At 39.0% G+C, this 72089-nt stretch overlaps 1 protein-coding gene across 1 annotated transcript; it reads right to left on the minus strand.

Annotated features, from left to right (window-relative positions):
* Nucleotides 1–23503: 23503 nt before the first annotated feature.
* Nucleotides 23504–46137, minus strand: PSKH2 (protein serine kinase H2). The gene is made up of 3 exons (XM_023222836.1): nucleotides 45885–46137; nucleotides 40395–41061; nucleotides 23504–25179 (listed from the first exon to the last, which is right to left on the minus strand). The coding sequence occupies exons 1-3, from the start codon at nucleotides 46067–46069 to the stop codon at nucleotides 24868–24870; spliced, it is 1164 nt and encodes a 387-aa protein (XP_023078604.1). The 5' UTR covers nucleotides 46070–46137; the 3' UTR covers nucleotides 23504–24867.
* Nucleotides 46138–72089: the final 25952 nt, after the last annotated feature.

A 72089-nucleotide genomic window follows, 5' to 3' on the forward strand; every position in this document is an offset into this window, starting at 1 on the left:
GAACAAAAAAAGACAAACAGCCTGGGAGTAGTGGCTCACGCCTATAATCCAAGCACTTGGGAGGCCAAGGCAGGGGGATCACTTGAGCCCAGGTCTATGAGACCAGCCTAGGCAACTAGTGAGACCCTGTCTCTACAAAAAATAAAAAATTGGCCAGGCATGGTGGCACATACCTGTAATCCTAGCTACTCAGGAGGCTGAGGCAGGAGGATCACTTGAGCCTAAGAGGCCGAAGTTGCAGTGAGCTATGATTATGCAACTGCACTCCAGCCCTGAGTGACAGAGTGAGACCCTGTCTCAAAAAACAAACACGCAAAAACAAAACAATAAAATCCTTCAACATCACATTTATCTACCTCATCTGTACCAGATTGCATTCAAAACACCACTTACTTTATTTCCAGGTTGTTGCTTTGGGATTGCATTCTATATTGCTGCAAACAAGCCTGACATGAGCACACAACCATAACATAAACACAATATGTGTAAATACATGTAAATCAAGCAATTGCTTACTAAAAAAGCTGACCTTTCATTTGTGATTTATTTATCTACAGTCACATACCTGCAGTTAGGTATTTTATCAGTAAAGAGCTGTGAAGCAGAGAGTTTGACTTCCGTCTTCCATAATCTTGGGCAATCTAAACAACCTCCCCTTTCATGGTTTATTTAATTGGAACTAATGTTTGATGGTTATAGGTAGTCATAGAGTTAATGAACATAAGATAAAGTCATTTTATGGGCTTAATTGTGACCCCCAAAAAGATATATTGAAGTCCTAACCTGCAGTATCTTTGAAAATAGGGCCACGGGAGATACAATTAGTTAAGATAAGGTCATACTAGAAGCGAGTGGGCCACAAATCCAGTATGATGGTGTCTTATGGGAGGAAGACAGACAGACATGCAGGGAGAAGGCTATCTGACAATGGAGATTGAGATGGAATTGCTGCAGATACAAGCCAGGAACACCAAAGATTGACAGCAAACCACCAGAAGCTAGGAAGAGGCAAGGAAGTATTTTCTCCTGCAGGTTTCAGAAGGAGCATAACCCTCACAACGCCTTAATTTCAGACTGTTAGCCATGAAAACTATGAGACAATACGTTTCTGTTGTGTTAAGCCATCTAGTCTGGGATACTTTGTCACAGCATTCTAGGAATCTCATAGGGGCAGCACAATAAAATCTTTGAGAGATTTCACCCTCTGAGTGAAAGGTCTAGCAGGGCATTTACAAACATTGGGCAATATATCCACAAATAGAGCTCATGGGTCAGGCACCATGATATATACTTCATTTGAATCATTTCATTATATTATCACAAGAAATAAATGATGTTGGAGCTACTACCATTTGTATCTTGTAGCTAATGAAACCATGGCACAGACAGTTCACATGACTCACTTGAGGTCACATTATTGGTAATTATAGAATGTTGTGGAGACATCATGATGTTTCTTGCCCTTAAGGACTTAAAAATCTAGTAGGTAAAAACTAAAACATATGCACATTGGTTTACTTATTAATTGGTTGTGTCTTTAATGTTTACTCCCTGAAATATTAACTAAAAGTATTCAACAGAAAGATCAAGAAATGTTAAGAGAGAGAGAGGCCAGGAGCAGTGGCTCATTTCTATAATCCCATTATTTGGGGAGTCCGAGGTGGAAGGATCACCTGAGACCAGGATAAAGAAAGCTGGGATTACAGGTGTGAGCCACCACTCCTGACCTCTCTCTCTCTCTCTCTTTAAATCTCTCAGTCTCAGTCTCACTATGTTGCTTAGGCTGGTCTCAAACTCCTGGGCTCAAGAAATCCTCCTGCCTTGGCCTCCCAAAGTTCTAGTATTACAGGTGTAAGCCAACACTCCTGGACCCTAAAAACAATTTTTCAAAACATCAACCGGGAGTGGTGACATGGGCCTGTTGTCCCAGCTACTCAGGAGGCTGGGGAGGAGGCCTGCAAGTTGAGGCTGCAGTAAACCAAGATCATGCCACTGCACTCCATCCTGGATGACAGGGCAGGACCTTGTCTCAAAAAAATGAAAGAGAGAGAGAGAGAACGTGTACTGGGGAGGTCCAATCCTCAGCAGGCCTAAGAAATATCAGTACAAGCCTACCAAGTTCCTTATGTAATCATCGCATATGGGGATAATTCATTTTCATAATCCCCACAGTCATCTCAAAGTCCTGACTTGAGGCAATTTTCTAAGTTAACATAATTCTTGTTCTTGAAATTTTCCAATATGCTACCTGCAATTGTACAGGCCTGGCTCCCGCTCACTCAGGGAGTATGTATTCTGCACATAATTACTTCTCTCCCTTCTCTGTGTTCAGCCCAGCAGTGAGTGGAGATGGGCTGTATGAAAAAGATTTTTCCTTTCATAATAAAATGTGAAGCGGTGCCCTTCACTCCTTTTACCAAAAAAATAGCTGGCATATTTGTTTTGTTTTCTTTTCTTTGTTAGAAATTTAAGATGTCTAGGGCCTTTTTTCTAGAAGTTATCATTGTGCTTGGCTATGCTGAGCCAGCCTCTTAACTAATTCCTCCCCATTCACTCTCCTTCTCCACTCCTTCAGGGAGAGGACAAGGAGAGACAGAGAGAAAGAGATAAAGAGCTGTTCTTACCAGCCATTTTTCTTAATGCTCTTCTGCCATGGCCTTTCTTATCCACATTTTTCCTCTTGCCTAGCTACTACAGCCTTTCTTTGAATTTTCTAAGCCATGTGGTGTAAAAATGTATGCATGATCCTCCATTAATTTGTGTGTCTCGGCTTATTTTATTCTATCATTTTCATGATGACAAGAGTAACGACTGCTCCAAAGTCACTCCAATTATTTTGCTTCACAGTAACTACAATGTAGTTTTCAAGTCTCTTAATTATTTTTTTAAAAAGTAGTTAAGACAAAACTACCTGTACTCAGATTATTTTAATGATGTCAAAGTCTTGGAGTGACTGACATGCTGAGCAGTTGTTGTTCATCCATCATTGGAATTTCTGTGCAGATTCTGGGAAGGAATATTTAATATAGCCCCAGAAAAACAAGTTTGTTTCTGATGTCAGTGAAGTTCCAGTGAAGTAACTCTCAGATTGAATGAGTACTGATTTAGGCTTTATGAGATAAGAGACTGGATTCTGATGTGTACTGAATGCATCTTGAATGTTGACCTCTTGTTACCTAATATTTATTATTTCTATGTGTGGGAGGCACTGAACTGAGTGTTTTGCAAGTATTATTTCAATTCTCATGCAAATCCGTGAAGTTAAGTAATACTATTTTCAGGCTGGGTGTGGTGCCTCATGACTGCAATCTCAGCACTTTGGGAGGCCAAGGCCAGTGGAGCACTTGAGTCCAGGAGTTCAAGACCAGCGTGAGCAACATGGCAAAACACCATTTCTACAGAAAATACAAAAATTAGCTAGGTGTGGTGGTGCATGCCTGTAATCCCAGCTACCTGGGAGGGTTGCTTGACCCCAGGGGGCAGAGGTTGCAGTGAGCCAAGATCACGCCACTACACTCCAGTCTGGGTGACAGAGTGGAACTCTGTCTCAAAAAAAAAAAAAAAGAAAAGAAAAAAAGAAAAAAAATTCATATATATATTTTTTTCTTTATAATTTAAAATTTTATTTTAGATTCTGAATAAATGTGCAGGTTTGTTACGTGGGTATATTGCAAGGTAGTGAGGTTGGAGTACTACTAATCCTGTCACCCAGGTAGGGAGCATAGTACCCAACAGTTAGTTTTTCAACCCCGACCCCTCCCTGTCTCCCCCATCTAGTAGTGCCCTGTGTCTATTGTCATCAGTAATACTGTTTTCAAGTCCATTTCACAGATGAGGCTTTAAGGGGTTAAATCGCTTAGTCAAGAGAGAGCCAATATTCAAACTCAGACAATCTAAAGCCAAACTTTTATGTTCTGAACTGCTGTACTGTACTGCTACTTGTCTCTTCCCAGAACTCTGCTGAGGAAGCACAACATCGGTTATAGCATTTGAGACTCTTTTAATGGCTAGAGTAACAAATGCAGTCTTATTTATGCTAAATAGTTCTCTTCCTTACTTTCTAGTGTGGAAACCTCAAAAGGGAAGATATATGCCAGCCAGAAAATATATCGTCTTCCAGTACTTAATTGCCCAGTTATTTTGTAATGTAAACTGTTTTTCCACTGCCATCCCTGAAAGCATAGCGTGAAAGGCTATTCCCAGGCCAGCCACAGCCTCACCTCCCAGCCTCCCTTTTTATCACTGCCCACCACCTGCCCCTACCCCCTCATACTCAACGTCTCTCTTATCTTCAGATATGCTGTGCTCCCAAACATCATCATGCCATATGCATACATTTGTTCTTCCTAGAATTCTCTTTCTTCTTTCTGCCAGGTGGTGAGCCCCTACTCATCTTTCAGGACCTACTTTGTGTCACCTTCTCTCTATAGCTTTACTTGACTTTCCTAGGGAGAGTGAATTACTCTTGTCTGCACTATCATGCATTTCCATGAATATCACAATTATTGCTCTTATTTGCTTTATTATCACTATCTTTTCAGCTATTTATTGTCCCAAAAGTTTGTCAGTAAATATTGGCAATATTGTAAGCCCTGCAACAGAAAACTGTGATTGCAATTTCTATTCCCTGCATTTCAATTTCCTTCTGTCAACATATGCTTCTCTATTTGTTATACTTGTGAAACATAAAGTCTCATATACACAAAATAACAGATGCTTTCTTTCCCACCCCAGGTTCAACCAACCTATTACCTTTAAATTCCATTTAGTTTTCAGCTTCAAGTTCATCATCAACCTCCTAAGACTGGGCATTCACTTACAAATTAATAATTAGAACTTAGCCATTTTCTTGGCTAATAAATAAACTGGTCTTGAGCCGTGTAGGTTTGAGTGGAGTCAAATGTATATTTTCAAATATTCCCCTAGTCCCAAAGAGCCATTTCTCCCTATAACCGTAGCTGTTAGTTAGCAGACAATTTCTTAAAGGAGCAAGATTCATTAATGTCTTTACTTAATAAATATTTAGTGTGTCTTCCAGGTACCAAGCACTGTGTATGATCCTGAGGAAATAAGAGCTTCATAGACTTTACAGTCTCGAGGAAAAGATGGGCTCAATAAGCAATCATTCAAACAAGTATATAATTCCAATTGTACAAACCCAATAGTGAAATAGGTGCTCTGGACAAAACAAAACAAAATAAAACAAAACAAAAAAAAAAAACAAAAACAGAGACTAAGGATTCCAATCAAGTCTCTCTCAGAAAACATTTAAATTGAGACATAAAAGTGAACAACAGTTAACCAGGAAAAAGAGGAGAAAATGTTTTGGAATAAGACAGCAATCAGCTGCTCAACTTTGTATGGTCCAGATGTATATTTAGCTTGGCATGTAGACATGTCTACTAAAATATAGAGTTGTTTCCAATGACAATGGACATAACTCACCTTTTAAAATTTCTATTTAAAGAAAATATTCACTGCATTGAAACACTTCTTGATCAGTTGGCTATTTATCAAGATTAATTATAGTTATGCCTTAAAAACTGTGGGAAGGAATTATGGGAAAAGTGACTACAGAGAGCTAGGCTGAAAAGAGTGAGTCCATTTGGGTCTTGCTTGGTTCTATGAAATCAGGAAGAATCCATCGGAATCTCAGTTTCTCAGAATGTATGTGGTCCATCCATGTATGGACCACTGGGGAGTCAAGCCAAGGAGCTAAAGAGTAGAAAGGGGTCCTGAGCAGAGAGAAAGCCAGGAGTAGGTGCACAGGGCAAAGTGTTCTGTAAGTCAGAGAGGAGCAGTCAAAGCGGAAGATGCAAGCAAGGGAGCAGCGCCTCTTCAGCCTTTAAAGACTCTTGGCATGCCCACATGAAGAGACAGCAGACTCAATTCACCCATAGTTATGCTGGGCTTATTCGCCCTCTCTGCACTCCAGCCACCTCTGTAGAGAATCTCCTTTACATTCTAGGTCTTTTCCAGATCCAGGAGAGATTTAAATGAAGAGTCTGACACCTTTTAAGGTCCATCATGTAAGAGATATTTACCATGTTTTCTTTCTGAAGCCTGTTACCTGGAGGCTTCATCTATGTAACAAGAAACTTGGCTTCCACAACTGCCCTTCTCTTATTAACTCAAGATGTTTTTCTGCTGAATTCAACCCTTCAGGCAAAGCTTAACTCTTTCAACCAATTGCCAATCAGAAAATCATTGAATGCGTCTGTAACCTGCAAGCTCCCACTTCAGGATGTCCTGACTTTTCACACCAAACCAATGTATGTCTTACACATATTGATTAATGTGTTTGCCTGTAACTTCTGTCTCCCTAAAATGTATAAAATGAAGCTGTAACACAACCACCTTTGGCACATGTTCTTAGGACCTCCTGAGGCTATATCCCAAGCCATGATCACTCATGTTTGGCTCAAAATAAACCTCTTTAAATATTATATAAAGTTTGGCTTTTTAAGTCAAAACAGGAATAAAACTCTTAAAGAACAATTTCTGTTCAGCTTCATAGCTTTTGGAGGCCACAATATGAAAGGATTAGAATGCCAGGAGATGAGAAGTGAGGGCAGGGCAGAGCGGGAGTGGGAGTGGGGGCTAGTGGCCCCTGTGCCCTGGGTGGGTAGCAGTAATGGAGAATGTGTTGGAAACATCTGGAATACAACTTATATGAGCTCTTGTGGGGCTGGGAGCAGCAAGGATCATACTCCAGGAACTCACAAAGGGCATTGGCCAAACTGAGCAAGTCATGTCACTAGGGATGGGGGATAGAATTGTGGAAGGAGAGTCCCCGAGGGAGGCACAAAACCTGCCTTATCTGCCAAGCTGCATTCCTAGACAGGGTGGGAATTCTAGGGAGCTTTATCTGGAAAAAAAGAGCAAAGTTGTTGTTGGGACCATACCACTGCAGCAGACAATATTCCATTTGTGTAGGCAGGCTTGGGAGATGCCAAGCCCCACTACCCACCCAAGAATAGCCATCACTCACTTCACCTCCATCTAATTTATCTTTCTCAATGCTGGGTTTCTTTTTCAAATGTTAAAACTGGAATTCCAGTCCATACGGTGGACTGAACTAGTGGGAAAAAACATCCCACTCTTTCAAAAGCATGAAAATTCTAGATAACATTTAAGAATGGAATGTTTTAAAAGTATGCTTTAGTACAAATGGGAAAAACTTCTTAACTTAGGCATGTTTTAAACAAAGCCAGAACTGGGTACCAGAGTCATAAGCAAAAGCAACACCAGAGAGGACATTGAGCTTTTGTGCTCATCTAAGGCCTCAGGGCTAGATATCAGCTTTGATCCCTTGACAGTGTGATGGTCCCCTGAGTATGGAGGAAGATGGGACACTGAACTGTGGAATTTTCTTGTTTAAATCTGAGAGCCATGAAAGGCTATTCAATTTCTAGAACTAAGACAAGAAGCTGAGCCACCCATTCTTTGGGCTCAGGGACACAGTGTGAGAGGGCCTTGGGTGGATTCCCCCTTAGAAATCAGAACATCAAGTCCCCACCCTGTGTGAGTGTGGGATCTGAGGTGGCCCTGTCTACATGAGGCCCTACCCAAACTAAGAACTTATCACCAAAGCTGGTTCAGACATGCAGAGGCAAATGTGACCTCACCCTATAAGGACGTCTTTGCAACCCATGGCACCACAGGACATCTGTGGAAAACAATTTCACTTGGATAAGCTCACAGTCAAAAATTACAAACTTCTGGCTAGGCATGGTGGCTCACGCCTGTAATCCCAGCACTTTGGGAGGCTGAGATGGGTGGATCACCTGAGGTCAGGAGTTCAAGACCAGCCTGACCAACATGGCAAAACCCATCTCTACTAAAGATACAAAATATTAGCCAGGCATGGTGGTGGGCACTTGTAATTCCAGCTACTTGGGAGGCTGAGGCAGGAGAATTACTTGAACCTGGGAGGTAGAGGTTGCAGTGAGCTGAGATCACACCACTGCACTCCAGCCTGGGTGACAGAGCAAGTCTGTGTCTCAAAAAAAAAAAAAAAAATTACAAACTTCAGAAGGCTCTATGAGTAGCCATAGAGAAAGCCAGAAGATGCAACAAATGACAGAGGCTGCTTTTCAGGAACTTCTGATCATGGAGAAATCATAAAAGGAACGCATCCTAACAAAGTCAACATTTATTGAGGACCTACCTAATATAAAGTGCTATGCTGATTGCTTCACATTTGTGATTTCATCTGTTGCTCAGAGTGACCCCATGAGTAGGTTTTACGACCGTACTTTACAAGAGGAGACTGGGGCCCAAGGAGGTTGAGTAATCCACCCAAGATCACACAGTCAGGATGCAAACCAGGCAGTCTGACTCCAGAACCTCCACTTTTATTTAACCCTTGGCACTAAACTTCTTCTCCAATAGGATCCCTAAGACAAGATCTAATAAAAAAAAAGACCTGACCAAATAAAATAGAAATAGAATTATAGAAATAAATGCTTAATGAAAAGATTAAATAACAGATTGAACAGAATTGAGAAAATCAGCAATTTTGGAAGATAGATTTGGGGAAATTACCTAAAATAGGGCAGGGAGTGATAAAAAAAAAAAGGAAAATGAAATATTTGGAAGATAAATGAAGGAGCTCCAACATTTATTTAATAGAAGTAGCAGAAAGGGTGAATATAGATAGCAGGGGGTAGATATTTGAAAACCAAATGAAGAAGCTTTTCAGATTTAAATGTTGAAATTCACATTAAGGCATCCATTTGATCCTTGACAATCCGACATTATTAGTCATCCTGGCATTTATTAACAATATGATCTTCTGCAAATTACTAACTTCTTGGAGACTGAGTTTCCTCTATCATAAAAAGAGAATCATGAATCATGATAATTATTTCAAAGGTTCCCTTTGAAAACTAAATGATATTTTATGTCATTTAAGCACTTAGCTCAGGTTACAATACTCAGGAGCATTTAATAATTGTTCATTCATTAAGTTAGAATTTATTTAAATAATAAATATTTTTCTATTATAATTCTATTTTGTACATGTTTTCACTCCAGTATTATCTGTTCTTATGGCAAAAGTTTTCTGAAAATAAAAAGACTCATTAAAATGCAACTGCTGGCCGGGCGCGGTGGCTCAAGCCTGTAATCCCAGCACTTTGGGAGGCCGAGACGGGCGGATCACGAGGTCAGGAGATCGAGACCATCCTGGCTAACACGGTGAAACCCTGTCTCTACTTAAAAATACAAAAAACCAGCCGGGCGACGAGGCGGGCGCCTGTAGTCCCAGCTACTCGGGAGGCTGAGGCAGAAGAATGGCGTAAACCCGGGAGGCGGAGCTTGTAGTGAGCTGAGATCCGGCCACTGCACTCCAGCCTGGGTGGCAGAGCGAGACTCCGTCTCAAAATAAAATAAAATAAAATAAAATAAAATAAAATAAAATAAAATAAAATGCAACTGCTTCATTACTTGGAGTAATACTTTCTTGACTCATAACCTATACCATCTCGACATAGTCGACAGTGGCTGTTTAATAAAGATTGGGCCTGAAAATATAAAAAAACACTGAACATTTTGCTGTATGGTAATATCTACATATAATTTTTAAACAAAAAAAAATCAACTTTGTAATCATCTAAAATGTAGTTCTACAATTTATTTAGATTTTGAAGAATATATAAATACATGTGAAAGTAAACAATGTTAGCTCTATAAACTGTACCTTTTCCTTAATAAATTTTTAACCTCAAACTTCTGTTTGAACTAGTATTACTCCAGACCTACAAAGTGCTAACATCTGAACGTCTTATGGCTCCATCTAGTGTCAAATGCTTATTAATACAATCTGCTTTAGTAGGAATAAGTGTCTAAATCTTAGATACATAGAGAATTCATCCATCATTTAGAAGGGACCACACCGGCAATACTAGATCAGAAGTCCTTTGTCTCTGTTAACATCATGCTCTGTACACATTTCAAAACAATTACCTATTGGGTCCACGTGCTTTGTTCCCACACATGCCTATTTCCACTGTCCTAGACAGGTAGGAACCCAGTCTCTTTCATCTTTGTGGCCACCACGCTGTATGCAGTGCCTGGAACAAACCAAGTTCTAAGAAAACCTGAATGGACAAGAGTAGAAATATCAACAATTTGGTAGAATTACACCGCGATTCAAAAGACAAAATTTTGACATCCAAAGTGATTGTCTTACATGACAGAGGTGTCCTTACAAAGAATATAAAAAATCTCTGGCAGTGAAGCTATACAAAGTCATTTTTATGTAACTTGGCCTCAGTTGAGGCTTTCAGCTATTTGATAGTGTGGCTGTCAAGGATGAAAATGCTCACATTAGTGTGGCACTTTAGAGAGAGGAATTGAGGTTAGAAATATGCAATTATAGCATTTGCCTAACCAGAAGCACATGCAGGTCTCAGCTCTTTAGGTCTGTAGCCTTAAAGAAGAACAGCCAATTTCAATGAAGAATAATTCACTCTGCTTGCCTCCTTGCTTTGTTTGTTTTACAGGAGTGGAAATTGGTTTCTGAATTATAAATTGAACTGTCTCTAACATTTCAACAAAGTAGAGTTAAAAGTTAGTATTTTCATTCCTTGTGAGAAGTTGCCAGCTACTGGTGATAAGAGTTCTTACATTTTCTACTTATTTTGTAACCAAGAGCCTGTTAGTCACCAGCAACTTCCCCAAATGGAGTTAAGCTCCTTAACTGTATCCTCCCTGAAAGTATAACTGCAGAATTTTGGTGAGAACAGTTGCAGGCACTACAAAGACAAAATAAATGCAATTTCTCTTCTTTTATCACATTTTATTTCACAGAAGTTTTGAGGCCAATGAGCCATCTATTCCTGCCCCTGCCTCAAATTGAAGGTCATAAACCATCACTGCTTATATTCTCTTGGGCCTGAGTTTAGGCAGGTCTCAATCTTGACTACTGAGTGAGCCCTGAACCCTTCCCCAAGCTCTAATGTCAGCAGCAGAGGGAAGAACATGGGATTGCCAAGAAAATCTCATTAAAATAAGCTATTGTATAAAATGCGTCAATACATTATAGAACAAGGCATTTCAGGTTTGAATATTTTGTTTGTTTTATTTTTGATAGGCAAGTAAAGACATGACAGGGGTAAAGATGGCTTATCAAAGTAACATACACTATCCTTCCATATGTATGTCCTGAGTTCTAGTCTCTACCCTCAAATTCATCTTTGGGCTCACTTGCCGCTGGAAAGTAAGGAAATCCAAATTAAGCCAAGATATCATTTTTCATCTATTTGAGTAGATCAGATTATTTTTAAACTACCAGTACCCAATATCTTGGCAAGGGCGTGAGAAGCGTACATTTATGTAAACTTTTTAGAGGATAAAAAGTTCATTCTCTTTGATCTGCCAATTATGTTCCGAGAATTTATCCCAATAACAAAAATGGAAAGAAAGACATTACAAGCATTTTCATTATATCATTTATTTACAATGGCAAAGTTTTAGAAAGAAACTAAATGTTCAAAAGTAGGATAATGGCTAAATAAGTTAGGATATATCCACATGCTAAAGCATCAGGTAGTCATTAAAAATGTTTGAAAGAATATTTAAAGAGATAGAAAAATTCCACAATATAAAAGTGGAGACCAAACAGCACATACATATTTATAAAGTATGGTAATGTGGGCAGTAGATATCTCTGAGTATTGTAATTATGGGTAATTTGATTTTCTCTTTGGAGTTTCCATATTTGCACAATGAGCATGCACATCTGTTATAACCCCCCCAAAAAGCCAATAAAATTTATACACAAAAAATTAGTCATGAGTTGGATAAAGTCATGAGCCTGAATGAAGAAACAGAATATCCATTGTTCTTCCAAAAGAACCATGACTATCATTGCAACTCAGCAGACATAACAAGGGCCAGCCAAGTGTCATCACTGTTTAGAACCCAGGTGATGAGATCACATGAATCTACTTCAGATTTTATTTTCGTAAGAGCTTACACTAGTGTTGTCCTGCAGCAGGACCAGATTAGGCAATGATAATCTAGTCTAGATTAGACTAATCTAGACTAGTGACTGAGACAATTCTTACATGAGAGAGGCGTGTCCTTACAAAGAATAACAAAAATCTCTATAAGTGAAGCTATACAATCATTTTTATGTAACTTGGCCTTAATTGAGCCTTTATGCTGACAAACAGTAAAAATAGTAGGCACATGGCTGTGGCCAGACATTACAATTGAGTCACTGAAAGAAAGTGCAGCACCCACAGAGTGTTTCAGTGACCTGAGGTCTGCAGTGTCACCACGACACATGGTGGGTAGGGCAGGCAGGATGAGGACAAGGAGATGACGAGAAAGATGGCATAAGAAGACTGTAGTTGGAGTTTCGATGTATTCAGTGGATTATTGGGAGACCTTTTCTTTCAAGGATTTTAAGCATGCTGATGCCACAATCAAGTTCTGTGTTTTAGAAGTGTGTGCGTGTGTGTGTGTTTGTGTGTGTGTAATGTGGAAAATGAATTAAAAAGAAAAGAAACTGAAAACAGAGCTACCAGTCTGAAAGCTACTGCAGTAGTGCAGAATTTAGAAAAATACAAAGATGTAAAACAGGAATGGATAAAAGTAAATGAATGAGAGAGACATTGTGGAGAGGCATTGTGGAGGTAGAAGACTGAGTTTGGTGATGAAATTGAAGCAGAAAGGGACTGACGGGACATTTGTGAGGTGGCTGCTTGTGCTGTGATAATGCAGCTGGCACAAACCTTGGACGTTTTGACCATCACAGTTTATGTGAATGGAAAAAGTCCTACAGACCCTTTAACGAGTGACAACGTGCCGCCTCCACTCATAGCTTATCGTGGCTACAAGGAGTTCCTTAGAACCCTAGGGGACATGGGTTCTTCCCAATAGGTCCACCTACCTCTGCATTAAGCACAAGGTCAGAAAAGCAGTGGCATGGTTAATCTGAAGAGTTATCTTTTAAATATTGAGTTTGGAATATTTAAACCTGTATGTTTTTTAAAGAAGCAATTTTTTACCTTGGCCAGAAAAAAAGAATGAATTATACTTATAGGTTTTATTATTATTATTTTTGTTGCTGCTGCTGCTGTTTTGCTAAGTGACATGTGAAGCAGACAACCTTAGCTCTTTAGTTCTGCTCAAGTAAATAAAGAGCCTCAGGCCATCTTTTACTCGGGGGAGAGTGGAATGGGGGTGTTCGGCTGGGCTAGACAGACAGACAGAGGCTGATGGATGAGAGTGATGGTGAGTCATCACCCCACAGAGAAGCCAAATGTGACCAGGAGTCCCAGGCCTGCCATACTGGCTTCTCCGAAAAGGGCAATCAATCATTTAGGCAAAGTGTCTATGGATTTTCTGATCATCGACTTGTGTAGGCTGCATCTCACATCTCATATTTTGCTCTTATGTCTACAATAGAAATGTTCATTGGCTTATACAAATTTCAAAGTTGGCGTTTCTTTTGAAAGCTTAATATTTATCATTACTTGGAAATGCTACTAAAATCTGCTGAAGATTTAAAATAGAACTGGTGGCTGTATTTTATGGTGGCTTGCACCTGTAATCCCAGTACTTTGGGAGGCCAAGGTCGTAGGATGGCTTGAGCCCAGGAGTTTGAGACAAGCCTGGGCAACATAGTGAGACCCCATTTCTACTTAATTTTTTTTTTAATAAATTACCCAGGTATGATGATATGTGCCTGTAGTCCCAGCTATCAGAAAGGCTGAGGTGGGAGGATCGCTTGAGTCTGGGATGTCAAGGCTACAGTAAGCTGTGATTGTGCCCTTAGGCACGATCCCAAGCCTAAGCAACAGAGCAAGACACTGTCTCAAAAATAAATAAATACATAATAAATAAAAATAAATTTAAAAATAGAACTGGGTAAACACATAGCTACAGTCAGACGCGGTGGTTCACACCTATAATCCCAGCACTTTGGGAGGCAAAGGTGGGTAGATTGCTCGAGCCCAGGAGTTTGAGACCAGCCCGGGCAACATGGTGAAACCCCAACTCTAAAAAAGAAAAAAAAAAGATTAGCTGGGCGTAGTGACACACACCTGTAGTCCCAGCTTCTAGGGAGGCTGAGGTGGGAGAATCACGTAAGCCTGGGAAATCAAGGCTTTAATGAGCCATGAGCACATCACTGTGCTCCAACCTGGGTGACAGAGCAAGACCCTGTCTCAATATACATGACTACAGCATTCTTCAGGATTGAAGTTGATTTTAGCAGAACATTACTTTGTGAAAGAAAGTTTTAAAATAGCAGTGCTTTCTATACATAGAAGGCTGAAAAAAAAATGGATGTGAATTGACTAACAATGTGATGCTCTGACCACAGAACTACTTAAAGACTGTTAGGAAGAGTGTTTGGGCTTCCATCCTGGCCTCTCTATCTGTATGATATCTAGAAGTATATCCTTTCTTTCTGAAACTATAGGTGGGCTTTCCTATCTTTAAAAAGGTAATCTGTTTCTTTCCCTAAGTTGTAAACTATTAGCTTATCAGACATTGCAAAAAAATGATTCCGTTTTCCCATTTTTCTCTTCTTGATAAATATATAGGCTGGGATATAAACCACAATTATATTCTTAATCCTCTTGTGAAAAAATCTGCTAGGAATAACAAAGTTACTCTGTGGCTATTGCTGGCCTTTCCTTTGCTTTTGATTCTGTGGACAAAATTCAGTTGAGGCTGCATTTCTGAGTCCAAAGTAAACCTCAGGATATTCAATAATATCAATTACTTTAATCTTTCTGAGTGTGCAGATTATTAGAAATGTCTTTTGATAGCTTTGATGAATGGTCTCCAAACTTTCTTATTTAGTCTTTATCAGTAAATATATTTACTTATTTTTGTTTACTATTAAATTATCTACATATGCCATTATATGAACATATACTTCAGGAAAACTATGCAAAACTGGAAATTTCAAAAAGACAAGCTAAAAATAAAACAATTCTTTAAAAGTAATTTTAACTTGTCTTTATTAATGATAAAATATATTTATTAACAATAGGATTTATTTTACTTTCATAAAAATTATATTTAGTAAGACAAATATGATGAATTATGCTTCATTATTGTTGAAAGCCTTGTTTACTTCTTTGCAATGTCGTGATTAGATGTCTGTTTCTCAACAACTTCTCTCCTTGTTTTAAAAAGATGTCAGAACTGTAAAAAAAAAAAAAAAAAAAAAAAAAAAAAAAAGTCTGCATTTTCAAAATTACAACACCCATGTTTCAATCCATCTACCAATTTTGTAAAGCCTTTTTCTTCCCTGAAGTCTGCATAGGTAGGAATGTTAAGAGCCCAGGACTGGACTGATTTTGCTGTATTTGTTCTGTTATTTTGTACCCAGCAGCCACAGGCTAGTCTCTACAAAGAGAGCCCTATTTTCAGAATCACCCATACTTCAATATAGAAAACAGTTGTTTCAGTAATTCTGATCTTTCACGGACTACAGTTCCCACCGGGGCAATACACTGCTTTCCACTAAGAGGCCTGCTTTCTGCTCTGGCTTTTGTACACAGAGCACTTTGAAGTTGGCATTTGTGCACAGCCACATTTCCAAACTGCCACCTTCTTCCCTGGCTTTCCTGCCAGAGAAAAATAAGCCTGGTCCCCTCAGCTGTTAGTGTCTCCCGCTTTGTCTGTGAGTGCCAATGGAGACTGGCCATGTCTTGGAAAGGTGCCAGTCCCAGTCCCGGCTCCTCTGCCTTGGTTGGAGCCGGGATTAGTGAAACCCTCAAACCTAAGCTGTGATTCACAAATAACTCTGGGGTGGCTTCTCCACTCTGGAGGGGGCTTTATTTCAGATGAACTCTGGCGGGGGAAGAAGAGTCCCTGGGTTGCTTTAAGGACATTGGAGTGTAGACTAAGAAGTGGCCACATCCTTGATTCCTTTCCCTTTTGCTTTCTTTTTCCCTTCTAAGCACAAGTCTGCTTTTAAAGGCCGTGAAAGGCTCTCTCCCGCATGATCCACCCGCTGCTCACTATTCTGCTTGTCTCTAACTCACACCTGTGGCTAGGGGAAAATGGCAGTGACTGCGGCCAGGAATGTCCTTAGCACTGAAGCAATGCTAATGCAAGGCGCCCAGCGCTGAGCTTCGCTAATCGCTTCAAAAGTGAAGCCAGCTCTGGCACAGAGTGAAACAGCGGGCTTCTGAAGTTGCTCTAAACCGTGGCCAGAGTCGCCACACCAAGCTGGTACCAGGAGAACTGCCTGGGGCATGAATCTAACTTTAGACATTTTGTGAGAACAAGGAGAACTCTGCTTCTAGATCCAAAAGAGAACTACCCAGCTGAACCCAGCCGGTTAATCCCCTGGACTGCTCCGTAAACACGCAGCAGCCTCGCATCCTCCTGCTACAGACTCACTGCCCCACTTTTTAAATGCCGGAGGTGTTGATGTTAAAGGGGGCTAGGAGGTGTGGGTGGTCAAGGACTCAACATGAAAGTCCAAGATTTTCCTACTCGCCCCAAACCTTTGCAGCATCATGGGAAGCAAATGTAATTGACTTCTCCCTGGCTTTGCTGTGGTATAAGGTATCCAAGGAAAAGCTGCTTGCCCTTGCTTTTCTGCTCTTCTGCTGAGACAAGGATTTGCCTTCACCAGTGGGAGGAGATTCCATCTGTACTTAGATGATTTATTGTTATCGAGAAAATGTGTTAATAATTGATAAGGAATCCTATAAAAATAAAATCATAAGTAGCCAAAATATAGATGAAGAGGCCTTCTTATCAGAAACTAGGTATGCTTTAAATAGATAAATGACCCTCCTATTGGATATCTGCTGGGAAGAAGAACTAGAGATCTATTTTTAAATCAAAGTCATCATTTTCGTCAGAGGTTCCCCAACTTTTAACTAGCATAAAGATATTAATTCTACATAACACACTAATTTATTCAATTTCCCTAGAAACAGTTCTTTATGCCAGTTTATTTTAGAAGAAGGTATACCAAGAGGGGACACTAACAATAAAAGTCATGTGACACTTTGTTAAATTTATTTTACGTATCAGAAGTAAGTATTTTGCCACGGTCACTTTAAGGTTTTTCAAATATTAAAATAATCCATGCCATTTACTCTGGAGTTTTGGTGGCCTTGGTTGCCCTTTCCTTTGTGCACTGCAGCAGGCTCCAATTTCTGAAGAAAATTCTGGTGGCATCCAAGGATATGCCCTCATCCCACCTCCATGTGGAGGGGAGGCAGCTTCTGTCCAGCATGTGTGTGGCACAGGTTGTCAGCCCAGCCCACCAGTTGCCAGTTCAGCCACACAGCTATGCCCTGAACTGGCACTGCGGGCAGCCACCTTGCAGGTACTGTCGTGTGTAGGACCTGGAATCACTGCTGTGCAATGCAAACTAAAATCACGGTGAGAAACAATATTTTTGGAATATTACTTGAAAAGCAAGTAAGCTATTCCTTCATTTGAATCTTCTAAAAATCCCTCTCTCCAGTAATCCAGACAAACACAGAGCTCCGTCCCTGGACCATGTTCTTTTGAGCTCCCTGGACTTGTTTTCCTCAAATTACCCATTGGCCGACATTGAGGGACATTATGAACAAGAAACTGCGGAAACTGCTCACTGTGTTTACTAAGAGGATGTTGCTAATTGCATTGCACTTGTTAATTACATTGTACATCCTCCCTGGGCGATCCCACAAGAAATTTTCTTTTGAGTCTGGATCAGGAATGTATGTGCTTCCCTCAAGCAACTAATTAAAATGATTTGTTTTAATTTTATGACCACATTGAACCGTGTACCTGCTTTCTTCTTTGAATGGACTGCCAGAAAACAAAGTCAAATACAAAGTCACCTCTGTAATTTATGGTTTTAAATTTTTTATATTTTTATTTCTAATTTTTATGTGAGAATATTATCTTAGTTTTTCCTATACCTTCTACTTTCAGGTTTTTTTTCCCTGCATTCCTCTTCCACTCAACTCAAATGGACTTTTATCTCATTTTTATCTATTTACGTAAGATACCTTAAAACCTTTAAAATAGGAAAATGAATAAATAAACAGACAGTAATATCTGGTACTTTCAATTAATTATTTCTCAGAGGCAAATAAGATTCTCTTTTCCTGAATTTATATATCAAGAAATAGAATGTTATTATATAATCTTAGGGAATTGGAATAATTATATAGAATATTGTTCTGAACAAATCCACTAATTAATCCTGAAAGCACCATTTCATAAAATATTGAAAGTAAGGCCACAAAGCCAAGGCCAGAGACAGCAGAAAGACAAAGAAAGTGGTTTAGGATGCCAGTGCTCAGGGAAGATAGCACATATTTTCTTCAGAGCTGCACACCACAGGTCATGATTTCCACGTGTAGTAGGTGGCACAATGACCGCTAAAAGATACATCCAAGCAGAACCTCAGACTGTGACCTTACTTGGAATGAGTCTTTTCCAATGTAATTAAGGTAAGGATCTGGAGATGAAATCATCCTGAAATAGGATGGACCCCTAAATCCAATGATGAGAATCCTTATAAAAGACAGAAGAGGAAAAGACACAGGGACACACAGAGGAGAAAGCCAGGTGAAAACTGCAGCAGAAACAGGGGGCCAGTCACATACCATGGAGCGTGAAGGGCTGCCGGCCACCACCAGAAGCTGGGAGAGAGGGACGGAACAGATTCTCCCTCAGAGCCTCCTGAAGGAACCAAACCAGGAGATACCTGGATTTTGGACTTCTGGCCTCCAGAACTGTGAGGGAATGAATTTCTGTTGTTTTAAGCCACCTGGTTTGTGGTATTTTGTTACAGCAACCCTAGGAATCTAATGCATCGTCTTAGGTCTCAAGATTGAAATTCATATTAATTCATGTTTAAGGTTTTAGAACCTTCCTCTGTGAATTTAACTCTTGGTAAAAATGACTTTTTAAAGTAAAGCTTCTAAAGGCCAGGTGTGGAGGCTCACATCTGTAATCCTAGGACCTTGGGAGGCCGAGGTGGGAGGATTGCTTGAGGACAAAAGTTAAAGACCAACCTGCCATCATAGTAGGACCTCACCTCAAAAAATAAATAAGTAAAATTTAAAATAAATAAATAAAGCATCTGTAGTAAAAGTTAAAAAAAGAAAACCCCAAGCACAAGTCAGTCATTATTTGTCATATTAAATGGAAAGTGTTTGTACATTAGCCTGAAGATGTTAACTTTCCAGAATTCTATATACTCTTCGTCATCACATATTTATATGTAGCTAACAGACAATGGTATAATATACAATAGTATGAAAAGGTGACTAACTACAACTCATGTGAGCATGATTTCTGTTATACAGGTTATGTCAAACATTATAGAACCCTTCAAAGCACAGTCATTAACATTCTGTGTATGTCATTGAAAGCAGATCTTTTAAACAAACATTTTTAAAATATGGCAAGCAAAGCTGTCTTCCTCAGCACTGCCTACAGAGATGGCAGCCATCTTCTCTGCAGCATCATGGCGGTTCTCAGATCCCTCATGAAGCCCAAGATCGTCAAAAAGGGGACCAAGAAGTTCATACAGCACCAGTCAGACCAACATGTCAAAATTAAGTGTAACTGATGGGAAACCCGGAGGTATTGACAACACGGTTTGTAGAAAGTTCAAGGGCCAGATCTTGATGCCCAACATTAGTTATGAGCACAAAAAAAAAAAAAAAAAAAAAAAAAAAAAATGAAAAGAAAAAAAAGCACATGCCGCCCATGGCTTCCGGAAGTTCCCGGTCCACAACATCAAGGAGCTGGAAGTGCTGCTGATGTGCAATAAATCTTACTGTGCTGAGATCACTTACAGTGTTTCCTTTCAGGATCGTAAAGTCACATGGAAAGGGCCACCCAGCTGGCCATCAGAGTCACCAACCACAATGCCAGGCTGTGCAGCAAAGAAAATGAAGAGACAGTTCATGTGCACTTTTTGTGTTTCAATAAAACGACCATAAAAACTGAAAAATAAAATATGGCAGACAAAGATGACAATGAGCTATCATGTAGCTTCCAGGAAACAGAAAAAAGGTGAGAGAGAATATACTATGGTAAGAGAGCTCAGAACAAATAATAATATAAGATGAAACCTAAATGAATATTACATAGCTATGAAAGAAGTTTACGTTATTGTTCAGGAGACACTTGTTTTTTTCTATTAGGAACTAAGTAAAAGTGATTCCACAAAAGTAATAAGAAAAATGAAACATGGCTGGTCGGGGCGGCTCGTGCCTGAAATCCCAGCACGTTTGGAGGCCAAGACAGGCAGATCATTGAGGTCAGGTGTTTGAGACTAGCCTGGGCAACATGGGGAAATTCTGTCTCTCACTGAAAATACAAAAATTCGCCAGGCATAGCGATGTGTATCTGTGGTTCCAGCTACTCAGGAGGATGAGGTGAAAGGATCACATGAGCCCAGATGGTTGAGACTACAGTGAGCTGAGATCATGCCACTGCATACCAGTCTGGGCAACAGCAGTGAGACCTTGTATCACAAAAAAAAAAAAAAAAAAGAAAGAAAGAAAGAAAGAAAGAAAGAAAGAAAGAAAGAAAGAAAGAAAGAAAGAAAGAAAGAAAAGAAAAGAAAAGAAAAGGTGAGGTTTAATGTGTTTATTATAAAATAATCTGAGTGCTCTTTTCACTCTACTGATATTAACTCTGGTCAAATAAAGAAAATAATATCCTCATATTTAGAAATTGATTTGCAATACCTAATTTCACCAGAGGATGGTAGAATAGGGTTAAAATATATGAAAAGGTGCTAGTTTATCTATTTTTCTCCCAGGAGTTCACAATAAAGCTAAATGATATGTCTAATTTGTAGGACTGTCAAAATCTATTTATTCGAAAGTAGAATTTAGAAAGGTAAGATGATTGGTTGGTTGGTTAATTTGCTTGTTGGTCTGTTTCATCTGCAGTAGGAAAAGGGAATGGGGAGAATTCCTTTCTGGGGGATAAACTGACATAGAAGTTCCTTGTCACACCAAATCAAGATAACAGGAAGCTAAGCCTCTGAGAGAACCATGAGCTTATTAGAGGAGCAGTTAAAAAACAAACTGAGTTGATTTGTAAGAACTTTACAAAAGCTGGAGAGAAGAGAACTAATTACCCAACCGCAACCTTCCTTTCAAAAGCCTTTAAGGTCGGGAGGATTCTTAGCGAGGGCCCCGGGGGTACTCAGCAGGGGACAGAAGGATTTCTTTTCTACGAATGAAAATTCCCACTGTACATCCTGCTAGGCATCTTGTCTCCCTCGTCATGCCTCTTCCTTTCCCATCTCATTCATCCTTCTAAACAGAGGCGAGTGATTTAGAAGATCTTCGAAGGGAACTCTGGCTGCTGAGCAGAGAAAAGGGGATACAGAGACCAGTCCACAGTTCATTTTCAAACACTAACTGAGCGCCAGCTATATGTGGGCTACCAGATCCCGGGGTTTCAAAGATAAATAAGACTTGGTCCCTGCTCTTGAGAACTTAGAAACATAGGAGTCAAGAGGCACTGCCTACCTCTCAATCCACCCATCATGTAGGCTGTCTCACTAATGGTTCCCCAGTCACCATGTACAAAAGCACTCTGACCTTGAGAAATTTTTGACTCGCTGTGAAGCCCCTCTTCAAAGGCTCTGACACCTAATTGTTTCCCTCTACCTGGGACCTTGAGCCTGGGTTGCCCAGAGCATGTGTCTGAGATTCTTCTGGTTTCTTCTCCAGACAGCCTTCCCAGATTACAAACTCCCTGCCTTTGCTGATCTCTGAGGCTTGACCGTCTTCCTAGCCCAGCCCCACTTCTCCTAGACCTCGCACCTTGCCCTGGATTTAATATCCTTTGTTGTCCCAGCAATAACCTCGTCCTGCCCTTGGACTTGAGGATGCCTGCTGGGCAGGCTCATTAGGGCTGGTGAAGGTAGAAAAGCACCTCAAGGCAACCTACACAGGCAAAGGTGAAAGTCAATTATCCATGGAAACTACAAATATTTACACCATAACTCAGCATGATATTGTATGGCATTGTTTCTTTGTGGCAGCATAGACAAAATCTAAGTCATCAGAACCTGCCTTTTGCATTCTCAATTCTTGGAAATGATCCAACAAAGAGATTGAAGGAGAAGTTCTGAGTTTCTGATTCCAAACCTGCTATTTATGTACTGATGATCTTGGATAAGTTACTTCACATCTGTGAGCCTCAGTTTCCTCAGATAGAAACGAAATTAAGAATAGTACCTTATAGCTTTGTTGTGAGGAGCAAATGAAATAATGTATGTTAAAATCTTAGCGTGGTACTTGGCACAGAGTAAGTTTTCAATAAATATTAGTATAAAATGACCATGGCAGCATGTGAAAGTGATTTTCTGATCATTTAAGAAATCTGAAAAATATTAGCATTAGAAATTTTGATTGCTTTTTTGTATTCTAAAAACTTCATGGGGCAAATATTCAATTAAAAAGAACCCATTTTCACATCTCATTAGTCAATCCGCATTTTCTATGGGGGTGCTTATTCAAGCTTCTCCCTTTTAGATTGTTTCCCTTTTGCCACTTGCATTTTTCATTGCATTTTCTCTTTACTATAGACTTAAAATAAATGCATCCTTTTTGTTTGTTTGTTTGAAACAGGGTCTCTATCACCCAGGCTGGAGTCCAGTGGCGTGATCTCTGCTTATGGCAACCTTGACCTCCCAGGATCAAGTGATTCTCATGCCTCAGCTTCCTGAGTAGTTGGCATTACAGGTGTGCACTACCACGTTCGGCTAATTTTTGTGTTTTTAGTAGAGACGAGGTCTTGCCATTTTGGCCAGGCTGGTCTCGAACTCTCGGCCTCAAGTGATCCATCCACCTCAGCCTCCCAAAGTGCTGATATTACAGGTGTGAGCCATTGCAGTCAGCCGAAATACATTAATTTTTTAAATGTTAGGGTAGAAATACGTATAAAATGAAAAGTAAACCTTTCCCTCCCACCCAGACTTATTCTTTTTTTCTCCAGAAATAATCACTATCTCCTTTATCAAATTCTTAGCATTCTTTCAAGTTTCTGAACACTTTTTTTTTTACACTAAGGAGATCATACTATAATACTTCTGTGCTTCTTGCTTTCTCATTTAACACAATAACATGTTATATAACAAAACTTATAGATCTACTGCATTATTTTTAATGGCTACATGGTAGACCTTTGCTTAAATGTAACATGCTTTAAGGCATTCCCTACTGATAGGCATTTATTTATGACTCTTATTACTATAATAACAATGTTTTATACACACCTTGGCAAGAATATATGTAGCACAAATTTCTACAAATGATACAATTAGGTCAAAGATCAATGTATTTTTAATGTGAGTAGATATTACTACCAAATTGTCCCCCAATGCCATGGGGTGGTACCAGATTGCACTCCTCTCTCTCTGCAGGGCATGAGAGTATCTGCTTGCCTGCAACCTTCCACCATATGTATTATCCCAGTTTTAAAATTGTTTTGATCTGACAGGAAAAAAAATTCTTTGCCTTTTAAGTTTTTGTTTTCTTTGCCATTTTAATTTTCATTTTGTAAATTATAAATAAAACTAAGCATTTTTAATGTACTTGTTAGCCATCTATATGTTTACAAACCACCTGGTAAAATATTTGCCCATTTTTCTATTATTTAATAAATTTGTAAGTGTCTTTCTATATTAAAGGAATTAATCCAGGACTGTCATATATCATGTGATACAGCATTACAACTTAAAAAGAAACTAGTTGCATCACTAAGTACATATTCATGTCTGTATATCAGATATATAGCTGTTCCATCTATATAGCCTAAAAGAGAAAAATAAAATAAAAAAATTGAGACTGATTTTAAAGTTACAATAAATGTCATTCTGGCATTTTATGATTTTACTTAATAAAATAAGCAATATCAATCAATCATGTATTTACTATGTTTACCCACACATATGAGTGACTCACAGATTTTTAAAATTAGATTAATTAATTATAATTAATAATATTTCAATCTTTATGTCATTTTACAAAAATTTACTGTATAAGAGATCAGGCCATATCTGACTTGCCTAGAGAACTAAGTTCTGAAACTTACCTCTTTATTGCATTACCTACAATTATTTCGTGGTGAGTGTTTGAAGTCATCAAGATATTTCATTAAATAATTCTAGAAGAAACCAGTACATACTAAAAAGAGTTGACAGTAGTGATAAGAAGCAAGATGATCATATATTTTTTTTTCTAAACACTGGTGGTTGATGAATGCTAACACTAGAAAAAAAAAATCACTATTTTATGATTCTTAAAAATCTCCACTTTTTCCCGTGAGTAATGCCCCAAGCAGACTAAAAGTTTCTGATAGATTGAAATTATATCTTATAGTACTTTATAGGCCCCATAGTTAATAATTTTTCATAAATATTTGCAGACTAAATATGAAATTAACAGACATGTATAACTACCTTGAGTGTTACCTAGTTAACACTGTATACTGGGGCTTAGGTAAAAATCAGTGATTTCAGGATAAAGACATATGTTCCCATATCTAACTATTCCTGCTATGTCTCTGATTCACCACGCTCACGTACAATCCCTTATTCCTATAGTATTATCTTTTATTTAATCCATTAAATACTTTAAAGTTTTTCTTATCTATTTATTGTTTCCAGTTATCTAAACATATCTAGTATTTACTAAGCTATTAATGGTTTGCAGCAGTATATTTTGGGAAAATGAATATAGGTATAGGAAAAATTATAGAACAAGAAAATATCAAAAGTCAAGGTCAACAGTGTCCAACAATACCACGGAGTCCCATGTCCTTGGAGCCTGAGGGTGCCCTAATCATGATGAAATGGTCCTAAAATAGGCCAAAATGGTTTTAGAGGTCATCTGCTTACAAAAGTGCAGACACACACAGTGGCGATTCTTCTATCCTTAAGTTTCTCTTGCTCCACATATGCCTGGATTTGTGAGAATAATGTGACTTAGAAGACTGTGCAGATCCAGGACTCTGAGAGTGGGGAGAGGCCCTCTGCATGAGGTTTCGGGAAATAGCCCTCTGGAGATTCTTCATGGAAGACCCTGCAGCCATGTTGATCACCCAGGGATGGTCCAAGGCCTGGCCAGCTGACATGCGATGACCAGTGTCCAAAATCAGTAGTTTGTCTATGAAGTCCTTTGCCAAGTGGGAAATGCTTGGCCAAGGCTGAGAACAAAATAAATAAGTTAGAATAAAATCAATAAAATAGAAATATACACAAACACAAAGAACCCGATTCTTAATTACATAGATTAATGCCAATCAAATCCAAAAAAAACTTTTTCAAATAAGCAATTTTAATACTGTGTCATTACATACATAGAGGAACTAAACAACCACTTTTGAGGGAGGAAAAGAAAAAACTTTCACAGAAGAAAAAGACAAACACAAACACAGAAATTCTCTTCCAAACTCTGTCCAATGAGTGAGAAAACCTTCTCAGAAATCTGTCCATTGTGCTGTTGTTATCAATACGAGTTCCCATACTGCACTTACAGGAGCTGGACAAGGCAAAGCAGCTGTCTTTTATGAAGTATGTCAACATCAGGTCAATGTGTGCAACATTGTGGTCATCTCACAGAGTTCCTGTGGCTTCAAGAATGAGAAGGAGTAGAAGGGGAAAGTGGAATGGATTGAGAAATCATCAGCTTTCCCCTCCCTTTGAAAGCTTGCTCTGAGCCAGGCACAGTGGCTCACGTCTGTAATCTCAGCACTTTGGGAGGCTGAGAAAGAAGGATCTTTTGAGTCCAGGAGCTTGAGATCAGCCTGGGCAACACAGCAAGACCCCATCTCTACAGAAAATGTAAAAATTAGACAGGCACACTGGCACATGTTTGTAATCCCAACTACTCAGGAAGCTGAGCTGGGACAATTCATTGCGCATAGACATTCAAGGCTGCAGTGAGCTATGATGGCGCCACCACACTCCTGCCTGGATGACAGAGTGAGACCCTGTCTCTCAAAAGAAACAAAGAGGAGAAGGAGAGAGAGAGAGAGAGAGGAGAGAGAAAAGAAGAGAAGAGAAGAGGGGAGAGGAGAGGAGAGGCAGAGAGAGAGAAAGAGAGAAAAAGAAAGAAAGAAAGAAAGAAAGAAAGAAAGAAAGAAAGAAAGAAAGAAAGAAAGAAAGAAAGAAAGAAAGAAGGAAGGAAGGAAGGAAGGAAGGAAGGAAGGAAGGAGAGAAAGAGAGAAGGAGAGAAAGAGTGAAAGAGAGAAAGAAAGAAAAAGAAAGAGAAAGAAAGGAAGGAAGGAAGGAAGGGAGGGAGGGAGGAAGGAAGCAAAAGAAAGAAAGAGAGGGAGGGAGGGAAGGAAGGAAGGAAGGAAAGGAAAGGAGGGAATGAAGTGAAGTGCACTTCCTCAAACACACTGGGCCCTCACTGTTCCCAGTCAGCTGGGAACAAATAGATTCAACATGTAACAAATAGATTAAAATAGATTTGACTACAAATAGATTCGACGTGTAACAGCGATGACACAGTACAATATGCACAGCTAAGTAGTTCCTATTTCAGGGATTTATTGTGGCAGTGTTTACAGCAATTGCACATACTTTAAGTACAATAGCAGCACTTCATAGTGGCATTTGTGAGCATGAGGATAAGAAGACTGTTGCTTTATACTCAAATTTGCTTTCTGCGTTATCTGCTGAGAAAGAAAAGAAACATTTAATCTGAGGAATGCAAGTCCCTTTAAATTATGAGGCCAAGAAAGACACTGAAATATAACAGCCTTCACTTCTCATTCCCCTCTTGAGCTAAATAATTACCTCCTGAAGCCACTTGCTGTGTGGGCTCTACACTAACACCAAGTAGCCATAAAGTGCCATAGGTTGGACACCATCACTCACACCCTGCAGTTCAACAATACAGCCAATCACTAATCAATGTTATTTCTGTAAACCAGTGTTAATTCCTCTCAAACAACTTTGTATCAGCCCAGACCTAAGAGCACACGCCCCACAGAAGTTAGGACGTTTTCCAGAGCAGCTGTCCTCACTTCGACCTGATCAGACAAGCTCTTAAACATTATATTTTGTGCCTCAGCCTCATCCTTTAGGTTGACACTACCAGCACATACCGCATACCTGGAAAACGCAGTTTAGTATCCTTTGTCCTCTACAAAAAGAGAAACATGGAGAAAATTGCCCATACGTTTGCTCTATCTCAAATACACTTTCTAGTTGATGTGTGTTTTTAAAAGATGGTATTTCCAAGGAAAGATAAGGGAATCCTTCCATGTATTGTCTTTGCCCTTGTGTAAGGATAAATCAGAGTCCATACATAGACATCACACTCTCCAATCTCTGAGCACCCTATTAACTCTAGGTTTTGTTTTTTGTTATTTTGTTTGTTTTTTTAGAGATGGGGTCTTGCTATATTGCCCAGGCTGGACTTGAACTCCTGGTCTCAAGCCATCCTCTTGCCTCAGTTTCCCAAGTAACTGTGACTACAGGCCCACTCCTACCCCCACCCATGCCAACTTAACTCAGAATTTGTTTGTTTGTTTGTTTGTTTGTTTGTTTGTTTGTTTGTTTTTGAGATGGTGTCTCACTGTGTCGCTCAGGCTGGAGTGCAGTGGCACGATCTTGGCTCACTGCAACCTCCACCTCCCGGGTTCAGGCAATTCTCGTGCCTCACTCTTCCAAGTAGTTGGGATTACAGGCATGTGCCACCAAGCCCAGCTAATTTTTGTATTTTTGTAGAAACAGGGTTTCACCACGTCAGCCAGGATGGTCTCAAACTCCTAACTTCAGATGATCCGCCCGCCTTGGCCACCCAAAGTGTTGGGATTACAGGCGTGAACCACTGCCCCCAACCTTAATCCAGAATTTGAATAAGAAACTAGTAAAAGAACTCTTCTTTTTTTTCCTTCAATGTATTTAGGTAAATTAGATATGAGAAATATTTATCCCAGAAATAAAAGTCATAAAATAAATGAGCATATCTGACAAATACTCAAACACAGGAAAAATAAAATATAAACTCTGCAAGTCTAGAAAAAGCACATCAGTGGCTGACACTCACAATGCCATGCCCTCTGGTTCTGGCTAGACATCTGTTTGGTCCTGAATCCAGACACATTTATCTGAGCTCAAGTCTATTTAAATGAAGGTTAAATTAGATGGCTCCTCTGGAACATTTTAAGAAAAGCAACTGAATCTTTCTGAAAGAATATAAAATATGTGCAGCAAGGTTTATGGAGAGTTTATTAAGATGACCCCAAATGATTGTACATTAAAATGCAGTTGCAGAAAATAAAGTAACTGGAAAAAAAGTTCTTCAGACAAAGCTTATTATTCAAACATGAGTTATAAATTGCAGAATTCCTGAGCCATAAAGAACAACTGGAGAGTATCTAGGAGTCAACTTCACATATCATATTAGAAAAGGGCAGCTACGGAAAGAAAATGAACTATTTAATTTTTCTTTTATTAATCTAAAATTGATTTTTGTCTGTTTAGTAAAGTATAGAATAGACTAATATACATACATGTACATATCTATTAATGAATAAAAATGGAGTGTGCATGCCCCCAAATGTTTAACTAATAGTGCTATATAACCAAAAACAACTAGGAAACCATAGCTTGAATCGAATACCCACTATGGACCAGCTGTCACCTGACAACATCATTTAGTCTTTTCACCAGCTTTCCCATCCACTTGATGTCCAATAAGCTTTCCTTATAATTTCTCCTCCCAAATTTGGCCATCCCCACTCTTTGCTTCAAAATTCCCCTTTGTTTGGCGTTTCTTGACAGTCTCAGGTAGACACGGCCCTGAGCTCCACTGCTAACCCATCTTACTGTGGAAAAAGCATGAGGTCAGTGGATCTGGACTAGACAGGCTGTCTGACCACACACAGCTCTGCCACCTCAGGGTCTCAGTTTCCTTGTCAGAAAAATGGGGATCATCATATCTCCTTCACAAGATTGTCATTAGGACCAAATTAGATCAAGGATGTGAAAAATGATTTTCAACCTGTAAATATTGTTACTGTTGTTCTTGTTTGTATTAAATCGTCACACCTTAACTCCTTCCTCAGTTCTTTTGTGGACAGATTAACTGACTGCACTTAGAGAACTGGAATATGAAAATTATCCAATAATTCTCAAACCAGTTCCACTCACGATAGCATGATAAATGTGCACCCTCAAAAAAAAGTTATGTGCTAAGAGGTGATGAACTATGTTACAAAGAAAAGGAGAACTTTATTTTACCCCAAGATCGTTAAATTAATTTAGTTGCAAGTAAATTGTAACATTTGTGGATATTTCAGGCCTTTTTTTCCCTCTTTCTATTTTCTTCATCTGGTTCTTTGCTTATTTTTCTGTCTTTTCCAACAGAGATTGGCTTCACTGTGTGAAACAACAGTAACCCAAAAAAGGCACAAAACTGAAACTTTTAACAGCAACTGCACTACTTACTAGCTTTAAAGGATTCAAAGGAATTCAGAGGGATGGTATCTTACATGCTCTAGACATCTTGACTCTCACCTTTAGAGAAGTAAAAAATGATTCTAGTTTACTGCTTTCCAGTTTTTTGATGAACAATTTTCCTCTGCTGCTTGCCCACATCCAGGCCCTTTAAAAGAGTCTGGCTCTCGTCGCACAACACAGCCTGACCTGCCCTGGCGAGGACCTGCTGGACTCTTCTCCAGCACGATTTCTCTGACTTCCTCTCATTGGTGACTCTCTAACCCATCTCCCCAACTTGCCGCTCGCTGGCTCTGTTCTCCAACTCCCTCCTATTCTGCCCTCTTCTTCCTTTCAGTTGCCTTCCGTGGTCTGGTAGTCAGACCCTTCCCTCTCCAGTTTTCTGCATCAGTTTCCAAATTAAATGTTCTGTTCAGGTTCGTCTTTATCTAGGGATCACCCATCACTTTGTGTACTATAGTTCCCCTATCTCTCCTCCTCACCATGAGTCCCAGGAATCCCATGGAGATTGGTGGCTCCTCTTCGAGGAGACAAGAGTCATACATTCAAGATTAATATTTTCATTCTCTTCTTTTTTATGAACACAAATTAGTGGGGCTAATTTAATATCTTGTGCGAAAGATTGGTAAATATTCAAAAGCTAACTAGGTAACTGGTTTAAAAATGACTAACAGTCCTACAACTAGTCAACGCTTTAATATTTCTTAGTTCCTTTACATAAATGCCCACAAAGAATCATTATTAAAAATAATTATTAGGACCAGGAGTGGTGGCTCATGCCAGAAATCCCAGCATTTTGGAAGGCCGAGGCAGAAGGACCACTTGAGCCCAAGAATTCAAGACCAACCTGGGTAACACAGTGAGACACTGTCTCTACAATAAATACAAAAATTAGCTTAGCGTGGTGACGCGCACCTGTAGTCCCAGCTTCTCTGGAGGCTGAGGTGGCAGGGTCACTTAAGTCCAGGAGGTTGAGGCTGCAGTGAACTGTGATCATACCACGGTAACCAGCCTGGGGAACAGAGCAAGACCCTGTGTCAAAATACAAAGAAACAAAAATTGTTAAAAAGCTAAACACTATACACACATACACACACACAACATAGACCCAGTCCCTAAAATTCTAGATGCAAACCTTTGAATTTAAGATTGTAATTAATGTTGCAATTTGCTAAATATAGAGCTCTTGAAGTATAGGGTACTGATCAGTGGATTTAATTAAATACTTTTTAAAAAGCTACAAATATATCTATTTTAAAAAAATAAATAAGCTATCCTTCAATTCCTTGCACTAGAAGTACTCATTGTCACATTTATCTCCACAAAAATCCTAAGTTTTATTAAAAATTTCTACTCGTGACAACCTTCTGATGAATTTTCCTTCCTTCTTTGAACATTAGTATATGGTCTTTCTAGAATTTAACTCAAGGCTTTGCAAATAAATGTTATGTAAATATGCCCCAAACTGATTACTCTGCATGACTGTGTTAGTAGTAGACATGGCAAAAATTATTCTTCCACATCTCAGGGAGCAGAGGATTCCATACATCATTTTTGTCATAGATATTTAATATTTTTATTTCTTTATTTCTCAATCTACAAAGCAGATTTTTAATGCTTTATCTTGCCAAAAATGAAACTGCAGAAAGAAAAAGCATTGACTAATTATGTCACAATGCTCTGTCTGCTGGGGCATTTGTAAACTCTGGGAAGAGTGAATACATACTCACAAGTCACAGGTACCATTTAATTTTAAAATGGAAAGTTAATTAATCTTACACTAGCCTCATAAAGAGGATATTTTTGTGCGTGAAGGGGTTCTGCTTTAAGAGAAGGAATGCTTCCATTTCTTTACTCATAAGGAAAACACTAAATTTAAGTAAAATTGGGGACAGTTGAAGTTTTTTGAGCACCTACTATTTTTTAATGCACCAGAAGTTAACAAGAGGGGTGTTCCATTTTCTCCAAAGAAAAAAACAACACAAGAGTGGCCAAAATAATTTTTTTTAAAATTGGCCTTTGAACCCCAAATCAACAGATGACTCATTCTTCTATGCATAATATACATTTATTATTCCTAACTAGTGCTTATAGTATAAACATATAGAATAATGTGTTTATTATTTATAACTAGTTCTTGTAGTTTAAAACTAATAAAATATAATATAAACATAGTATTAATATTAAGTCAGTTTCTGGAAACTTTACTCAAATAGTTCCTTTTCTCTCAACTCTGTGAATTCCACTGATGATACCAAGGTCAAGATGCAACCTAATCAAGGCAGCAGACAGCATAGTTACGTTTATACTCTAATCACTAATGCAAGGTGAAATCCACACAGTCCAAACAAAATGCACCACCATCATTTCCCTTCCTAGAAACGTTATTGTCTGTGATTGAGTTTAAGAGATGAAGGTTTATATCCATTCAGTTTAAGGCAAGTCAGAGAAGAGATGAAGAAAGTGATAGAGCAGAAAACGAATTTACTTTTGTAAGATTTAAAACCACTAAGATTGTTTTCTATAAAATAACTTTTAAAGTAAAAATATCATTAAAAACCGTTAAGTACCACATTTTTTGTGAGCATAAGTACTTAGGAACTAAATCATAGGAATGGGAAGCAAACTACAGGAATTAAGGCTTAGCAGACCTATCTGAAATATGGTACAGTATTCATTCCAAGAATTCTAGTCATGATGGAAAGAGAATTAAAAAACTGAATGTTCTGCTTTTGTTTCCTTTTTCCCTACTTAATAACCCGAATGGAGAACAAGAGAATAAGAGAAATTAGTGGAGAAAAGGAGACAGAACAAAATTGGGATCATGGCTGGTGAAAATGAGCTTAATCAATCAGACATGGTACTTCTAAAAGAGAATATCAGCAAAAGTTTTTCCTAACAGTGTGAGAATAATAGGTGAACCTAAGTAGATAGGGACCATTTTCTATCAATATCCATGTGAGATTTTAAAATACATATACATATGTATGTTTTTAGGCCAGGTACTGTGGTTCACATCTGTAATCCCAGCAACTCAGGAGTCAAGGCAGAAGGATCACTTGAGACCAAGAGTTCAGGACCAGCCTGGGCAATATAGTGAGATCCTATCTCTGCAAAACATTTTTTTTTTTTTTTGAAAAAAGGAGCTGTGCATGGCACATACCTGTAGTTCCAGCTACTCTGAAAGCAGAGGTGAGAAGATTGCTTGAGCCCAGGGAGTTTGGGGCTGCAGTGAGCTATGATCACGCCACTGCACTCTAGCCTGCTGGGTGACAGAGTGACACCTTGTCTCTCAAAAAAGAAAAAAATGTTTTTAATACCACTGTCTGTCCTTGTCAGCTGGCTAATATGGTTATAAGACTCCTTTTTAAAAAATCAATGTATTGCTCACCAAAAAAAGATGACTGTGATACAGTGGAATATAATTAGACAATAATATATGATTCACAACTCATTGATGAGAATTCTTGTAATTTATCATTAATATTAAAATTCTAACACCAACCTTTCTTCACTATTCCATGTAAAAGATTTAAAAGGTGTACTTGATAAATGAAGTTTGTACTGCAGAAAAAAGCCATAAAACTAATAACTTACTTATGCAAAATTCAAACTTTCAGTCCCAGTCTCCCAAGTTAATAGTAACAATAACAAAAATAATAAACATATATATAGTACTAACGCTGTATATAGTAGCATATGAAAATAGTCTCAGCACCTAAATCTATTAGCTCATTTGATCTTCACAACAACCCTGTTAGGTAGGTGCCGCCATGATTACCATTTCACAGATGCAGAAACTGAGATACAGAAAAATTTTTTTAATGTCCAAAGTTATAGAGTTAGTAAATTGCAGAGCTGGTAGTGGAATCCAGTCAGTCTTGTTCCAGATCTTGGAATTTTTTTTGTTTGGTTTGTTTGTTGTTGTTGTTTAGAGAGAAGGTCTCACTCTGTTATCCAGAAGACTAGAGTGCAGTGGTGTGATCATAGCTCGCTGCAGCTATGATCCTCTTGCCTCAGCCTCTCAAGTGGCTAGGACCATAGGCACATGCCACCATGCCCACCTAATTTAAAAAAAAAATGTTTTTTGTGGAGATAGGGTCTTGTTATGTTGCCCAGGCTGGCCTTGAACTCTTGGGCTCAAGTGCTCCTCTCACCTCAGCCTCCCAAAGCACTGGGATTATACATATGAGCCACCATGCCTGGCCCAGATTGTGTTCTTAATTATTATATTACATAGTTTTTCAAAATACTTATATCAATATGCATGCATGTACAAACACACACACACACACACACACGTATGCATTAATCTGAGCTCTAAAGTTTTTTGTTTGTTTGTTTTTATTTTTGTTTTTGTTTTTTTGAGAAAGAGTCTCACTCTGTCACCAGGCTGGAGTGCAGTGTCTGGAATGCAGTGGCACAATCTTGGCTCACTGCAACCTCCGCCTCCTGGGTTGGAGCAATTCTCCTGCCTCAGCTTCCTGAGTAGCTAGGAGTATAGGCACGCGCCACCACACCCAGCTAGTTTTTGTATTTTTAGTAGAGACGAGGTTTCACCATGTTGGCCAGGATGGTCTCGATCTCTTGACCTTGTGATCTGCTCGTCTCGGCCTCCCAAAGTGCTGGGATTACAAGCCTAAGCCACTGCTCCTGGCCTGAAGTTTTTACATTTTACTAGTCAGTGTATTCCCTTATATGCTTTTGTATATATTCTGTCTATTTGGAATCTTCTTCCTTCCAGAAACTCCTACCCTTCCTCTAAGATAGCACAAATGTGGCCCTTTTCTTGGACCCTGACCCAATTTTCCTAAGCAATGACAGATTTTCTTCCATTGCCCCTGTGAACTTTGAGGCTTTGTTCCCACTTGTATTAAAGCACTTGTATTAGAAGAGATACATAATCATACTTGATCTCTCAGCCAAGACCACTAGGCTCCTAAAAGCAGAGACACTGAGCAATTTTTGTGGGGTTATTCCCAGAGCAGAACAAAATTTCTGGCACGAGGAAGACCTGACCAGAAGGTAGGGGTGAGGACCACAAAAAGATGTCTTCAAATGGTCTCCATGATGAGTCCTTTACTTAGTGTCTCAAGCACGAGCTCTGCCACCATCCAAGAGCCGTTGTGATGGCACTGGCAATCAAGCAGATAAATGAAGGCCTTCCTTGCACACTGGGGAGGAAATCTTTGCTCTTTTCCATCTCTTCTCCACCATCTGTTGTACCTGTCTACCCAGGCTACTCCTCCAGCATTGCAGAAATCAACTAGAAAACGGAAAGCCCACGCCTACCCTGCAAAACCCAGTGAATAGAGTAAATGTAGCCTTTCAGACCATCTACATGTTCCAGAATGGATCTAATACATTCAGCAATTAAAGATGTTAATTATCTAATAATCTACCTAACTATAAGTCAGAAATTCTAGGCTGTGTTCAAAACAGTTATATTTGAGATACATTTACTCATGCAGTTATAAATCAGAAACTTTTAATATTTTTCAAAAGCAATTTATTTGTAATTGAATGCATTCTCCATGCTTATTCCTTTTAGATGTCTTATTGAACACACAGTGAAAATATGGTAGTATCTCAGCCTTTAAGGAGCTTATAATGTCTTAAAGCAACAACCTATAGCAACCAGATTAAATTAGAACAAATGAAATTAATTGTAATTCTAAACGGTATTCGGAAAAGGGAAAGAATGACAGAAGTGGAATGACCATTGAAGATTTCATGAAAAAGAATATATTTCAAAACAAAATCCAAAAAAGTTAAACATTAGCATTTTGGCTAATTTTTACTTATATATGGGTGGAGCTAGAGTATGGCTCTGTTAGATATTAGTATAATATTTAGTATTTATATTAAACACATCACTCCCCTTCACCATAAGAGGTATACCACATAAATCTCTGGAAGTTTTCATCCAATTTATTTTATTTCATTTATTTATTTGAGATAGGGTCTCACTCTGTCACCCAGGCTGGAGTGCAGTGTTGCAATCTTAGCTTACTGCAACCTAGACCTCCCAGGCTCAAGCAATCTGCCCCTCTCAGCCTCCAGAATAGCTGGGACTACAGGCACACATCACTATGCCTGGTTAACTTTTTGTATTTTTTGTAGAGATAATGTTTTGCCGTGTTGCCCAGGCAGGTCTAGAACTCCTGAGCTCAAGCAATCCGCCTGCTTTGGCCTCCCAAAGTTTTGGGGTTACAGGTGTGCACCACAATGCCCAACCTATTTAATTTATTTTTATACCTGAATTCTGGGAAAAATAAGTGATTTATACATGTGTCATATCTGGAATATCAGTTATAGGCAAAAGAAACCCTTTTTTAAAAATGTGAATTATTTACTTTACAGTTCTGCAAATCGGAAGTCTAAAATGGGTCTTATGGGCTAGCATCAAACTGTCACCAGAGCTGTTTTCCTTCCAGAGGCTCTAGGGGAAAATGCATTCCTTGCTTTTTCCAGCTTCTAGAGACTGTCCTTATTCCTTACCTCATGACCCCTCTCTCCATCTTCGAAGGCACATCACTTCAACCTGTTTCCATAGTCATATCTCTTCTCTCTAACTTTGACCCACTTGTCTCTGTACTATAAACTTGTGACCATATTGGGCCTCCCAGATTATCCAGAATAATCTCCCAATCTCAAGAGTTTTAACTTAATCACATCTGCAAATTCTTTTACCATATAAGGTAACAATCACAGGTTCTGGGTTTAGGGCGTGGACAACTTTGGTGGGCCATTATTCTGTCTACCACATCTATGCTTCCAGACTTGATGATATGGGAAACCAAAATATATCCACCAAAATATACTTATTTGGCATATTTTGAGATGGCTCTTTAGAGGGGCTGCAGACACAGCAATGGCTGTCCTTTTGTGGAAAAGATTTGCATCTGTAGAGGAAATCTACATTAGCAAAGTAAACAGTGGATGTAAACAGGATTTCTCTGAGACCCCTTATCAGCCTTATCCTGAAGTAGGAAAGATTCACTAGGAAATATCTGACACTATTAAAGTTCCAACAGGGAAACTGTCACCGCTGGATTCCATCTATTCTTTCTGAGAGCTGCTACCTGAGAGACATCATGTGCAAAACAAGACAGCCCTTGCTCACCATGCCTTTGCTCCCCTCTCCCTCCCATAACCTGTCTCCAAACTCCAATTCTCTATTCCTTTCTGTACAGTATACAAACTTCAGGCATTTGGCCCTTCTTTAAGTCTCATCTTTTGTGTGGCTCCTGTGCACAGAAATAAATTTGCATACATTTTCTCCTGTTAATCTGCCTATTGTCAGTTGGTCTTATAGATTCAAATTATATTCAGAAGAAGGGGAAGGAAAATTCTCTTTACCCTACAATGGTCACCTCCTGATTTTAAATAAAATTGGTACAATTAGCAATTACTAGATTGGCAATAGATGTTAAATATATAATAATATGATGACAAATGAAAACATGATGATATTTTCTGAGTCTACCAATATATGATTCCTTGGTATTATGGACTGAATATTTTATTCTCTCAAAATTATCTATTGAGCCCTAACCGCCAGTGTGGCTATATTTGGAGATGAGGCCTCCAAGTAATTAAGCCATCAAGCCTGTGGTATTTTATTATGGCAGCCTGCACTGACTAAGACACTTTGTGATATCAAAAGAAATGTTAATATGCTGGACATGAGTTCCTGACAGACATGGGGAAGAAAATCAAGATAATATAAATCCAGAACTTTATTACAAGCAGCCACACTCCTCTGTGGTGTATGCTGTCAGTACTCTGGGGCTATAGGCAGGCATTTCCTCAAGAAACAGAGGGTGCCTTGCAATTCCCACTATGGAGATGCTGTCAGTGCTTCATCTAGACCCTGGGCCTGTCTTTCCTGTATGCATGCACATAGCCCTCTTTTTAAGTGCTTTGCTTCTAAAACTCAGCTCCCTGCTCTTTTTCAGCAGTCTGCCCTGGGGCTCATGGAGTCACTTTGCCTTGACCTCAGAGGGCCTAAGAATTTAACGCCATTACCAACCCCAGTGACCAACAGATAGGTGTGGTGTGAAAACCCTCCCATTAGCCTCTGGACAATGCTGAGAAGTATTAATATCTCCCCTGCTGAATAAGGCCTACCCTCTGTGGCCTTGGCCTCTTTGCCTTTCTTGTCCTGCTCCCCTCACTCCCTTATCTGTCTCCCCTAGAGTCTCTCCACAATGAATCACTTGCACATGAATCTTCTTCTCAGAGTTGCTTCTGGGGATACTGACCTTAGGAACTCTTTGAATTAAACCTAACAAAAGGACTTTGTAACAGAAAATATTGTATGTTGTTTATTATTCTTTCACATTAAAAAATAATTATAATATCTAGTCCAAATATGGCCTCCATGGACCATAACCCCAATATCACACTCTGTGTAGTTCCCCCCAACACTGAATCATGGCTGGCCTAGGACTCAGTAACCAACAGAATGACGCAGACATGTATCTGTGCTATTTTCAAGTTTGGCCTTGAAGAGGACTGGCAACTTCCATAGCTCCCTATTGGAATATCCCCTTCCCTCAGCTGTCATGTAAAAAATCTGGCTGCCCTGCTGGAGAAAGCACATGGAGAAACCCGTGGAGGAAAAGAGAGCCAAAGATGCATAGAGAGAATGAGAGAGAAAGGCCTAGGAGTCCCAGTGATCTAGTTGAACCCAGATTCCAGCCATCCCTACCAAGACGCCAGACATTTGAGTGGGACCCTCATGGATATTCCATCCCAGTCAAGCCCCCAGAAGACTGCAGTCCCACCCAACATCATGTGGTGCAGAAGAGTCACAAGCTGAGCCTCATCAACCACAGGTTCATGTGTCATAAAAAGGTGATGATTGTTTTAAGCCACTAGGTTTGTGGATGGTTTGTTATGCAGTGGCAGATAAAACCAAAACAGAAATGCGTGCTCTTTGTAAACAAAACAAAAACAGAAATACAAAGATATTCAAACTATAAAGAAAATCAAAATGATCCAAATCTCCATACCAGGAGAAAAGCCCTGTAGACATTCTATTGTATCTCCTCCTAGCCTTTTCCCATGCAAACATTTTCCCACATGAATGTGATCATAGTGTATACACAGTTTATATCCTGCTTTTATTCCACTTGGCAGTATATTGTGAAAATTTTCCAATGTCATTACAATTTTTAAATGTGCATAAATTGGGGACTATCATACTCTATCATATGGATGTTCCATAATTTATTCAAACATTCCCTCAGGACTCTTTTAAATTTTTCACTTTTGTAAATACAGTTTGGATTAGTACTCTTATAGTGAAACTTTTGCTGCATCTGGGATTACTTAGATTTTTACAGGTTGAATTATCAGATCAAAATACATCAGTTTTTTAAAGTTCTTAATATGGTTTGGCTCTGTGTCCCCACCCAAATCTCATCTGAAATTGTAATCACTGTAGTCCCCATGTGTCAGGAGGGGAACCAAGTGGAGGTAATTGGATCATGGGGCAGTTTCCCACATGTTATTCTCATGATAGTGAGTGAGTTCTCACGAGATCTGATGGTTTTATAAAGGGCTCTTTCCTCTCCTCTTGTCTCTCCTGTTGCCATGTGAGAAGGTCCAAGCTTGCTTCCCCTTTGCCTTCCGTCATGGTTGTAAATTTCCTGAGGCTTCCCCAGCCATGCAGAACTGTGGGACAACTAAACCTTTTTTTTAATATAAATTATCCAGTCTTGGATATTTCTTTACAGTAGTGTGAAAACGGACTAATACAGTTCTAGATACATGTTTTCAAACTACTTTCCAAGAAACCTGTGACAATTTGTCCTCTACTAGTACTTAGTGAGAGGGCTATTCTCTCAGTACCCTTCGCAGCCATGAGTAGAATTTAGTTGTTTTCTGTTTTATCTTTATGAATTTGAAAGACGATAAAAAGACATTTTTGTGTTCATTTGCATTTCTTTGGTCATTAGTGAGGCTGGACATTTTTCAGACTTTTAATAATCAATGGTATTGCGTTGTCTGTGAATTTTTCCCATCCTTTCCTACTTCCTTGTGTAAATTTTAGTTCTCATTTATCAATTTATATGAGTTTGCAAAAACCTATACATGTACCATAAGGCACTAAAGGTCTGTCAGAGTGTAGAAAACCTTGTATTTAAATTTGTTATTTAACTTTAATTTTGCTTAAAAATGTTGCTGTAGATATACATGCTACATTTAAGTAGGTATAAGCAAATATCAATATTTTTCTTTATGAGAAATTAAAAGTCAAATAAATTTGCTAATCTGCTGCACAAGAAATGAATTTCCTATTTTGTCAGGCTTCCCACACACAAGCATTGGCAACTTTCCTTCCCTACCCAAAACAACAAAAAGTTAACACGTTCATGAACACTGGGAGTTTCAAGTTTAATCAGTGGATAAATATTTCACACAAGCTGTGAGGTTAAACATTTCGCTGAGAAAACACTTCATCACAAAAAGGGCTTGGATCATCAAGATTTAAGGCAGAAAAATCTCTCGCCAAACACCCAAGCGTCATGCTGAGCTTCTGTGAACACATTAATCTAGTCAGCCAGCTCAGGCTCTGCACAGATTGGAGAAAAAAAAACTGCAGAGAAACTCATTTATCTACTTGATTGTCAGTGTCATGTGCTAACCACAGGCAGCTAGTAATGGAGGCCCTTGCTATCTTGAGTCAAATGGCTCTCAGTCAGGGGCGATTTTGCCCCACAAGGGACATTTAACAATGTCTGGAGACATTTGGGGGGTCCCACAACTGGGGGAGGTGCATTACTGGTATTCAGAGTAGAGGCCAGGGATGCTGCTAAATATCCTACAGCACACAGGGCAACCCCAATAAAGAATCCAGTCTTAAATGTCAAAAGTGGTAAGGTGGAGAAACCCCACTCTAAACCAACACTATAGAAATAAAATAATGCTCTCTTACCTCTCCTGTATAATTATATTTGCCTTTCAGAATCTTCCTGTAAAGCCTTGTCTGGCTTTCATCATCAAAAGGCAGGAATCCGCTAAGTAAAACATATGTGATCACACCAAGAGCCCACATGTCCACTGCACTGGTATAAGGCTTCCTTAGCAAAACCTCAGGAGCTATGTACTCTGGAGTCCCACAGAGTGTCTTCATTGTCCAGTCACCGCTTTTGTTCCCAGAGTGTGCCAAACCAAAATCTGTAATTAAAATTTTTGACTCTGCACCTGGATGATAGTATAAGAGGTTTTCGGGCTTTAGGTTCCTATGAGTTATTCGCAGCGCGTGCAAATACCTAATCCCATCAGCAACCATCTGGAGGATCCTGACAGCATCCCGCTCTGTAAAGGATCCCTGAGCAATGAGTCGATCAAAGAGCTCCCCTCCGGTAGCCAGCTCCATCACCATGTAAACTCGATCCTTAGCCTCAAAGATCTCCATGAGCTGGACAATGTAACGATGGCTAACCCGCCGCAGGACACTCAGCTCAGACACGCACAATTCTCTACCTTCTCTCTCTCTGGTTTCCATCACTTTTATTGCAAAAGGTTTCTTGGTGGTCTTCTGCTCTACCCTGACAACCCTGCTGAAACTACCTGTCCCAATAAGAGCTTTGATATCGTATCTGTTGGGAAGAAAAAACAAACATGTTATCCCCAGAAGTGATGATTCTCAAAATTATGTAAGATCATGCTTTATATCATCTTTTCTATCCTTCTATTCCTCCCATCAGATTTCTTTGCTTATTATTACTTGTGTTTATTATTTTTGAAAGTTTCCCCAAATCCTGTTTCTAAATGGAAGAAAATGCTATAAAGGTAATTTGTTGGTAGAAAGACAATCTTAAACACAATAACTACCATTTATTATACAGTTATTATATGCCAACAATTTTTAAAAATCGTATCCCTACTAAAACCCTGCTGGGTAATATAATGATATCTCCCTTTTTCAAATAAGGAAATTCAGACTTAAAAAGAAGTTAAATGAGTTCTCAAGGCCACCCAGATTGTGGTTGGAATGGATAGGATTCAAATCCAGCCCCTTCAAATGCATTTTACAAAAACTGTTTCAAGAATGTTAAGACCCCCTTCTACCAATTTCTTTCCTTCCTCTAGACCTTGTTTTTATCATTCTTCAACAACAAACAAATCAAGTGGGAGAGAATACAGTAGAAGCTTACTCCTGTTTATAATTTCTCAAAAGACAGAGGATCCCATATCAGGAGACAGAGAATAAACAGTGTGTTTCTTTGGGTTGCTTGGCTGTGAGCTCAGCCCCAGGCTCGTCTTGTACACAGTAGCTGTTACTAAGGAAGAAGTAAATGCAGCTGTGCTATTATAAGAGCAGGTTTCAGCAGTCTGGTGGGAGTAGTGCTATGGCCACCTTGCAGCCAGTAGTTTCTCAGTCTCCCTCCATCCCCATTCCCGCACTTGGCATCTCTAGGCAGTGAAGAGAATTTTAACATGGAATGTATGTCAATAATTTGTAAACCAATTATCCCACAAAAAGGCCAAGAACACACGTTTACCTATGTAATCAATCTGCACATCCTGCACTTGTATCCCTGTACTTCAAATAAAAGTTGAAGGAAAAAAAAGGCCTGGATGTCAGCTCAGATTTCAAATGCTAGGGATCTTAAGCTTTAATTATCTGTGTAAACCTCTATTAAAATTTAAGAATCTGGCCAGGCACGGTGACTCATTGTGTAATCCCAGCACTTTGGGAGGCCGAGGTGGCAGGATTGCATGAGCCTAGATGTTTGAGGCCAACCTGAGCAACAAAGTGAGAACTCTTCTCTATAACAAATTTAAAAATTAGCCAGTCATGATGCACAGCTGTAGCCCCAGCTACTCAGGGGACTGAGGCAGGAGGATCTCTTGAGCCCAGGAATTTGAGGTTGCAGTGGCCTGTGATCAGACCATTGTACTCCAGTCTGGGTGACAGAGTGATATCTCTGTCTCAAAAATTAAAAAGGAATTCTATCAAATTTAGCCCTCTACCTCATATTTAAGACGTGTCAAGAAAATGCTAGACTTAAAATCATTATTTTATAGCTGGAAAGAATATTAAAGTTGGGTATTTAACCCAACTTCTTGTTTTACCGATGAGGAAATTTAAAGAACACATTAGCCAATCAATCATTGTAGAGTCAGGATTGGAACACAGGTCTCCTTTCTTTTCTTTTTTCTTTTTTCTTTTTTTTTTTTTTTTTTTTTTTTGAGATAGAGTCTTGCTCTGTCACCCAAGCTAGAGTACAGTGGCATGATCTTGGCTCACTGCAACCTATGCCTCCTGGGTTCAAGTTATTCTCCTGTCTCAGCCTCCTGAGTAGCTGGGATTACAGATGCACGCCACCTTGCCTGGCTAATTTTTGTATTTTTTTTTTAGATTAGAGATGGGATTTCACCTTGTTGGCCAGGCTGGTCTGGAACTCCTGACCTGAAGTGATTTGCCCACCTCAGCCTCCCAAAGTGTTGGGATTACAGATATGAGCCACTGTGCCCAGACTTCCTTTTAATAAAACCTCTCCTAGCTAAGGATGACAGAGAATGGAAAGTACTCAGGGAGCACTGAGGGAGAAGGCACATTTTTATACCACATATTCAATACTAAAGATTCAAATACAAATACTAAACTATTCTTTAAATGGTCTTACTTCTTTTATTAAGCTTATTTTTCCTGTAACTTTTTTTTTTTTTTTTTGCCTTCTTGTTTGTACTTTATATTCCTGTGTGTATCGAATAAAAATGACATTTGGCTGTACCAGATTACAGAAAACAGCTTTGTTCTCCACAGAGCACTTAATTTTCTGGCCAATTACCTTATCAAAACAGATAGCAATTTAGTAATCTTAAATAGATTCTTTCCCCTTTTCCCTTTCCATCTCTGCTTCTTTATTCACATGCATTCCCAGTGTGATTTTGAAGATAATCACAGGCATTTCAAATTCTATTGCTTTGCAGACCAACCAAGTTTTATATTACCTCTATTGTGGATGAAAGCACTCTGCAAATGTTAATTTATCGCCATGCCCTCAAAGCTGCCATCAAACTCATTTGTTCACAGAATTAATCATATCAAACAAACTACCATTTCTGAGAACTACACACTTTTGCTCAAATAAAAGAAGCTTTTTTCAATACTGTTAAGGGGACTTCGTATTTCCAATATTTGAAAAATTGCTAGTAATTTGGCATTGGAGGAAACAGTACACTTTAAGCCAAGATTTAAAGTGGTGGAAATAAATGCTTCAGATTGTTATTCAATTTGTCCCATAACAAATTCTTACAGCTGCAGCCTTGCTCATGAGTCCTCAACAGCCATGAATGGTGATCACCTTTACGATTTGCGTGGTTATACCTTGTAAAGTGCCTAGCACAGAGAAGTAGCAATAAACATTGAACAAAAGAATCATTCACTGAATACATATTATTCCTGAATCATCATATATATGTTGAAAACATTAAGTAACGATCACATCTAGCAGGGAAGAATGCCTCTATAAGGTCTTTTCATTTCCTTCACTTTTACCCCTCCACTCTCTTAAAAGAGTAGCCTCAAAGTCAGTTTAGTAGGTGGAGCTATTTTGTATCATCCCAGAGACTACGTAAATTGGAAATATTACTTTAACCTCAGCTGCTATTATAAAAACTGGGAATTTTTGAACATAAAGATTTGAAACAAGGAAATAATAGTGTCACAATCTGCTTGAGAGAAACAATTGTAATAAACTCCCAACGAGAAAGTAAATATACTCATATTTAAATTCTATCATCTCTTTTCTGCAAAAGTTATAGATGGAATCATAACGGAGAACAAAGATGACTGTGTTCTAGTCCCAATTCTACCATTAACTTGGACAAGTCATCACTTAACCTTTGGGGACTCAGCTACTCATTGGTTAAAGAGGAGCCTTATGTTACAGTCTCTGAAGCCCTTGTAATGTTCAGATCCTCTGCTTCTGTGATCCCTTTACACTCTATGGGGCTGGGTCTACCTGGGGATTGGGAATGAGGAGGGTGGATGAAGACTAGACCAGACTAGCATCAACTCTCTAACTACAAATGACCAGAGATGCCATTTAACCAATTCAGTCTTAACAAGACCCTGTACCTACTCAGATTCGGTTCAGTCATATTAGCCAGTCTTATTCTTCTCTAAACTTAGCATCCACTGGACTAATCCTCCAGGAGTCATTGTACTAAAAGTTCTCAAAGAGCCAGGAAATGGCTCTGCATAGATTCTGGACAGAGCACTGTGATGAAGTGAGCATGCAATTCTAGGACCAGAAGTGCCTTGGGAAGCCAGCTGAGCCACCCATTATTGTGTCCCCCCAAACACACAGAGGAGAAGGGGATTCTGTGATTTACTTGGTCAAAATGTCCAACATGGTACACTCTGAGGAGGCCAACCAACTTGCAATCTTCTACATAGCGAGGGCTTATTTGTACTTCAATAATCAGTAATCAAAAATACAGTAATCAGCATTGCACTAATGTCTACAGGAGGACTGGTGCCATGCACTGTGCAGCATAATTTACATGTAGTACTTTAATTATGCTCACAACAGTCTTATGAGATAGATACTCTCATTTTACAGAGGCAGAAACTAAGGAAGGAAAAAAGCTAAGGAATGGTACATGATAGAAGAGATGGAACTGGACCTCAAGCCTGGCTGACTCAAAGGCGCGTCTCTAATTCACTCACTGTAATCCCAATTTTTAGAATTTAGTGGAAGATCCTTCACACACCAGATCTGGTAGGACCCAGCCCCAGGATATTGGTGGCAAAGCTGTCTTCCGCCACAGATGCTGGAGGTTGGCAGGCAGTCCTCTCACACCCCCACACCCCGCCTCTGAAGATAGGAATTCTTTCCCTTGTTTGCTGCTGCTCCTGCTCTCTCTTTTCCCATCCTCTGAACTCCCTGCTCAGAGATGTCAAAGATAAATTGTGCTAGGCACTTATGGAACACAGCAAAGAAGGATTATCCCAGACTATTGCAATAGGGGTCAAGACTTCTGCAACAGGGGAAAGGAAATGGACGCCTTTGAAAGAAAAGGCAAGAAAGTTTTTAAGCGCTAGGGTGAGCTAGTGGAAAAGAATGGGGGACGGTTAGGGAGAGGTGGTCAGTGAGATCTGTGTTTGCTACCTGGCCCTTATGGAAGTTAGGCTCCTACCCTCCCACAGAGACTGGGAGACAGTGGCCCTAACTCTCTTGAAGACTACATTTCAAAGGGATGGCTCCCAGGTGCTTGAAAAGGACACTCTTGGGTTGTAGAAGATTCACATTTCAAAAGGGCAGAGAAAGGGGTAGATCAGTGGTCTATCATCCGAAAGAACCCTGTCCAAAATTGAGTCAAGCTGAAGGAAACCTTGAGGCGGTCTTGGCCAGGGGTTTTTCTTTGTCAGCCCAGTCCCAGGCCAGTTCCTCACGTGGCGCTTTACCTGGCAAGGACCCGGGGGTCGAACTTGGCTCGGAAGCGAGCCACCTGTATCCTCTGCGCCGCCTGGGCCGCCGCCTCGGGCCGTGGCCCCGCGCCTCCGACTCTGGCTTGACTTTGACCTTCGTGCTTGGCCCAGGCCAGCGCTGGCGGCCCCGGGACCACCTTCCTGCTGGCGCCGCACCCCATACCCGCAACACGCCCGGCGCTCGCAGGACCCGGGGACTCGGGAAGCAGCCAGCTCTGTTCCTCCGCCCTTTATCCCAGAGCAGCTGCGAGGGGCGGCACACTCGGAAAGAAACCCCACTGGGGGGTCGTGGTCAGGAGGACTGCCCTCAGGATACCCGCTGACGACCGAGATGCCTGGAGCATCGCTTGTCACCGTCTGTGTGTGTAATCTGACGTGATGAAAGCAAAGTCAACCAGCAGGCAGAGCCTGCGCCTCATTCTCTGGGCTTCACTTTCTGCATCTCTAACCTGAGGAAGTGAACATACACAATTATACGATTCTATAAAGGATATCGTCCCTCTAAAGGACTTTTCGCTGAGCTCATATTCGGATGACATGAACAATTAAAATTCTAAGAGCTTATAATATTTAAAGTATAACTTCACTGCCTTCTATTGCATTAAACGGTTGACAAAGGCCTGTGTCTGGCCCTCATGACCATCTTCTGGGTAAACCATCTAAGACAGAAAAACTTAGGGCCACAATAGATGTTTAGAACCCAGACAAACACCCTAAGCAAATACAAGGAGAAAACCTGTATGTGTATATATATACACACACATATATGTATACACATATATATGTGTGTATGTATAAATATTATATATAGTAACTTTACATTTTCTATATATTTCATTCTTGTATTATTTATATATATTATACATGTATGTGAATGTGTGTATATAAATTATACACACACAGTATTACACTTGTAAATATTTATCATTTTGATAAATGTATATTGATTATATCACTCTATTGATTAGATTTCATTGACATTTGTCAAATATATTCATTCATACACACACAAACACACACACACACAAATGATGTGTGGGAAATGAAATCCAGTCACGATCAAGCAAATCAAGATCACATGCCTCGCAAGTTGTAGAACTGGAACTGGAGGCTGTTTCCTGATTTCCAGGCCAGTGCTACTTCAATTTGTGTAATTTGCTTTCTAATTTCATTTAATTTGTAGTTTGGTTTAACAAGGAATGTCTGTGATGAATAAATTAGTCATGAATTTTCCCAGAGCTATATTTTGATGGAAAATTTAAAATATGGCTTGCATATAGCTGAGGGAAAATTAGTTCATCCTGCAAAGAGAGCATAACTACCAAATAATGGACTTTTCTTCCTAAAGAACCCTCAGAATTTTCCAACTACTAAGAAACAAGGAAACAAGGTTTATTTTAAGCAGGTAAACCACTCGTTCTTACATGTCTCGAGCTTTTGAACTAATTTGCACAATACGCTATCTATTAGGCTAGAGCAAAAGTAATTGTGTTTTTGCCATTAAAAGTAAAAGCATAGTGGCTCACACCTGAAATCCCAGCACTTTGGGAGGCCGAGGCAGGTGGATCACCTGAGGTCAGGAGTTCTAGACCACCCTGACCAACATGGTGAAACTCCATCTCTACAAAAAATACAAACACTGGCTGGCCCTGGTGGTGCGTGCCTGTAGACCCAGCTACTTGAGAGGCTGAGGCAGGAGAACTGCTTGAACCTGGGAGGCAAAGGTTGCAGTGAGTTGAGATCCCGCCACTGTACTCCAGCCTGGGTGACAGAGGGAGACTCCATGTCAAAAATAAATAAATAAATAATAAATAAATAAATAAATGCAAAAGCTGCAATTACTTTTGCACCAACCTAATAGTATAAACAGAATGGAAGAGAGAAACAAAGGGAACAAACTGAAGTCAGATGTTAAGGTACTACTCAGGAAAAAACCAAAATGCTTTCCTCAGAGAGCCTGTTGTAAGGTTTGTTTGCATAAGGATCGCACAGCATATAGGAAGCATCTACTATAAAACCTAAACCTGGGCAGCAGTGAAGACACCAGATACAGTCCCTCTGCCTGTCCGCCTTCTCCCAGCAGTGAGGGCCTTCATAGTAGGCTGCAGAAACCTCTTCTGTTCTGGCTGCAGCTGGCCACACAGCAGAGAAAGCTTTGTCACAAGCCTCCCACTAAGCCTAAACCAGGTTTCTTGAAAATTGGAAAACACAGTCGCTGATTTTAAAGCCCTTTAAAAATGAAAACATTAATAGAATCACTGATTAGTTCTCTTTTGGAAAGTCCCAACTATTAACTACAAGTGTTATTGATGTAAATACTTTGCCTGGAGACAAAATTTAAGTACCTGTGCACTTGAAAGTTTTACTTTCAAGGACTTCCACTAAGCTCTGAAATGTTAAAATGGTCATAAGTATATCCCTTTAATATGACTAATCTCAGAAAGAATAATTCATAAAGTAACATATAGAAAAATATCCAAATACATAGACTCTCCTGCATGTATTTCTCTTTATTGTGTGGAATTGCTTGATTATATGGAGACCACTCAAGCACTGTTTGGGACCATTTCCTATTCACCCATTAATTAACTCTTCATAGTTCTTTAGATTACATATTTAACTTAATTAAAGTAATAAAATGTTAAAATAGCTCTAGACTTAAGGCCAGCTTTAAATGAAGCTTTATTTTTATATCAATGTGTTTAGTGCTTATAAGTGGCTACCTGTGACACTTAAAGCAACTTAATAAATGGAAATGGTCCTGTGACATGGTATTTATTATAAAGAGTAATTAGATTGGACCTCTTTTTTAACAAAAAAAATCATACTTCAACTGCCATTTATTGCCCAAAAGTCACAAATTCTTTAGTCAACTGTAACATTCATAACAATGTGTAATACATAGCTCCCGTCACCTGATGCCAGATTCTACTCTACACGAAGTTTTTAAAAAGAAGAATTAGGAGGACACAAAGAATTAAATTCAGAATGTGTCCTGGACTATGGAGATTCTGAAACTATAGCAGCTTCCTAGAATAACTCTCTGACTTACATTTCATACAGCGATTTAATTAAGTGGCTTGGTTTATGAGAGATATTCTTCACAAAGTATAATCCAACCCCTAAAGAGTATTCCACTGCAAGGATTTAAGGAACTATGCCAAATCAAAAAATCATTGCAGATTTAGACTAACATTTAGGGAAAACTCACTTCTTTCTTTCATGAACAATATTGGTTGAAAATGTGGAAAAGAATACAATCATGATATTCTGTCATCAGTTTTTATCATACTCCAGTAACATAAAGAGTACACAACAAGTAACTAGGGATACCCTAAGGAGTGATACACCAGGAAGCCCTACAATACTATATCCCCCTTTACCTTACAGCTAAAAAGATAGAACCTTTGTTTTTAACAGGTAAAATGAAGAACTTGCTGCATTTAGACATTAGTTCTGCTTGAAATAGCTTCAATGTTATTGCTTTTCAAGTTTTAGGTCTCTTTAGATCCCCCCTACTGGGATTAATTTTCTCTAAAGTGATCTCCTGCCTTAAACATCAGTTTGAAGGTATACAGCTTATCAGCTGCCTTTTCCCCAAGGTGTAGGATCTGTGTTTATAATGACAACTGGCATGGGGCTCTTTTAAGCCAATTTCACATACACCATGACGTGTGAAACCAACAATGCAAAGCTACTCTCACAGTTTTTTCCTATAAACAAATAATAATGAGCCTCTAAGTAGGATGGCTTTGTGTGAAACTCAGAGAAGGTGGGCACTTTCCCGCCACCCTGCCAAACTATATCACAACACCTTACGAAAATAGGACTTGAACAAGTCAGACAAGTCAGTCATAATTCTTGAATTACTGGGAGTATTTTTCTGTCACTACGCTAATGAATAATTCATGTTAACTTGCATATCTTTATATTTAGCACCAAAGAAAGAACATTTAGCTTTTTCAAGTTTTATAAATTTTGTCTTAAAACTACAAAAAAAATTAGTATATAGTAATAAGTGATAGAAAAAATCTCTACTGTCCAGTAAAAACACAAATTTCATTTTGTTATAGTAGTGACTCAAAGAAGTCTCCAGGCACAACAGGAAATTAAGTTTTCTTATTTTAGTGCATAAATTTAAAAAGATAAAGTGATAGAGTATTTCACTGTTTTGCTGATTTGCCTAAAGGATTTCTGCCTTTTCAAGTTGGCAATTTGCATCCAAAACCTTCAAAAATGATGGCTACAAATATGTTTAGTTACATGATAAAACAGTTACAATATGTTGCAAGGTAAAAAAAAAAAAAAAAAAAAAAAAAGCCTACATAGCATGATCTCATTTTAAAAAATCACTGAAAAAACAAGTTCCTGTGATGAGGAATGGAGGTCTCCAGCTGACAGAGAGCAAAGAACTGAGGCTTGCTGGCAACTATGGGCGTGATCCTAGGAACTGATTCTCAACCTCAGCCAAGCCTTGAGACTACTGCAGCTCTGGCCGGCAGCCTGATGGCAACCTCCTGAGACAGCTCTGAGAAGAGACTTTCCAGGTTCAAGTCCTGGTATATCACTTACCAGTTCTGTGACCTTAGGAAAGATATTTAACCTCTCTGTCTTCTCAGTTTTCTTATCTGTGACATTGAAATAATAATAACACAAATGTCATAGGGTTGTTGGGAATCATTTAATTCTTTTACTCTGCATTTGTTATTTTTTACAGACTAGGTCTCTTTCTGTCACCCAGGCTGGAGTGCAATGATATGATCACAGCTCACCACAGCCTTGACCTCCAGGCTCAGGGGTCAAGCAATTTTCCCACCTCAGCCTCCTGAATACCTGGAATTACAGGTGCACATCACTACACCTGGCTGATTTTTTTGTTTTTTGTTTTTTGTTTGATACAGACAATGTCTTGCTATGCTTCCCAGGATGAAATAATTTAATTCATGCGAAGCACTTACATTGGCACCTGGAATATTATAAATGCTCATAAATATTATCTTGTATAAGTGAATGGTCCTAGATGTGGTGGCTCATACCTGTAATCCCAACACTTTAGGAGGCTGAAACGCGGGAATCATTTGAGACGAAGAGTTTAAGACCAGCCTAAGCATATAATGAGACTCTGTCTCCACAAAAAATTATCCTGGCATGGGAGTGTGCACCTGTGGTCACAGCTTAGGCAAGAGGATCCCTTGAACCCAGGAATTTGAGGCAACAATGAACCATGGGTCACACCACTTTGGTCCAGCCTGGATGACAGAGCAAAACCCTGTCTCAAAAATAAATAAAGAAATGGCTTCAAGGTGTTGCATTAGTCATCTATTGCTGCATAACAAATTTCCCCCAAAATTTTACAGTTTTAAAACAACAAGCATTTGTTTTCTCACATTTTCTGAAGATTGAGTATCTGAGAGGGTAGATCTGGCTCAGGATTTCAGGAGGAAGGTTGGAGCCAAGCTGTCTGATGAGGCTATAGTCATCACAAGGCTTGACAGGAACTGAATCCCCTTCCAAGTCCATGCACGTGACTGTCAGCAGGCCTCAATTCCCAGCTGGCTGTTGGCAGAAGGCTTCCACTCCTCACCACGTGGGCTTCTCCACAGGCTGCCTGAGTGTCCTTGCAGCATGACAGCTGGCGTCCCCCACAGCCAGTGAGGAGTGTGAGTGTGCCTGAGCCAATGATCAGGAGAACATGCAAACAGAAGCTTTGGTCTCTCCTAACTCAATCTCAGAAGTGGCACGCCATCACTTTTGCCACATGATATTGGTCACGCAGAGCAACTCTTGTCAATATGGGAGGAAACTCCGCAGATGTGGCTACCAGGAGGTGGGGATTTGGAGAAGCTGTAGTGGAGGCTGGCTTCTACTGTCATGGAACTGGGACTGAAGAGTGAAATTTCACTACAGAGATAATTTTTTTTTTTTTTTTTTTTGAGAAAGGATCTCACTACATTGGTCAGGCTAGTCTCCAACTCCTGGGCTCAAGTGATCCTCATGCCTCAGCCTCCCAAAGTGCTGGGATTATAGGCGTGAGCCAGAGCCACCACACCCAAAGAGAAATTTTGAAAGTCAAAGATAAATCTAGAGATGAACACTATGCTTAGGAAATTGCAGACTGTCTGTCACCAGAGCTGTTTAAGCAGCCTGGGCATCTCTTGGCCTTGCTGAGGAAAAGGATACTCAAGCACAAGGGTGATTGGACTTGAACCTTCAGATACCTTCCAAGCCTGGGCTTCTATGACTTTTTCTTTCATGTGGTCAACTCTAATCATAACTAGGTAGCAAGCCTCTTGAAAACCTAAATCTTTGTGTCCACCCAAGTATTCCAAACAAAGAATAATCTCTATAAATTTTTTTATTATACTTTAAGTTCTGGGGTACATGAGCAGAACGTGCAGTTTTATTACATAGATATATATGTGCCATGGTGGTTTGCTGCACCCATCAACCCATCACCTACGTTAGGTATTTCTCCTAATGTTATCCCTCCCCAGCCTCCCAATCCCTGACAGACCCCAGTTTGTGATGTTCCCCTCCCTGTGCCCATATGTTCTCATTGTTCAACTCCCACTTATGAGTGAGAACATGCGCTGTTTTGTTTTCTATTCCTGTGTTAGTTTGCTGAAAGTGATGGTTTCCAGTTTCATCCATGTCCCTACAAAGCACATGAACTCATCCTTTTTCATGGCAGCGTAGTATTCCATGGTGTATATGTGCCACGTTTTCTTTATCCAGTCTACTATTGATGGACATTTGCATTGGTTCCAAGTCTTTGCTATTGTGAATGGTGCTGCAATAAACATATGTGTGCATGTGTCTTTATGGAAGTAGGATTTATAATCCTTTGGGTATATACCCAGTAATGGGATTGCTAGGTCAAATGGTATTTCTAGTTCTAGATCCTTGAGAAATCACCACACTTTCTTCCACAATGGTTGAACTAATTTACACTCCCACCAACAATGTAAAAACATCCCTATTTCTCCACATCCTATCCAGCATCTGTTGTTTCCTGACTTTTTAATGATTGCCCTTCTAACTGGTGTCAGATGGTATCTCACTGTGGTTTTGATATGCATTTCTCTGATGACCAGTGATGATGACCATTTTTTCATATGTCTGTTGGCTGCATAAATGTCTTCTTTTGAGAAGTGTCTGTTCATATCCTTTGCCCACTTTTTGATGTGGTTGTTTGGTTTTTTTCTTGTAAATTTCTTTAAGTTCCTTGTAGATTCTGGATATTAGTCCTTTGTCCAATGGACAGATTGCAAAAATTTTCTCCCATTCTGTAGGTTGCCTGTTCACTCTGAAGATAGTTTCTAAAGAGCAGAAGCTCTTTAGTTTAACTGGATTCCATTTGTCAATTTTGGTTTTTGTTGCCATTGCTTTTGGTGTTTTAGACTTGAAGTCTTTGCCCATGCCTATGTCCTGAATGGTATTGCCCAGGTTTTCTTCTAGGACTTTTATGGTCCTAGGACTTATGTTTAAGTCTTTGATCCATCTTGAGTTGATTTTTGTATAAGGTGTAAGGAAGGGGTCCAGGTTCAGTTTTCTGCATATGGCTAGTCAGTTTTCCCAACACCATTTATTAAATAGGCGATCTTTTCCTTATTTTTCGTTTGTGTCAGGTTTGTCAAAGATCAGATGGTTGCAGATGTGTGGTGTTATTTCTGAGGCCTCTGTTGGGTTCCATTGGTCTATATATCCGTTTTGGTCCCAGTACTATGCTATTTCGGTATACTCTGAAGGAAAATTTATAGCACTAAATGCCCACAAGAGAAAGAAGGAAAGATCTAAAATTGACACCCTAACATTAAAATTAAAAGAACTGGAGAAGCAACAGCAAACAAATTCAAAATCTAGCAGAAGACAAGAAATAACTAAGATCAGAGCAAAACTGAAAGAATTAGAGACATGAAAAAACCCTAAAAAAATCAATGAATCCAGGAGCTGGTTTTTTGAAAAGATCAACAAAGTAGATAGACCACTAGCCAGACTAATGAAGAAAAGAGGGAAGAATCAAATAGATGCAATAAAAAATGATATAGGGGAGATCACCACTGATCCCACAGAAATGCAAACTACCATCAGAGAATACTATAAACACCTCTATGCAAATAAACTAGAAAATCTAGAAGAAATGGATAAATTCCTGGACACATACACCCTCCCAAGTCTAAACCAGGAAGAAGTTGAATCGCTGAATAAACCAATAACAAGTTATAGTCGAAAGACAAAGGAGAGAGCAGTTTCAGTCTTTCAAAAGGTAGGAGAACGTAGGAAGACAGTAAAATGTGTCTGCAGTTTTTTCTGTTGCCTCCTGGTGACTTCTCTGGGCTGATAAGCAAGCTCTGTCTCAAGGAAGGATTGACGACCTGCCATCAGGCAAACAGAGCCTGAGACAGAGTGTTCCCCTGTGTTTTCAGTGTTTGTAATCTAACAATCCTCACTATTTTGGAGAGAAATACTTTGGTATCCTTCAATAAAAATCTGAGAGTTCCTAATGTAAAAAAAAAAAAACAAGTTCTGAAATTAAGGCAGCAATTAATAGCCTACCAACCAAAAAAAGTCCAGGACCAGACAGACTCACAGCTGAATTCTACCAGAAGTACAAAGAGGAGCTGGTACCATTCTTTCTCAAACTATTCCAAACAATAGAAAAAGAGGGAATCCTCCCTAACTCATTTTATGAGGCTAGCATCATCCTGATACCAAAACCTGGCAGAGACACAACAAAAAAAAGAAAATTTCAGGCGCATATCCCTGATGAACATTGAGGTGAAAATCGTCAATGAAATACTGGCAAACCAAATCCAGCAGCACATCAAAAAGCTTATCCACCATGATCAAGTGTGCTTCATCCCTGGGATGCAAAGCTGATTCAACATACACAAATCAATAAACATAATCCATCACATAAACAGAACCAATGACAAAAACCACATGATTATCTCAATAGATGCAGAAAAGGCCTTCAACAAAATTCAACACCCTTTCATGCTAAAAACTCTCAATAAACTAGGTATTGATGGAACTTATCTCAAAATAATAGGAGCTATTTATGACAAACCCACAGCCAATATCATACTGAATGGGCAAAAACTGGAAGCATTCCCTTTGAAAACTGGCAGAAGACAACCATGCCCTCTCTCACCACTCCTATTCAACATATTGGAAGTTCTGGCCAGGGCTATCAGGCAAGAGAAAGAAATAAAGGGTATTCAAATAGGAAGAGAGGAAGTCAAATTGTCTCTGTTTGCAGATGACATGATTGCATATTTAGAAAATCCTGTCGTCTCTGCCAAAATCTCCTTAAGCTGATGAGCAACTTCTGCAAAGTCTCAGGATACAAAATCAGTGTACAAAAATCACAAGCATTCCTATACACCAATAACAGACAAACAGAGAGCCAAATCATGAGTGAACGCCCATTCACAATTGCTACAAAGAGAATAAAATACCTAGGAATATGACTTACAAGGGATGTGAAGGACCTCTTCAAGGAGAACTGCAAACCACTGCTCAAGGAAATAAGAGAGAACACAAACAAAGGAAAAACATTCCATGCTCATGGATAGGAAGAATCAATATCCTGCAAATGGACATACTGCCCAAAGTAATTTATAGATTCAATGTTATCCCCATCAAGCTACCACTGACTTTCTTCACAGAATTGGAAAAACTACTGTAAACTTCATAAGGAACCAAAAAAGAGCCCACATTGCCAAGACAATCCTGGGCAAGAAGAACAAAGCTGGAGGCATCATGCTACCTGACATCAATCTATAAATTTTTATTAATTGTCTGTAGCCCATATGATATATAGATATATTTAGATATCTATAGATAAAGATATCTAGATAGATAGATATTTTTTAATTGAGAGGGAATATCGCTCTGTCATCCAGGCTGGAATGCAATGGTGAGATCTCAGATCACTGCAACCTCTGCCTCCCAGGGGATCCTCTCGCGTCAGCCTCCTGAGTAGCTGGGACTACAGGTACACGTCACCACACCTAGCTAATTTTTGTATTTTTGGTAGAGACAGGGTTTCACCATGTTGGCCAGGCTGGTCTTGAACTCCTGACCTCAAATGATCCTCCCACCTCAACGTCCCAAAGTGCTCGAATTACAGGAGCTAGCTACCACACCCAGCCCTCATATGACATTAACACTATTATCAGACTTGCTGGGCACGGTGGCTGACACTAGTAATCCTAGCAATTTGGGAGGTTGAGGCAAGAGGATTGCTTGAGTCTAGGAGTTTGAGAATGGCTTGGGCAACATGGAAAGACCCCATCTCTAAAAATAAGTTAATAATATTCAAATTTTTAAAGTTTTAAAAAACTATTATGAGGCTGTATCTGTATGCTTATTTATTTTTAAATATATTTATATCTATGCTTTTTTAATCAAGTTCTTTGACTTTGCCATAATAAGTTATTTATATTTATTTCTGTTTCATTTCTTCAGGAGATGTTCCCTCCATCTCATAAACTTTTTAAAGGCCTAAGATAACTATTAACTCATGCAATTTCAAGTAAAACATCTTGAAAGGAAAATGTGCAGTTACTAGGTGATAGAGAAATAAATATGAAAAAGAGGACCAAATCATCCAAAATATTTAAGAGGATAATGGAAACAAAAAGAAACTAAATAAATACCAGTGGCATGTCAGCAGTTAGACATTTTTAAACTTTCCATCACTGCAGTCTAGATTCCAGTTTCATAGTAGATTTTTTCTTTTACAAAAAAAAAAAAAAATGCATTTTTATTCCTGTGCCTCAAATTCAACCACTGTAACCTCCAATCAGAATATAATTCTGAGGAAAGAAGCTACCAAAGAGATACTGTTATTCTAGATCTTCCAAGAAGCAGAGGCCAAGACAGGACTAAATGGGCAAGGATTTTATTAGGTGTAATATTCATGTAAAAAAAAAAAAAATAAAGAGAGTGATGGGAAAGACTAGGAAAGCCACTGAAGAGGGTTGAGAGAAAGTGTCTCGGAGTGCTATGCAGGCCATCAGGGAGTCCTTGAGTCAAAGTCAACTGAGAAAGGAGTTCCCTGTCTGTCAGAAAAAGATCAGCTTTAGCATCTTCACCACACTCAGACAGCTGATGAGGAGCTGCTCATGGGTGGTGTAGCTGTTGTGCAAACTCAAAGATGGATTTCAAAGCTCGGACCCTGGGGCCCCCGATCACCTGTGTTCTCCATAGTAGGTTTGCAAGACATAATTCTCATGGATGCCATAGATATCAAGTGTTAAATGCAATTATTATTTAAAAAAATAACATTGAATATCTAGACAAACTATTTTCAAATGAACATTTTAACAAGTAAAAATCAGTTCTGCACTTTTATTTGAAGAATTTTTGCGTAGTTTTCACAAACATTTCAAAACTGATTTCTAGTTTAAATAGATCAACATTTCCTAACTATTTACTGAAACATACTCTGGCTTTCCTTGCTGCAATGTTTAAGATAAACAAGGTTTTAAAAAGTTAACAGGGAAAAGAATCTTGGTTCTTGTTTGATTTGCAGATTCTATGCATTTTCACAACCTATGCAAGATACTTCTCATATATCTACAATTTCCACACAATTCTTTCTCTCCAGGGAAATAGCTATTTCTTCCTAGAACACCATCAATTGCACCTTTGACTATACTTTTCTCTCCAACTGTTAGTCTATGACCAATTTTCTTTCTGCAACATTTTGGAAAACCCTGCTGTGGACTGAAATTGGAGGTCACAGTTTCCTTCCAAACCTTAGTCTCGGAATGTGGGACACAGCCCTACTGCCCAAGAGAAGCCTATGGTCAAGCTGAAGCCAACTGTGAAGGCTCTCAAGACCTAATTATCTTCATCCTATTATCAACTTGTTTGGTGTCCAAATTTGTCAGGGGTCATTTAGTTTCAGGAATACCACAGGATGTTTAGATCCAGAATTTGTTCCTCCATTATGTGAAGTATTCTTTCTGAAATGCTATCTCATGTTTTCTTTGTTTTGTTTAAGACATTGGCTCTTGGTTTATTTACTTCAATTTCTAAATACATGTTGGGTACCTCAATGAAGTAGTAAATTTCTGAGAGAAAAAGAGCTCTCAGGTTATTAAAATTGCATCATTGATTGTCTCTATGTGTTGGGCCTTTTAAAATGTTGATTATATAATCACTTGCTAGGAAAATAGCTTAGATAAGGAGTCAAATAAAATTCAGAATTTAAAAGCATTCACAGGTTGGGGGCCATGGCTCACGCCTATAATCCCAACACGTTCGGAGGCCAAAGCAGGAGGATCACTTGTGTCCAGGAGTTTGAGACCAGCCTGGGAAATATAGCGAGACCCTATCTCTACAAAAAATTTAAAAATTAGCTGGGCTTGGTGGTGTATGCCTATAGTCCCAGCTACTCAGGAGGTTGAGGTGGGAGGATTGTTTGAGCCCAGGAGGTCAAGGTTGCAGTGAGCCATGGTTGCACCACTGCACTCCAACCTGGGTGACAAAGCAAGACCCTGTCTCAAATAAATAAATAAATAAATAGAATTTAAAAATAAAAGTATTCAGGGGCCGGAAACAGTGGCTTATGCCTATAATCCCAGTATTTGAGAGGTGAAGCGGGAGGATCACTTGAGCTCAGCAGTTTGAGACTAGCCTGGGCAACATGGTAAAACCTCATCTCTATAAAAAATACAAAATAAAATTAGCCAGGCATGGTGGCACGAGCCTGGAGTCCCAGCTACTCAGGAGGCTGCAGCGGGAGGATCACTTGAGCCCAGGATGGGGAGGATACAGTGTGCCAAGATTGCCCCACTGCACTCCAGCCTGGGTGACAGCGCCAAACCCTGTTTCAAAACAAAAAGTATTCACTAGTTCAATATGTGTATTGTCATTTTTGTCACCCTTGATCCCAGCCATTATCACCAGTTCTACAACTTTAATGTGCATAAATCAGGGTCTGGGCACATTGCTTTATGCCTATAATCCCAGTTCTGTGGCAGGCTAAGGTGGGAGGATTGCTTGAGCCCAGGAGTTCAAGACCAGCCTGGGCAACATAGTGAGAACACATTTCTAAAAATAATAATAATAATAATAATTCATTTAAATGTAAAAATAACCGAGGGAGCTAGTTAAAGATGGAAATTCTAAGCCTGGGCAAGATAGGGAGACCTCATTTCTACAAAAAAATATAAATAAATAAATAAATAGCCAGGCATAGCGGCGTGCACCTATGGCTCTAGTAACTAGGACGGCTGAGAGGCAGGAGGATAGCTTGAGTCCAGTAGGTCAAGGCTGTAGTGATCTGTGATTGCACCACTGCACTCCAGCCTGGGCAACAGAGCAAGATCCTGTCTCAAAAAAAAAAAAAAAAAAAACAGCACAAATTTGAGAACACTGTTCTCAAAATTTCAGCCTGGGAAAGCCAAACATCTTCATTTTTCACAGGCACCCAATGAACTGAAAGTTCCACCCCTCTCATCACATGGTTGGTTCCCCTGGCAACAGCCCACATCCTGAGGCTCTTGAGGAATCTCCAAGATCTGCCTCATTAGAACAATAAAAAAGATCCTGTCACCCAGGAAATTTCAAGGGATTTAAGAGCTCTGTGTCAGAAACTGGGGTCAGAGACCGAATACTATTAGAACAAATATTAGAACAAAAAATACTTATAGCATCCCCGTCTGTGAGGGTTTTAGGAGCTCTATGCCAGGAACTGAGGGCAGGGACCAATATATCTATATCTATAAATATATCTATACAGATGCTCCTCAACTAGAGCTATATCTATCTATATCTGTACATATAGACAGATATAGATATAGACATATATAGTTGAGAAGCATATCTACATATCTGTCCCTAGTTCCTGGCAACAAATACATAGATATAGCTATTCATATCAATAGATATAGATAGATAGCAGATATAGATATAGATTGATATAGATAGATATAGATATAAATATAGATAGAGATAGCTAGATAAAGTCTATCTATTGATATAGATATAGATAGCAAATACAGACATAGATAGATATATAGAGAGAGCAGATATAGATAGATATAGCTATAGATATGCAGATAGATATTTCTTCTTATATCACTGTATCACACATGACTAATACAACTGTGCAAATGTGAAGCTTACATACATATTATTAAATTCCACAGTAATTTCAATTATTTTGACCTTAGACCAACAAAAGTTTGGAGAGACAGTATTTTATCACCGACATTGTTTAGACTTGGTGGTGTATGGTGGTATTAAAAAGCAGACCCACTTTGTAGGCAGTTCGTTATTGTTTTTAAATTATCTACAGGCATCGCTCTTCTTTCTTACCTGCACCCACAGGTGGCTGCTCCCACTGCCCCACCGTCTGTAAGCCCCTGGCTGGTTCCTCTTTGGGAATGACTCAGCTAAAGAAAATTGCCTTGCCCAAGGTCATGCCTAAGCTCATGTCTAAGGACCAATATACAGAAGGTATAAAGGCCCAGCTCTTTGTCTCCAGTCACTCTGAAGGTCATCACAACTCCAGAGCTCCTTGCGGGGTGGGCTGAGGCCTTCTTTGAGTCTCCATCAGAGCTCAAGTTCTTCCTCTGCCCAATCTTACTTCCACTCCTTTCCACAGGTGTTAATTCCAGGACCCTCCCTAATAAACATCCTACACACTAAAATTAAAGTTAAAAATTAACTAAAAATCCTGTTTCCTGAGGAACTCAACCGGTAATACCAATTTTTCAATTGTATGAAGAATTCAATAAAACCTGATAGTTAGAATTTACATTTCTTTGATTATTAGAAAGTTTCAATTTTGCTCCTGACGTTTTTTCGGCCACTTATACTCCTGTTTGTGAATTGTCTCTTTTTTGTCAATTTTTCTTTTGGGTTACTCTCCCCTTCACCTTCACAATAAAACTATCTGCCCTTTGTCAATTTTTCTTTCTTTTATTAATGTGCTTTTTATAAATTAAAGATATTAACTCTTTGGCATATTCAGTCCTGCCTAAAGGAATACTCCCTTCTTAGCAGATGGTTTGGTCTATGGGACTCAAAAATAAATGTTGTCAGTCTTGTATTTCAGTTTTGTTCATGGTAATTTTTAAACATATAGATATTTTAAATATTTATGTAGAAATTTTTCCATTTTCTCCTTTTATTGTTTCTGCCTTTTGCATATACCCAGAAAAGCCTTCTATATCAGATACATGATGACATTGAAATGCTCTGTGTGATCAATCTCTGTTCTCTTGATTCAATTTTCTCATTTTCTACTCACCACACATGTGAGATCGCCAAAGCAAGTTACATCTTAGGGTTCAGGAGACATTAGACTGGATCTCATTGCTTTAGCAGTAGAGTGGAGTGGGAAAGTGACGACCTCATTCTCCCCACGTAAATTCTACTCACCCAAATCTTATAACCTACTGTCTTTGCTGACTTTGCAATTCACCACTCTTCTCACTGATACCTGTATCTAAGATCCTGTATTGTGTACTATTCAGTAGCCTGCCATCTCATGGTGGAAATAGAGAAGTAGAAGTTTTTCCCCAGAAGAATAACCCCATTTCAGAATAGAGCTCTAAGGTAAATTGAATAGTTAACTCATATTTGGACAAAATTATGTACCATGTATAAATCAATTTTAAAATAAAACATAAATGAATCATAAACCTGGAATTGTAATATCTCTGTTTTATCCCCAGTTCTGCCATTATTGATTTGTGATGTCTGTGTGTTTTTTTTTTTGTTTGTTTTTTTGTTTTTAATTCTTACACCATTTTGGAAGTTAGCCTTAATGAAGAATTTATGACCAAGTCCTCAAAAGCAATTGCAACAAAAACAAAAGTTTACAAGTGGAGCCTAATTAAAGATCTTCTGTACAACAAAAGAAACTATCAATAGAGTAAACAGACAACCTACAGAATGAGAGAAAATATTTACAAACTGTGCATCCAACAAAAGTCTAATATCTACAATCTGTAAGGAACTAAACAAATCAACAAGTGAAAAATAAGTAATCCCATTAAAAAGTGGGCAAAAGACACGAACAGGTACTTCTCCAAAGAAGACGTATAAGCAGCCAACAAATATAAGAAAAGAATGCTCATGATCACTAATCATCAGATAAATGAAAATCAAAACCACAATGAGATACTATCTCACATCAGTCAGAATGGCTACTATTAAAAAACAAACAAAAATAACAGATGTGAGTGAGGCTTCAGAGGAAAAAAAAATGTTTGTACACTGTTGATGAGAATGTAAATTAGTTCAGCCACTTTGGAAAATAATTTGGAGATTTCTCAAAGAACTTAAAACAGAACTACCATTCAACCCAGCAATCCCATTACTGGGTATATACTGGAAAGAAAATAAATTGGTTTACCAAAAAGACACATGGACTCACATGTTTATCACAGCACTATTCACAACAGCAAAGACACTGAATCAACCTAGGTGGGCATCAGCCCTGGGCAACATAGGTGCCCACCAAAGGTGGGTTAAATAAAGAAAATGTTGTACATATATACACGGAACACTATGCAGCCATAAAAATAATGAAATCATGTCCTCTGCAACAATATGGATGCAGCTGGAGTTCATTATCCTAAGCAACTTAACATAGGAACAGAAAACCAAATACTGCATGTTCCATTTGTAAGAGGAAGCTGAACATGGAATACACATGGACATAAAGATGGGAACAATAGACACTGGAGACTGCTAGAGCAGAAAGAGAGGGAGGAGGGCATGGGCTGAAAAACTACCTATCAGGCATTATGCTCACTGCTTGAGTGACAGGATCATCTGTACCCCAAACCTCAACATCATGCAATATACCTACGTAGCAAACCTGCACACGTACCCCCGAATCTAAAATAAAAGTTGAAATTATTTTTTAAAAAGATTTGAGAAAGAAAAAAAAGAGAAAGGAATATTATTTGGCAATGAAAAGGAGGAAAGTACTTGTATGCTACAACACGGATGAATCTTGAAATGTTGCTAAGCAAAAGAAGCCAAACACAAAAAAACACAAATTATATTGTTCCGTTTGTATGAAATGTCCAGAATAGGTAAATCTATAAAGACAGTATATTAGCGACTGTGTAGAGGTGGGGGAAAGTAGGAGGGAGACAATGGGAAATGAGCAGTAATGGGCATGAGATTTCTCTTTTCAGTGACAAAAATGTTCTAAACTTAAATTTTGAGAATGATTGCACAATTTTGAATATAAGAAACTGAATTGCACACTTTAAATGGTTGGCTTTTATGGCATTGAATCATATTTCAATAAAGATGTTTACAATTTTTTAATTTAATTTAATTTAACATTTAAAAACATTTTCTTAATCTTTCAGAAGTTGAGTTTCTCTTTCTTTAATGAAGGCTGTTTTTGTTGTCCTAAGTTCTCCGTTATTGCCAATATGTTCTATTATTCTATTCCATGTGATCTTTGGAGAACTCTTACGTCAAGAAATTTATTTTCCAGAAAATAAAAAGGTCATTTCCAAAAAAGAAAACCTATATATTGCAGAAATAGAACCAATAGATTGGTTTCATGGGAACACGTTTTGCTTTGCTAGGAAACAGATATTTCTACTACTTGAAGATATCTGAAAATTTAATGATCAGTCTTAAACAGTCATGAGTTCTTCCCGATTTCTGCAGGTGATATGACATTATATCAAATGACACTGAGGTCTCTTCGTACACTAAGATTACAAGGTTTGTTAGTAATCAGTAAACCTTTTCTGATTACTAATCTTTCTTCTGTGACATTTTTGTAGCCTTATAAGAATTTAAAATAATGGCCTTTCTGCATATAATTCACTTTTCTCAGTTCATTATTTCTCATGAAATTAGTATTCTCAACATAATAATGCCATTTACAATTCCAGCTGGTGAATTTTCCATCATTAGTTTATGTAATTACCATACAAGTTATTGCTGTAGTAAGACAGCTCCTGGGATCATTGCCATCAAAATACAAAAAAAAATAAAAAAATAAAAATAAAAATAGGAAATATTTGGACGACAGAAGAAAATACTGTCAAGCTTTAAAAATACATATTTTAAAATACAAATTTTAAATTCATGTGAATTCAAAAGATATAATTTATTCAAGTTAAAAATGAAGTGGATATTTATAGAATAGTGTGACATATGAGTTTTGTAACACTTTTAAAATAGTTAATGTTATAAATCAGAATTTCCCAGATAATGTTCAAGAGAATATCACTTCTTCAGGTTGCTAAAGGTATTAAATAGTCATAAGGTTTGGCTTTGTGTCCCCACCCAAATCTCATGTTGAATTGTAATCCCCAGTGTGAAAGGTGGGGCCTGGTAGGAGGTGATTGGATCATGGAGGTGGTTTCTAATGGTTTAGCACCATTCTTGTAGTACTGTCTCCTGATAGAGTTCTCACAAGATCTGGTTGTTTTAAAGTGTGTGTGTGTGTGGCATCTTCCCTCTCTCTCTCTTGCTCCTTCTCTGGCCATGTAAGACGTTTCTCCTTTCTCTACACCTTCTGCCATGATTGTAACTTTCCTGAGGCCTCCCCAGCCATGCTTCCTGTATAACCTGTGGAACCATGAGCCAATTAAACCTCTTCTTTATAAATTACTCAGTCTCAGCACTTGGGAGGCCGAGGCAAGAGGATCACTTGAATCCAGGAGTTTGAGACCAGCCAATACCCGGGCTCAGGTAGTTATTTATAGCAGTGTGAAAAAGGACTAATACAATTATCTGAACAAAGGAAGCCATTGTCCAATCAATTGTTTGGAAAGTGCTGGGTTGAAGTTAGACAACTTTAATTATGAAGGGCTTCTCAGAGACTTTACTATGTTAATACGCATGCTGACTCTCCAAGATGACACGTTGATTATCTACTGCATTTCCCAAACCTGTTTGTTCACAGAGCTCTCTTTTTTAACAGAGCATCTCTCAGGGATTCTTAACATAAAATAAGTCACCGTGAATATACAGAGGAAATGAAAACATACATAGAGTGTGAAGTAACAGCCAAAGAGGTAAAAAGTTACTTACTGTTTAGGAAAGAGAAGAAGGGCTTGACATTTATAATGAAGACCAACAGTGGTTTGAGGAGTGAGTAAGAGCTAGGGAATAGCAGAACTCCTTGACATTTAGTGAGATGTCTAAAGAATCTCTTAACATAAACAACCTGAAGCCACTTGTTAAAACTTTGACATGACATTTTTCAAATTAAAAATGTGCAGATGGGAGGAACCAAATGTAGACACTTGCTATAATGTTATGGTGACCTCTTGTGGTTCAAAATCAAAATGACCTTTGAAAAATTAATTCTGCCACCCCAAGCAAATATTTCGGTGCTTCAATAAGCAATTTTAGGGGTCCCCCAAATTGTTATCAGAGGTTCTCTTTAAGAGTGGTATTAGGTAGCTTTAATCTCATATATTTTTGTAATGGTTCAATTTTTTAAAAAGTATGCATTGCTCTGGTAAGCAGAAAAGAAAATAAGGACAATAAAATATGGAAAAAAATTATCATCTTTCCCAGGTAATTATTCATTTCACTGCAATCAGAATATAGAATTTGGATTAAAGTACTAAGTAATTTCCTTAAGCATTTGAAATATAGTTATTCCATGATTTTGCACTTTTTACCTTTGCTATGTAGTTAATACCTACATAAATATTTTATCTAAATGTTAATAAATGATTATTGATTTTTCCATTTTTCTAATTCAAATAAAAATTCTTGCCACTAGACAGATTTTGTAACAAGAAATGAAATAAGGTCACTGAAGAATAGTGAGATACTATGAAGGAAGATATAATAAATCAGGTCCAGGTTTCATTAATATATAATAGCAAAAATATTATTTTGTTAAAATACAAAAGGTAAACCATTTGGGCAAATAACACATTACAAATTACTGTCAAGGAAGACTTAACAGCCAACCAACACCTGAAATTCTTTTAGTCTTCTCTTCAGGAAGAAGAAACTATTAAAATACTCTTATAACTTTAAATTGCCAAAATCAACAAAGCATAAATGGCCCCACTTCCAACCTCAAACATAAGAGATCCTTCTGGGTGAAGTAGTCCAAGAAGTCAATGATTCTGGCGACAGTTCACAAATTCTCCTCTGTTTATCAAAAGCAAGTTAACCGGGAGTGTGCTCTGGCTGAGGAGCATAATATCTGTTCTGAATCAATGTCAAGAGAGCTATCAGGTTTGCCTGCAGTGTTCTGATACTGAAGACAGTCACATGCTAAGTTTTCTCATTGTAATCTGCCTTAGTGAAGCTAGAATCCTTGAAGAACACACACAGGCATCAAGTTCATATGACTTTATAATTCACTTTTTCCAGGAAAATGTTTTACTTGAACTGATACGGAAGGTTTGTTTTGTTTTGACATGTTCTAGTTAGAAAAACTTAATTAGTGGAGGGAAAGTTAAGAAAAAGTAACCACATAGCCATCCACAAAAGCACTGTTCCCTACTGAGCACATCTGCTCTTAGATATGTGCCTCCCGGGCCCTCACTTTAGATTCCAGAGACGAGTGTGGGGCCATCACACCAGGTATTATACCGTCCACACACTGCAAGGGCTTTGCATTTTTCTGAACACGCACTAAGAACTGCAGTCTTCCTGGAATCCCAGCACTGTGGTAGGCCCAGGTAGAGGATCACTTGAGCCCAGGTGAGCAGACTGGGCAACATAGTGAGATTCTATATCATTTTCTTTTAATTTCCTTTTCTTTTAACAAAAGAACTGCCATCTTCTCAAAGCTCATCAATGTTGTTACAAATGGATTTCATTCTCTTTTATGACTAAATAAATAATAAATAATACATACTCCATTATATATATACACACAGACACACACACATATAAATATACACATATACATATAAATGTATTTGCTTTATTAATTTTCTTTATCCATTCATCCACTGATGGACACTGGGTTTCCATGTCTTGGCTATTGTGAATAATGTGCTGTAATGAACATGGGAGTGCAAATATCTCTTTGAGATATTGACTTTATTTCCTTTGGATACATGCCCGGAAGTGGGATTAAGAAGACAAAAACTGTATGATCTCACTTATATGAGGCATCTGAAAAAGTTGAACTCAAAGAAACAGAGAGTAAAAGTAGAATGCTGATTGCCAGGGGCTGGAGGAGGGGGAAAATGGGGAGATGTTTGTCCACAAGTACTAATGTTCAGTTACAAAGTGAGTAAATCTGGGGGACCTAACGTGCAGCATGGTGAGTATAGGTGACAATACTGTAGGGTACACTTAAAATTTAAGAGACTAGATCTTTAATTTTTCTCTTTATACACATACCAAAAAAAAAAAAATCATTTCACAATGTATACATGTATCAAAAATTCACATTCTATACAGTAAATATATTCAAATTTTGTCAATTATATCTTAATAAAGCAGCAGGAATAAGAACTGCAAGGTTAAACCAGAGCTTCTCCGAGAACAGCTTATTCTAGGTCTGGGCAAAAAGTTGTATAAAATAAGCTAGGAAGATGTAGTCTTTACAGAAAGCAAGGAAGCTATCAAAAACTGTCAGAGTTGGCCAGGTGTGGTGGCTCACGCCTGTAATCCCAGCACTTTGGAGGCTGGGGTGAGTGGATCACTTGAGGTCAGGAATTCGAGATCAGCCTGGCCAACATGGTGAAACTCCATTGCTACTAAAAATACAAAAATTATCTGGGTGCAGTGGTGGGCGCCTGAACCTGGCAGTCAGAGGGTGCAGTGAACCAAGATTGCACCACTGTGATCCAGCCTGGGTGACAGAGCAAGACTGTCGAAAAGAAAGAAAGAAAGAAGGAAGGGAGGGAGGGAGGAAGGAAGGAAGGAAGGAAGGAAGGAAGGAAGGAAGGAAGGAAGGAAGGAAGGAAGGAAGGAAGGAAGAAAACACAAAAAAATCTTGCCAGAGTTATATCAAAAGAACATGTTAATCATGTTTAAATATGTACGTTAATAATATCTTTATTTGTTAGAAACCCTTATTGGTCACTTTGACCTTTATCCTACTTGTTCTTTTTTTTTTTTTTTTTTTTTTTTTTAGTTTCGCTCTGTTGCCCAGGCTGAAGTGCAGTGCAGTGGTGTGATCTCAACTCACTGCAAACTCCGCCTCCTGGGTTCAAGTGATTCTCCTGCCTCAGCCTCAACTGGGATGATAGGCACCCGCCACCATGCCCGGCTAATTTTTGTATTTTTAGCAGAGACAGGGTTTCACCATCTTGGCCAGGCTGGTCTTGAACTCCTGACCTCATGGTCCACCCGCCTTGGCCTCCCAAAATGCTGGGATTACAGGTGTGAGCCACCGCACCTGGCCTATCCTGACTTTTTTATACAAACTGTATACTAGGGTAACCAATAGTTGATGTAGTTTTTTTTTTTAGAGTATTTCAGCTAATGAATGAAGGAATAATAACCTAAAAATATCATTATTTTGTTATTCTTAATGAAATAGTGGATCTAGGTGGTAATCATAAATGGCTGCATTGAAAAAAAAAGTGAGACACAAATGTTACATGCACTCTGATGCAAGTATTCAGTACTGCTATGAGTGGAAAAGAAAAATCTAACATAATTGCAATCTAGGCTCCAGATCTAACTACCAATTTATAGGAATTGCAGGGGACACCACCGCAAGTTAAATGACACCACAGGATGCAATCAGCAAATTCCAAATGTAGAAAACTCTACAGGATACATGACCCACCAGTTTCTTGCAAAGAAGGGTTAGAGGAGGGAAGGCATACCTAAAAGAAAGTATAAAAACATGTAAACCAAGTGTAGTGTCTCCTATTCAAATAAACCAACTGCAAAAATATAAAATAAAAATTATAAAACAATTGGGAAAATTTGAACATTGACTAGATTTTGGGGTTTTGTTGTTCGTTTGAGACGGAGTCTCACCCTGTCTCCCAGGATGGAGTGCAGTGGAGTGATCTCGGCTCACTGCAAACTCTGCTTCCTGGGTTCAAGCAATTCTCCTGCCTCCGCCTCAGCTGGGACGACACCCACCACCACGCCCGGTTAATTTTTGTATTTTTGGTAGAGACGGGGTTTTGCCATGTTGGCCAGGTTAGTCTCAAACTCCTGACCTCAGGTAATGCACCTGCCTTGCCCTTCCAAAGTGTTGAGATGACAGGCGTGAACCACCGTGTCCAGCCTAGATTTTGTTGATATTAAGGAATAACTTTAAGTATGCTAATAGAATTGTGATTATATTGCAAGAGGAGCTTTATCTTTTAGAGATACTGAAATATTTATGGATAAAATAATATATCTTGGTTTTACTTGAAAATAATTCAGGATGGGAAGAAAGTGAGCAAGGTTATATATAGATCAGGGGTTGGCAAATTATACCCTAGAAGTCAAATCTGACCCACGAACTGTTTCTGTAAAAAAAGTTATACTGGAACACAGCCACGTTCGTTCATTTATGTGTGATACATGGCTGCTTCTCCGCTACAATAGCAACGTTGAGTTGTTTCAACAGAGATGAAATGGCCCTCAATTCCTAAAATATTTACTATTTGACCTATATAAAAGATACTTTACTGATCCCTTGTATAACTGACACAAGGTTGGCCATGAGTCCATAATTATTGAACGTAGGTGATGGATATGTGGGGGTTAATTATAGTAGTGTTTCTTTCTTGTATATTTAAAATTTTCCATCATAAAAAACTTAAACGTTTGGTTTTGGTTTTTTTGTTTTGGGATTTTTGTTTGTTTGTTTGTTTTTGGTTTTGGTTTTTTGAGACAGGTTCTCACTCTGTTGCCCAGGCTGGAGTGCAGTGGCGCGATCAAGGCTCACTGAAGCCTCAGCCTCTGGGAACTCAATCGATTCTCCCGCCTCAGCCTCCCAAGTAGCTGAGACTACAGGCACGTGCCCACCATGCCTGGTCAATTTTTGTTTGTTTGTACTTCTTGTAAGGATGTGACTTTTTCCTGTTGCCCAGGCTGGTCTCAGACTCCTAGGCCTAAGGGATCTACCTGCCTCCACCTCACAAAGTGCTGGGATCACAGGCATGAGCCACTGTACCCAACCTAAAATGTTTAAAAGTTTTGTTTTGTTTTGTTTTTAAAGTGCGATAGTCCTAGGAAAGGGCTTTGACCTGGCCTTTGATTGGCTATTAACCATGGCATCATAGGTCTGCTCTGGGGGGCATTGTGTACCACACACTGCCTCTAAAGATGCTCTCAGGGGCTGTTTGAGGGTGGATATGACTGTCCACCCTGACAACTACTTTAGAGTTGGCAAAGCCTTGGGCTGCCTTAGCTGCATCGAAGACATCAGAGGACTGTGTGCGGGAAGCAGCCTTCCTCTCCTTTGCTTTCACACTGTGCTTTGAAGAACCTACTACATCTAGAAAGAAACTCTTTATGCTCAGTGTAACAGACACTATACTATACTTCTTCAAGGAATAGCTCCTTTCCTTGTAGAATGAATTGATCCTCTAATGCTATGAAGATAATGACTCTTGGGAACCCCTGAAGTTGACAGAAAGTCACAATAATTCCTACACATCCTATACAGATATACACACATCCACAATTATATATGTATGTGCATTATGGTACAAAACCACAAAATACCCTCACTCTTCAGATACACTTACCAATTATAGTGTTTCCTAGAGAAACGGGGAATTAAAGATTCTGTGAAAGCAATTTTAAGTTATTTTAAAACTCTGACTCTAGTTAATTCACGAAATGAGTATTGAATTCTCTGGCCGCCAACAAGGCATGCTACTAAGCACCGGAGAGATGGAAAAATGAGCCAGGACTGTTGGTGTGCACCCATAGTATCAGCTGCTCAGGAACCTGAGGTGGGAAGATAGTTTGAGACCAAGAGTTCAAGACTACAGTAAGCCATGCACTTCAGCCGGGGTGACAGTGAGTCCCTGCCTCTTAAAACAAAAGAAAAAAGAAAAGAAAAGAAAAAAGAAAAATGAATAAGGCACTGTTTCTGGATTTAGGAAATTCAATCTAAAAGTGATTACAGGCCGATCTCAGTGGGTCACGCCTGTAATCCCAGGACTTTGGGAGGCTGGGGTGGGCAGATCACTTGAGGCCAGGAGTTTGAGACTAGCCTGGCCAACACGGTGAAACCCCGTCTTTACTAAAAATACAAAGATTAGCTGGGCTTGATGACATGTGCCTGTAAACCCAGCTACTCGGAGGCTGAGGTAGGAGAATCGCTTGAACCCGGGAGTTACAGGTTGAAGTGAGCCGAGATCGCACCACTGCACTCCAGCCTGGAGGACACAGTGAGACTCCTTCTCAAAAAATAAATAAATAAATAAAAGTGATTACAGTGGTTTTTGTACAATAGTCCCTCCTAATCCACCCCAATGGATGCCAAACTCTTTATATACTATGTTTTTTCCTGTACATACATACCTGCGTAATTTAAAGTTTATCTATAAATTACATGCACTATTCTTGCACGTTGAGTTCATTATTAAGTAAAATAAGTGTTACTTGAACACAAAACAAATGTCTTGACACTTGGTTTGATAATTGAGACGGTTACTAAGTGACTCACAATCAGGGGGTGCCTACAGCCTGGAGGACAAAGGGAGGATTCATGCTCCGGCTGGGGCATAGAGGGCTGGCGAGAGAGAAATTTCATTACACTGTTCAGAATGACACAAAGTTTAAAATATATGAATTGTTTATTTCTGGAATTTTCCATTTAATATTTTCAGACCGTCATTAATCATGGATAACCAAAACTGTAGCTTCCTTTCACCAAGTACTTAGCACACATGCCCACTTGTGCTAAGCATGTTAAAGATTTTATCTTATTTAGTTTTGGCAACAACCTATGAGGCAGGTGTTATTATTCTCATTTTACACATGAAAACACTGGCCATTAGAGAGATGGAGTCACAAACCCACGCCCATCACACTCCAAAGCCCACTCTCCTGAACATCACTGGTAGTTTAAACACTGGAATGACAATTTTGTTATGTTTTCACCATAAGGACCCATTTATAAAGAAACTCCAGATCTTGTCATTCTTTTCGGTTTCCTCTCATCTCTTATGAGCTTGATGGCATTTATGACAAGTACCTTTAGCAGGAATGAGACATTTTTACTTCTGCCAGGCGAGAAAGACAATGTGAATGGAAAGGGGAACAGTTTGCTGC

Source organism: Piliocolobus tephrosceles, chromosome 7 (genome assembly GCF_002776525.5).
Source record: "Piliocolobus tephrosceles isolate RC106 chromosome 7, ASM277652v3, whole genome shotgun sequence".
NCBI lineage: Eukaryota > Metazoa > Chordata > Mammalia > Primates > Cercopithecidae > Piliocolobus > Piliocolobus tephrosceles.

Excerpts from the sequence above, each read along its gene's own strand:
- PSKH2 (XM_023222836.1), bottom strand. The coding sequence starts at position 46,069 with ATGGGGTGCGGCGCCAGCAGGAAGGTGGTCCCGGGGCCGCCAGCGCTG. Across the intron at positions 41,062-45,884 it reads GACCCCCGGGTCCTTGCCAG|ATACGATATCAAAGCTCTTA; the intron begins GTAAAGCGCCAC and ends TCTTCCCAACAG. Across the intron at positions 25,180-40,394 it reads AATATAATTATACAGGAGAG|CCTTGGCCAAGCATTTCCCA; the intron begins GTAAGAGAGCAT and ends TTTTGTTCTCAG.